The 71,333-nt window shown below is 48.4% G+C and overlaps 1 protein-coding gene across 1 annotated transcript; it reads left to right on the top strand.

Annotated features, from left to right (window-relative positions):
- The first annotated feature begins 25,939 nt into the window (after positions 1-25,939).
- NCF4 (neutrophil cytosolic factor 4) lies at positions 25,940-44,012 on the top strand. Its single transcript, XM_030856086.3, has 10 exons — positions 25,940-26,148; positions 31,544-31,628; positions 32,096-32,249; positions 34,397-34,467; positions 37,711-37,838; positions 38,921-38,978; positions 39,656-39,754; positions 42,003-42,133; positions 42,413-42,478; positions 43,646-44,012. Exons 1-10 carry the CDS (start codon positions 26,117-26,119, stop codon positions 43,839-43,841), a joined length of 1,020 nt encoding a protein of 339 aa, XP_030711946.1. The 5' UTR covers positions 25,940-26,116; the 3' UTR covers positions 43,842-44,012.
- Positions 44,013-71,333: the final 27,321 nt, after the last annotated feature.

Here is a 71,333-nt window from a genome sequence, read left to right as displayed (position 1 = left end):
GAGGCCATCCCCGGCCACCAAGTCTACGGTGGCATCCAACCTTCCCCTCCGCTTCCCTCTGTTCATTTTCTTTTGTTTCTTCAAGGCTCTTCGGCGCTTGCCTGGGGGTTGCCTATTCATTTCTCCATCATTTGTCTCCCCCACTAGAAAGAAAACCTCAGAGGTTTCCCCAGAACTGACGCCTGGCAAAATGAAGCACTCAATAAATACGTATTGAATGAATGGGTGGATCCTTGAAAGAGAGGAGGTAACTCAATATTAATGACGTCCTGGTGGCGGGACAATGGCATTTCTTTCTCTTTTTTATATTTAATGAAAAAAAACTTTTTTAACATCTTTATTGGAGTATAATTGCTTTACAGTGCTGTTAGTTTCTGCTGTATAACAAAATGAATTAGCTATACGTATACATATATCCCCATATCCCCTCCCTCTTGTGTCTCCCTCCCACTCTCCCTATCCCACCCCTCTAGGTGGTCACAAAGCACGGAGCTGATCTCCCTGTGTTACGCGGTTGCTTCCCACTAGCTATCTATTTTACACTTGATAGTGTATATATGTCCATGCCACTCTCTCACTTCGTCCCAGCTTACCCTTCCCCCTCCCTGTGTCCTCAAATCCATTCTCTATGTCTACTACTTTATTTCTGCCCTGCCCCTAGGTTCTTCAGAACCTTTTTTTTTTTCAGATTCCATATATATGTGTTAGCGTATGGTATTTGTTTTTCTCTTTCTGACTTACTTCACTCTGTATGACAGACTCTAGGTCCATCCACCTCACTACAAATAACTCAATTTCGTTTCTTTTTATGGCTGAATAATATTCCATTGTATATATGTGCCACATCTTCTTTATCCATTCATCTGTTGATGGACACTTAGGTTGCTTCCATGTCCTGGCTATTGTAAATAGAGCTGCAATGAACATTCTGGTACATGACTCTTTTTGAATTATGGTTTTCTCAGGGTATATGCCCAGTAGTGGGATTGCTGGTTCATATGGCAGTTCTATTTTTAGTTTTTTAAGGAACTCCATACTGTTCTCCATAGTGGCTGTATCAATTTACATTCCCACCAACAGTGCAAGAGGGTTCCCTTTTCTCCACACCCTCTCCAGCATTGTTTGTAAATTTTTTGATGATGGCCATTCTGACTGGTGTGAGGTGATACCTCATTGTAGTTTTGATTTGCATTTCTCTAATGATTAGTGATGTTGAGCATCCTTTCATGTGTTTGTTGGCAATCTGTATATCTTCTTTGGAGAAATGTCTATTTAGGTCTTCTGCCCACTTTTGGACTGGGTTGTTTGTTTTTTTAATATTGAGTTGCATGAGCTACTTGTATATTTTGAAGGTTAATCCTTTGTCATTTGCTTCATTTGCAAATATTTTCTCCCATTGTCTTTTCATCTTTTCTATGGTTTTCTTTACTGTGCAAAGGATTTTAAGTTTCATTAGGTCCCATTTGTTTACTTTTTTTTTTTTCCATTTCTCTAGGAGGTGGGTCAAAAAGGATCTTGCTGTGATTTATGTCATAGAGTGTTCTGCCTGTGTTTTCCTCTAAGAGTTTTATAGTGTCTGGTCTTACATTTAAGTCTCGAATCCATTTTGAGTTTATTTTTGTGTATGGTGTTAGAGAGTGTTCTAACTTCATTCTTTTATATGTAGCTGTCCAGTTTTCCCAGCACCACTTATTGAAGTGACTGTCTTTTCTCCATTGTATATCCTTGCCTCCTTTGTCATAGATTAGTTGACCATAGGTGCATGGTTTTACCTCTGGGCTTTCTATCTTTTTCCATTGATCTATGTTTCTGTTTTTGTGCCAGTACCATATTGTCTTGATTTCTGTAGCTTTGTAGTATAGTCTGAAGTCAGGGAGTCTGATTCCTCCAGCTCTGTTTTTTTTTTCCCTCAAGACTGCTTTGGCTATTTGGCCTTTTTTGTGTCTCCATACAAATTTTAAGATTTTTTGTTCTAGTTCCATAAAAAATGCCATTGATAATTTGATAGGGATTGCATTGAATCTGTAGATTGCTTTGGATAGTATAGTCATTTTCACAATGTTGAGTCTTCCAATCCAAGAACATGGTGTATCTCTCCATCTGTTGGTATCATCTTTAATTTCTTTCATCAGTGTCTTAGAGTTTTCTGCATACAGGTCTTTTGTCTCCCTAGGTAGGTTTATTCCTGGATATTTTATTGTTTTCATTGCAATGGTAAATGGGAGTGTTTCCTTAATTTCTCTTTCAGATTTTTCATCATTACTGTATAGGAATGCAAGAGATTTCTGTGCATTAATTTTGTATACTGCAACTTTACCAAATTCATTGATTAGCTCTAGTAGTTTTCTTATGGCATCTTTAGGATTCTCTATGTATAGTGTCATGTCATCTGCAAACAGTGACTCTTTTACTTCTTCTTTTCCAATTTGTATTCCTTTTATTTCTTTTTCTTCTCTGATTGCCGTGGCCAGGACTTCCAAAACTATGTTGAATAATAGCGGTAAGAGTCGACATCCTTGTCTTGTTCCTGATCTTAGAGGAAATGGTTTCAGTTTTTCACCATTGAGAATGTTGTTTGCCGTGGGTTTGTCGTATATGGCCTTTATTATGTTGAGGTAGGTTCTCTCTATGCCCACTTTCTGGAGAGTTTTTTATCATAAATGGGTGTTGAATTTTGTCAAAAGCTTTTTCTGCATCTATTGAGATGATCATATGGTTTTTATTCTTCAGTTTGTTAATATGGTGTATCACATTGATTGATTTGTGTATATTGAAGAATCCTTGCATCCCTGGGATAAATCCCACTTGATCATGGTGTATGATCCTTTTAACGTGTTGTTGGATTCTGTTTGCTAGTATTTTGTTGAGGATTTTTGCATCTATATTCATCAGTGATATTGGTCTATAATTTTCTTTTTGTGTAGTATCTTTGTCTGGTTTTGGTATCAGGGTGATGGTGGCCTCATAGAGTGAGTTTGGGAGTGTTCCTTCTTCTGCGATTTTTTGGAAGAGTTTGAGAAGGATGGGTGTTAGCTCTTCTCTAAATGTTTGATAGAATCACCTGTGAAGCCATCTGGTCCTGGGCTTTTGTTTGTTGGAAGACTTTTAATCACAGTTTCAATTTCAGTGCTTGTGATTGTTGTGTTTATATTTTCTATTTCTTCCTGGTTCAGTCTCGGAAGGTTGTGCTTTTCTAAGAATTTGTCCATTTCTTCCAGGTTGTCCATTTTATTGGCATATAGTTGCTTGTAGTAATCTCTCATGATCCTTTGTAATTCTGCAGTGTCAGTTGTTACTTCTCCTTTTTCATTTCTAATTCTGTTGATTTGAGTCTTCTCCCTTTTTTTCTTTATGAGTCTGGCTAATGGTTTATCAATTTTGTTTATCTTCTCAAAGAACCAGTTTTTAGTTTTATTGATCTTTGCTATCATTTCTTTCTCATTTATTTCTGATCTGATTTTTATGATTTCTTTCCTTCTGCTAACTTTGGGGGAGTTTTGTTCTTCTTTCTCTAATTGCTTTAGGTGTAACGTTAGGTTGTTTGAGATGTTTCCTGTTTCTTGAGGTAGGATTGTATTGCTATAAACTTCCCTCTTAGAAGTGCTTTTGCTGCATCCCATAGGTTTTGGGTCATCATGTTTTCATTGTCATTTGTTTCTAGGTATTTTTGATTTTCTCTCTGATTTCTTCAGTGATCTCTTGGTTATTAAGTAGTGTATGGTTCAGCCTCCATGTGTTTGTATTTTTTACAGTTTTTTTCCTGTAATTGATATCTAATCTTATAGTGTTGTGGTTGGAAGAGATACTTGGTATGATTTCAATTTTCTTAAATTTACCAAGGCTTGATTTGTGACCCAAGATATGATCTATCCTGGAGAATGTTCCATGGACACTTTTTGAGATGAAAGTGTATCCTCTTGTTTTTGGATGGAATGTCCTATAAATATCAACTGAGTCCACCTTGTTTAATGTATCATTTAAAGCTTGCATTTCCTTATTTATTTTCATTTTGGATGATCTGTCCATTAGTGAAGGTGGGGTGTTAAAGTCCCCTACTATGAATGTGTTACTGTCAGCTTCCCCTTTTATGGCTGTTAGCATTTGCCTTATGTATTGAGGTGCTCCTATGTTGGGTGCATAAATATTTACAATTGTTATATCTTCTTCTTGGATTGATCCCTTGATCATTATGTAGTGTCCTTCTTTGTCTTTTGTAATCGTCTTTATTTTGAAGTCTATTTTGTCTGACATGAGAATTGCTACTCCAGTTTTCTTTTGATTTCCATTTGCATGGAATATCTTTTTCCATCCCCTCACTTTCAGTGTGTATGTGTCCCTAGGTCTGAAGTGGGTCTCTTGTAGACAGCATATATATGGGTCTTGATTTTGTATCCCTTCAGCCAGTCTATGTCTTTTGGTTTGAGCATTTAATCCATTTACATTTAAGGTAATTATCGATATATATGTTCTTACTACCATTCTCTTAATTGTTTTGGGTTTGTTATTGTTGGTGTTTTCCTTCTCTTGTGTTTCCTGCCTAGAGAAGTTCCTTTAGCATTTGTTGTAAAGCTGGTTTGGTGGTGCTGAATTCTCTTAGCTTTTGCTTGTCTGTAAACGTTTTAATTTCTCTGTTGAATCTGAATGAGATACTTGCTGGGTAGAGTAATCTTGGTTGTAGGTTTTTCCCATTCATCACTTTAAATATATCCTGCCACTCCCTTCTGGCTTGCAGAGTTTCTGCTGAAGGATTAGCTGTTAACCTTATGGGGATTCCCTTGTAAGTTATTTGTTGCTTTTCCCTTGCTGCTTTTAATACTTTTTCTTTGTATTTAATTTTTGATAGTTTGATTAATATGTGTCTTGGCGTGTTTCTCCTTGGATTTATCCTGTATGGGACTCTCTGCGCTTCCTGGACTTGATTAACTATTTCCTTTCCCATATTAGGGAAGTTTTCAACTATAATCTCTTCAAATATTTTCTCAGTTCCTTTCTTTTTCTCTTCTTCTTCTGGGACCCTTATAATTCGAATGTTGGTGCATTTAATGTTGTCCCGGAGGTCTCAGAGGTTGTCCTCAAGTATTTTCATTCTTTTTTCTTTATTCTGCTCTGCAGTAGTTATTTCCACTATTTTATCTTCAGGTCACTTATCCGTTCTTCTGCCTCAGTTATTCTGCTATTGATTCCTTGTAGAGAATTTTTAATTTCATTTATTGTGTTGTTCATCACTGTTTGTTTGCTCTTTAGTTCTTCTAGGTCCTTGTTAAATGTTTCTTGTATTTCCTCCATTCTATTTCCAAGATTTTGGATCATCTTTACTATCATTACTCTGAACTCTTTTTCAGGTAGACTGCCTATCTCCTCTTCATTTGTTTGGTCTGGTGGGTTTTTACTTTGCTCCTTCATCTGCTGCGTATTTCTTTGTCTTCTCATTTTGCTTAACTTACTGTGTTTGGGGTCTCCTTTTTGCAGGCTGGTGGTTCGCAGTTCCCATTGTTTTTGGTGTCTGCCCCCAGTGGGTAAGGTTGGTTCCATGACTTATGTAGGCTTCCTGGTGGAGGGGACTGGTGCCTGTGTTCTGGTGGATTAGGTTGGATCTTGTCTTTCTGGTGGGCAGGACCATGTCCGGTGGTATGTTTTGGGGTGTCTGTGACCTTATTCTGATTTTAGGCAGCCTCTCTGCTAATGGGTGGGGTTGTGTTCCTGTCTTGCTAGTTGTTTGGCATGGGGGGTCCAGCACTGGAGCTTGTTAGTGGTTGAGTGGAGCTGGGTCTTAGCGTTGAGACGGAGATCTCTGGGAGAGCTCTTGCCGATTGATATTACATAGCACCAGGATGTCTCTGGTGGTCCAAAGTCCTGAACTTGGCTCTCCCACCTCAGAGGCTCAGGTCTGATACCTGGCTGGAGCACAAAGACCCTGTCAGCCACACAGCTTTTGGGAAGTCTGAGGTCTTCTGCCAGTGTTCAGTAGGTGTTCTACAGGAGTTGTTCCACATGTATATGTATTTTTGATATATTTGTGGGGAGGAAGGTGATTTCCACATCTTACTCCTTTGCCATCTTAAAGGTTCTCCTCAAGACATTTTACACATGCCCAACTTTTGGGGCCACCAACGTAGGTGAACGTAAAGATGGAGTCTAAGTATCTGAAATTGGTCAGGACGTGGTCATGGCTGGGCTTGGGATGCTCAAGGTCGTGGGGAGCCCGACCACAGTGGCATTTCTCAATGAAGGGAGATGCCAGGAGGCAGGGCTTGACCCTCAGCCCTCAGGACAGATGGGGCGTGGCTACTCTCATCACTCCTCACTGGGGTGCATCTGACACACTGTGTTCACGACTCCAAAGTTTAATTTAGCTGATGTCTTGGCTGTAAGCAAGAGCTGGTAAATTTAGTTGGCGGATTAAGGAACATATAAGATGCACAGCTCCTTAAAAGGAGTGGATGTCAGGGGAGAAGCAAAGCCGATGCATCCCGAAGTTCGCCGTGAAGGTGGAGTCAGGAGGCCTCCCAGATTAAAGCAGGCCAAGGGGCCACATTTGCTGAATCTTCTCGGGGGAGCATCCCTGCGTAGGGGTGGTGGAGGGTGAGCACAGGGATGGAGCCAGTCACTGAGTCACTGAGCAACCCAGAGCAACCTGCTAACAAGGAGAAGGACAGCTCTAAAACCACCAGGCGGCCCAGAAACCATAAATAAATGGATGGAAAAATGTGACTGGAGGAAAATGTAGAACTTCTGCGAGGCAAAAAAAAAAAAAAAAAAAAAAAATGTATATATATACATATATATACAATCAAAAAGCAAACAACAAAATGGACAGAAAAATATTTGCAACACGCACAATAGAAAAGGAGCTGATGGGTGCTGATTTACAAAGAGCTCATGACCAATGAGAAAATGATGAACAATCTGATAGGAAAAAAGGGTCCTGAGCACAAACAGGAGGGTAAAAGGGAAAGAAATACAGACGGCTAATAAATGTGTTAAATTCTGCGCAGTCTCATCAGCCATAAAGGAAACACAAATCAAAATGAAACGTTTTTTTTTTATCGGATTGGCAAGAACTTTAAAGTATGATCCTATCCAGCAATGGCAATGAGGAGAGGAAATGTAAATTTCCCTTTTAGGAGGGAAATTTGGTGATTTCTATCCAAATTAAAAACGCACTGGGCTTCCCTGGTGGCGCAGTGGTTGAGAGTCCGCCTGCCGATGCAGGGGACACGGGTTCGTGCCCCGGTCCGGGAGGGTTCCGCGTGCTGCGGAGCGGCTGGGCCCGTGAGCCATGGCCGATGAGCCTGCGCGTCCGGAGCCTGTGCTCCGCAACGGGAGAGGCCACAACAGTGAGAGGTCCGTGTACCGCAAAAAAAAAGAAAAAAAATTGCAAAAAAGGCAGCTTGATCCTCTTGCTCCCCCTCCTTCTTCTCCTTCCCCTTCTCTTCTTCTTCTTTTTTTCCCAAGACTGGGGTCTAAAGAATGGTTACCGCCCCAAATCAAATCTACCTAGTGCCTCACCCAGGGTCCAGCCAAAAAGGAGAAAGCAGTTATTTTAATAGAGAGAATTTACTAGAGGGAATTGTTTAGACAGGTCTTACAACCTAGAGGTTCATAGACAGGACCCTGGAGAACTGAGATCTGAACCACTGAGAAGGGACACTGGCCAGCTGGCTCTGGGATCTGAAGGAAATACAGTAGGGCTAGTTTTGGGTGCTGGGAAAAACCGGAGATGGTAACAAGTGCTGCCGCGGAGATGAAGGGCCATTGCTAGGGTGCAGATGTGAGGCCAGGTGATGTTCCGGAGAACAGCAAGCAGAAGGGAAAACATGAACCCGTGTCACCTGCATCGGCAGGCGCACTCTCAACCACTGCGCCACCAGGGAAGCCCTCTTTTTTGCGTTTTTGTCCATTTTGCACCAGAAAGAACTCTTCACAATGAAGAGATGAGACAGATCTTCTCATATGACTTACTGAGCTGTCTCCTTCCTCCTGGTTTTGGTTTTCTACTTTTACAACCCTGACAGGAAGTGTGCGAGCATAGCGAGATGAAGGTGGAGCACAGAAAGTGCAATTTCCTCACAGGCATTGGACAGGGTCTTCCCTGGAGTCTGGATCTGTCATCACCTTCACTCTGGCCTCAAGAGCTGGGAAGGGGATACTGTGATCCCTTAATGTTCCAGCACAACCAGGGACACAAACTCCTTCCTACATTTATCCTTGGAATTCAGGCAGAATCATCCTGAAACTGTCAAAAGACTTCACTGAACCCCAAGGGAGAGCAGCTGAGAAGTACACACAAAGAGGACATGAATTTAGGCACGTCTTTTGCTCAGCTCATCACCCGGTGTTTGGAACCTGCTTGCAGCCTGTCACTCAAGAGAATCCAGAGAAAGCCTGCTTTTCTTGGGTCCCTCACTAACTAGCTCTTGGCCTACTTTCCTGGGCTCAGTACAATTTGCCACCCTGCAACCCTGGGATGTTGATACCAAGCAAGGGCTCTTGTGCCCGAGATGCAAAAAGCCAAACACTGACAGTGGGTGTTTGCAGCAAAGTGTTTATTGCAGGGCGCCAAGCAAAGGAGTAGGAGGCAAGTCTCAGATCCCCTCCAACCTGGTCTTTGAGTTGGGAGTATTTTTAAAGGAGAAGAACAAAGAAGCTGGGATGAATCGTCATCTTCTGACATTTCTTAATCATAGTCTCAGGAGTCAGGACGTCTCCAGTTTACGATTCTCTGGCCAGGTGGTCCATGGCTCAGGGCCTGTTAACCCATCTTTCCCTGGACAAACAACCTGAGTTTGTATGTTAATGATGATGTCTACAACAGCAATTTTAGTACATGGACGATGTTATCAACAACAACAATTTTAGTCATTAATGATCTTAACAACAGCAATTTTAGTCATCTGACTCCGTTGATTAGCGTTCAGTTCGCACAAGATTGAGGTCAGAGGGAGCAAGAAAGGGTTTGTGTAGAGACAGCAATCATAAACTCGGGAAGGGAAGTTGGTTTTAGAGGGGCTCGGTTTCAGGGAATGAGGGTACTGATAATGGTGAGTTAATTCATGTATTGACTCATTTAACCACCCTAGGAGACAGACACTACTCTTAGCCCCATTTTATAGATGACGAAACTGAGTCACAATGAGGCTAAGTAACTTTCTAACGTCACTCAGCTGGAAGGTAGCATGCTAGGATTTGAACCCAGTTCACCTGGATCCAGAGCCCCCTCTTAGGTTGTCCCTCCGCTCCAGGCGGTTCACCCTACAGGGACCCCTCACTGCACTAGCAGACTGCCATTGACCCAAAGCTTACCGCTTCACAAGGCAGCCTGGCCTGTCAGAACATGCTTTATGTGGAGCTGGCATTTCCTTCTATCCTACCTGGAATTTCCTTTTAACGACACACAGAATGAATTTACGTCTCTTCAAAGCCAGCATGAGTCTCTTTCTGAGTTTTCTCCTCTTCTCACATGGCCTCCTAGCAGCATGACCTTGAACCAGTTACTGACTCTTTGCCTTGGTTTCCTCATCTGTAACATGGAAATCATAGGAATAGATACCTTATTGGTACTTTACATGTATAGCCCCTAGAGCAGTGCTGGAACACACAGTAAGCACTCCGTACAGGTGGGCTACTTTTATTGTTCTGCAACCTCAACGTTCTCAACGTTTCAAATGGGGATGATATTGAACCTGGCTCCATACACAGTGTGGCTGTATGGAATCAGCCAGGGATCTTGGGATCCTGCCTTCTGTCTGTCCTTCTCCTCAGACCCTCCCCTAGATACAGACTCAGGCTACTGCCCAGTCTTCCAGCTTCTCGTCTTGCCCTGCTCCCGCACATCTTTCCCTTGACTTCCTTGATGTTCTAGGTAAGACGCAAATCCCATCCGGTCCCTCCCCTGCTCAGATCCCTCCCCAGGTGTTCCTGGGCTGCTGGATAAAGTTCAGTCTCCTTCGTTTGCTTTTAAAACCCTCCTTGGTCTGTCCGCTGCTGACCTCTCCACCTCGCCTCGCCTCTCTCTCCGCTTCTGCTCTATTTGCAGCCAAATGAACCAACTCCCAGATCTCTGAGCCTCACTTGACTTTGAGCTACACCTGCATCCTGCCTGACTCCCCAGGGCCCAGCACAGGGCCTGGCACACGGCAGAGGCTCCTTGGTCCATGGAGGTGCCCGTGGGCTAATGCAGAGAGTGAATGCTCTAAGCCAGCGTGGCATCCGTGTCAGTTAATGTCATTATTTTTTCAGGGGTCCTCTTCAAAATCTGTCACCACAATTGTCTGGTCCGAAGCAGTGTCCTGGAGGCCACCTGATAGACCAGGCATTAACCCTTTAGTTGCCGCATTGTGAGGAGGCTGCAGAATTCCGGGGCGAGTGTTGGGGAGGGGGGCAGTGCACAGGCACCAAGGGGCAGTGCTTTTTAACTGACTGGCGTAGAAGCATATCAATATTTTGACAATAGCACAGCTGTGCCTGCTTCTCTGGAAAGCTCCCTCCCCATCCCTGGCCCTGTTTCCTCCCCTCTCCCCAGCTTCCTTGCCCAATTGCTCTGTGGCCACCTCCAGCCCATTACTATTTGGAGACTTTTATTTTGAAGACTGTACAGCATTAGGGTGACCCATTTTTTTCCCAGAGTTAGTCCACAGGGCTTGGAAATCCTCCCTCCCCACATGGCACTGCGGACACCCATCTGGCCTGGTTCTTTAGCCTAAAAGTCCCTCGGCCAGGGGCCACACACTCAGGATGGGGGCCAGGGAGCTCCCAGCCGGCTCCCCTCACCCGTCCCCAGCACATGCTACACAAACAGCAGGGGGGCATGCAAAACAATGATTCACCACCTGAGACCTCCACCCAAATAGGTCTGCAAATTGGATTAGCTTTTGAGACACAGTTTAGTCACCACATTTAAGAACGAAGGGTGTTTTCTCTCATATGGTGAGAATCGAGAGCTCTTGGATTGATGGGGGCCAGTGACCTTGTACCAGGTACTCAGCCTCTCCAGGCCTCTGGGTCTCCTCGGGCCAGGGCAGATGACAGTCTCCAAAGGGAAAACCCTCTCCTATGGTTCTGTTGCTTCACGGTCTCCATGGCACCCGATGCTTGTTGGATGCCTAAGCTAGGTCTGTCGGAAACCCATCTTTGAATTTGTGACAAAGTTAGAAATGTCTGTAAGAGAAGCATCAGAAAATTGTGGAAGTCAGCCCTTCGTGGAGGGGGAGCTGCCCTCTGAGAATGTGCAGTTTGTCACTCTGGCGAGTCTCAGTTTCCTTGTGTATAAACGGGGACCGTCGCGGCCGGCAGTGCTGAATGAGCCAGGTAAAACACCTGGTCTGTGCGTGGCCCCTGCATCTGCGTTCTCCATCGAGGAGCGCTCCGGGCCCCAGGCCATGCGGTCTAGGGGAAGCAGCAGGCACTCTAAAATGAGAAGGATGGAACTCAAGTCCCAGCTCAGCTCTGTGACCTGGACAATTCTTTCCCCTCTCCAAACTGCAGTTTCCTCATCTATGAAATGAGAGGAATAATGCAAATGAAAGAAAACAATATGCATTGCCAATTTTTAAATGCCTGTTATGCTTCGTTCCTGGAGGAGTTGGTAGCAGATGATGACTTCTTAGTTCAGGAAAATCCCTTGATTAATTTTTGTGTTGTTACTAGAGAGGCCCCCTGGGCGAAGTCTGGATGAAAGATGTTTATAAACACAAAAAGCAATAAACTACTTTGTAGAAAAAAGGTAGCAGTGTTGGATTCTCCTCCCTCCTGAGCACGAGCTGTCGTTATAGAGAAAAAAATATAAACAGTATAATCCCACAAGGGCAAAGGGAATAGAAAGGGTGCATTGAGAGAGTGCAACACACTTTTAGAAGAGGGATTTGTTTGGAATGATGGTAACATGTTTAGAAGGCAGCAGAAACCAGAGCACACAGAAGGGGACTCCAGTGAGAAGAAAACGAGCGAACCTCCAGGACCCCAACAAGGACCGGGACTTTAGGGGCGCAGGTGGAGGGGATGATGGGGCGAGTTGAGAGCCAGTAGGCAGGGGCTGACCCTTGAGCCTCCTGCAGGGGATTTATTCTCTGGAGATGGTGGAGGGGAGACTCTCAGGACACGAAAGCCACCAGCATGGCGGAAGACAGGGACAAGAGCCAGGGCTGAAAATGGTATTAATTGGAAATTTACATTCTGAGTGGTCAGAACATCCTCCCTATATCCTCTCACCCCCAGTCCACACTTGCCCACTCCTACATTGCAGTCATAGGTCAGCTGCAAGATAAGTACTGGAAAATTTACTAGAGAAACAGACTTATACATGCTATCTTTGTGAGGTTCCCAACAACATAGATGCCTCCCTGCCCCGACACCCAAATAGACACCTGTCAATGCACATGCCATCTCCCACCCTTGCAGAGCTTCTGATCAACTTTATTAGTGCATTTGTCTTAAATACTAATGAATAACCAAAAAACATTAGACACATGAGGAAAACCACCCATGTGAAACAGAGATACCAGATTAAAATGATAAAAGAAAAAGAAACTGGAAGAAACACTGTCCCACTAGATTGGACTCAAGAACGAATCACTGGGGAATTCGCTGGAAGTCCAGCGGTTGGGGCTTCACACTTTCACTGCTGAGGCCCAGGTTTGATCCCTGGTTGAGGAACTAAGATCCCACAAGCCATGTAGCGTGGTGAAAAAAAAAAAAAAAAAGAATGATTCGTTGGATCAGAATGACTCCAGTCAAGCCACAGATGTATGAGCAAAAATAAATTGCTTATTGTTACGTGTCACTGCGATTTTTGTGGTTGTTTGTTACACAGCAAAAGCTGATGGATACAATTCATAAAACAAGAATAGGAAATACTGAACAATCAGAGAACAAGAGAGAGATCTTGAAATTTAACATAAGGTAGCTAAAATAAGTATTTCAGTAGCAGCTTTGGAAGATAAGTCACAGAAATATCTTTTGGGTATAACAGGAAGACATGGAGATGGAAAATATGAGGGGGAAAAAAGACTTAGAAAAACGACTCAGGAGGTCTAACATTTGACTTAGAAGAATTAAAGACAGAGAGAGAGAGAGCAAAGAAAATTATCAAAGAAACAAAATTTCCACATGCTGAAGATTGAGAAGGTTTACTGGGAACTAGTAAAACGAACAAGAAATAATCCACACCACAAACATCATCGTGTAACCTCAGAAGACCGGAGATAAAGAGAAGGTCCCCAAAGCTTCCACATTTAAAAAAAAGTTTTAATCCATTGAAACAAAAATAAGAATGGAGTTGGTATTTCTGTTTTTCCCAAGACCTACACAGGATGCTAGAAAACAGTGGAAAACTGCCTTTGATATTCTGTTGAAAATGATTTTCAACAAACAAGTCTCTATCCAGCTAAGCCCAAACAAGCATGAGGATGGAATGAAGACCTTTTCAGGTGTGCAAGGACTCAGTGCATTAACCTCCAATGCATCCCTCAAAGTCTTCTTCCTTGTTGTGAAATAAGTGTCTGCATCCTTTGTTCAAACGGTGACACGTCCATGAAAAGAAGTAACAGGTGCAGTCAGAGCCACTGAGTGGGGAGGAGAGTTGGAAAGGAAGGATCTTCCATGGGAGAAGATTCCTGCAGTGGGCCATGCCTCTGGCCCAAGACAGAGAGCCAGCGAGGAGCCTCTCATCCCTCTGGTCGAGCCCACACCTTCCACCCTTCCATAGAAGCCTGTAAATGTGGTTTGGGGGGGAATGAGGGGCAGACCCATGCCCCACATGGGACACTGCAGGGCCCAAGGGGGCTGGGGTAGGGCTGGAAGGGTATGGCTGCAGGGTAGTAGAGTTAAGGCCCCTCTTCCTCCTCTTTCTAGAAAAACTGGACTCTTGGAAAGAATCAGGGCTGGGGGCTGGAGAAGGTCTAGATCCTGCCATTAAGTGAAATGGGGAAAGGATGACCCCTCCTCTCACCACTACACTGGTTGGAGTGGTCAGAGCATCAAATGTCATTATGAAGGTTAAGCCCACACTGGGATCTGATGAAAGCAGTAACCATGCTTGTTGCCAGCACCCCCAGGGCTCTAGGGTCCCCTACACATAACAATCCTAACCTCGTCATCTGAAGCACCTACTGTGTGCCAGGAGGTACCACATTTCTAATCCTTGCGACACCTTTCCTGTAGACGGTACATAGAGTCTTTCAGGAGGAGTGGGAATTGGTCAAGCAGAGAAGCTGTGTACATGCTCGGGGACCAACCTGCAACGTTGGCTGGAGCTGGGAGGGGCGGGGAATGAGGCCGGGGAGTGGATGGGACCCACAGCCAGAGAGGGTGTGAAGGGTGAGAAGGGGGCTGAGGAAGCAGGTGTTGAGGAGTCTGGGGTGGAGTCCCCAGACCAGGAGGAGATGCTGGAGAGGCTGTGCCAGGGAACCAAGGCCGCTTCGTGGGCATCGGAAGAGGCCAAGGCCGGAGAAGGGGCCTATGTAAGGCCTGAGGTGGGTGCACCGAGAGCAGTACCGGCCCCTCTGGCAGGAGGTCCCGGGGACTCAGGGGTGGGAGCAGATTGCCAAAGGGGGAGAGGATGGAAGGGCGGTTACAGAATTTCTAGGACCTCCTGTTGCAAAGCGGTCCGATTCCTGTGTGTACATTTCTGGGGCGGCGGGGCACTCTGGGAAGCTCTTGCACGTTGTGGGCTAGGAGAGAGGAAGCGCTTCTTTTCACACAGAAGGCAGAGCCATGAGGCAGAGGAAACGTATTACCTCGGTCACCAGGGTCCCAGCCTGGCCCAGGGAGAGGGGAGTTCCTGGGACCGGAAGCTCAGTCCCAGCCGGCTGCAAGCCCCTCACCTGCTGTGCCCCTTCTTCACCTCCTCTCTCCCACCAACTCCTGTTGGTCCTGCTCTGGACATTGGAGATTCATAGATGAATATGACACAGTCCTTGACCTGAATGTGCTCGTGGTACATAATCTTCAGCAGGAAGAGGCGGAAAGTCTAGAAGACGATCTGATAGAGACCCCCAACTCCCAGGAGCTAGAGAGAGAGGCCGACCAGCCTTCAGGAAAAGTCTTTGACCAGCTTAGGTGATGCAGAGAATTAAAAGGACCTTAAGAAAGTCAAGTTAGAGGGAAGGGGGAGGGGCAAGATACGGATAGAGTATGAAGAGGTACAAACTACTATGTCTAAAATGAATAAGCTACAAAAGTATATATTGTACAGCACAGGGAATATAGCCAATCATTTGTAATAACTATAAATGGAGGATAACCTTTAAAAATCACGGATCACTATGTTGTACGCCTGAAACTTATATAATATTGTACATCAACTCTACCTCCATTTAAAAAATGTGAAAAAATAAATGGAATCATTAAACAACATCCATTACCGACATCGCCAGGCTGTACAGACCACAGTCAGAGGAGCCCTTCTTTTCTGGGGCAGAGTTTTAATTAAAGACAGTGGCATCGTAGTGGCACCAAGAAACAGAAGCAGATCCCCAGGAAGGAGGCGACCTTGGGTGGGGGCAGGGCATCATCCCCACCTGAGCTCTCCTTAGCTCTCAGGAGAGCCTCTGTGAACCGTTATCAGGGAGACGCTTGGTTCTTAAGTCTGCTGCAGGGATCTGCAAAGTACGGACCAAGGGCCGCATCTGTGGCCTATTTTTGTAAATAAAGTTGTGTTGGAAGCCGGCCGCACCCATTCAATTATTTATTGTTTATGGCTGTTTTCACGCTGGAACAGCAGAATCCCGTAGTTAGGACTGACCGAGAACGGCGCCCCGCAAAGCTTAAAATATTTACTACCTGGCCCTTTCACAAAACACGTTTGCCAGCACTGCTCTAATGCGTGAAGTCGGACACAGGCTCAGCTGCTGTAAACGAAGGTCAAAATGTCAGCGGCTTGAACACAATAGAGATTTCTTTCTTTCTCATGAACGGGCTGAATGCGAGTTGTGCAGCATGGGTCCAAGACCCAACCTCCCTCGCCTTTGCTGTTCAACCATTCGCTACCCTGGGCCTCTCTAGCCAGCAGGAAGGGGAGGAGGGAAGTGGAGGATATGCCTTCTTCCTTTGAGGGTACAGCCCAGAAGTCGTGCCCATAGCTTCCCCTCCCATCCCACTGAGCAGCCCTTGGTCATGTGGTCACATGTAGCTACAAGGTAGATTGGGAAATGGTACCTTTACCAGGGGGACACGAGTCCAGCCCAACTTCCTTTGGACTTTATTACCAGAGGAAGAAGGGGAACATGGATTCTAGAACATTCTGTAGTCAAGAACAAAAGCACAGAGTGAGGAGGGAGAGGAATTTGCATTCCCTGTAAGATATTGGAATAAAATTTGTAACATGCCCAAACTGAGCAGGCGTCTGTAACTAATACAAAATACCTCCTTCCCCCACTTCCTTCCTCAAATATTTATTGAACCCTCAATTAGATCAGGCTCTAGCTTGGTGCTTTTTACAGATAAAGGAACTGATGGTCAGAGTGGTTAGGTGAGTTGTCCAAGGGCCTGTCCTCCTGCTTCCCTGGGGACATTCTAGCTGGGAGGGAGACTTGTGGCCTGCGAGGCTGGCTGGGTGTTGGGGAAACAGCAGACAAATTATTTTAGCAGTGAGAATTTAATATAGGGAATTGGTTGAACAGATCTCAGAAGACTGACAAGGCAAAAAGGGACACTGAGGTAACTAGATAGTAACTGCTTCCTACGACCATGGGAACAGGAGAAAGAGAGTAGGGTTGTCACAACCTAGAAGCTTGGAGGAGGGAGATGGTGGAGGGGGTGTTTTTGCCCAGCTGCTGCTGGTGCCTTAGAAACTTGGAGAAGAGACCTTAGGTAGCTGGAACTCAGAACTTCAGATCGCTGAGGAGGGGATGAGGTGAGCCTCATACTGAGAATGTGGAAAAAATTAGAAACTAGAACCGATTGTTACTGGGACCACCTACAGCTTCCAGGGCAGCACTGCTGGGTACAGTGAACAAATATAAAGGAACAAATGCCTGTCTACTCTCCATCCTTCCGGCCTCCCTCTAGTGCCCCCTAGTGGCAGAGATTACTGGGAATCAGTTGGCAAAGCAGAAATGTGGTTTGGAGACCCAACCCCAGCTCAAGAAAGCTGAGCACAGAAGGGTAGGTTTGGAGCTAAGAGGAGATACTAACTAGCCCACAGGCTACGGACGCATTTAGACCCCTGGTCTTTACAAACCCGGTGCCCCCGTCTCTGAGCCACCGTGGATCTGGAACGTTGAACATATATGCCTCCTGTTGGCTGGCTGCAGGGAATGCAAAATGCTGCAACCACTTTCTAAAATGGTTTTCTTAGAAGGTTAAATAGGCACCTACCATACGACCCAGCACCTCGCTCTTAGATATTTACCCAAGAGAGATGAAAACTCATGTCCACACAAGCCTTTGTACGTGAATGATTGCAGCAGCTTTGTTTTAATAACCCCAAACTTGGAAACAGCTCTGATGTCCATCAACTTGTGAATAGATACCAAATTGTGGTATATTCATACAATAGACTGCTACTTGGCGATAAAAAGAATAAATTACTGATGTACACACCAACTCTGATGAATTATACCATGTGAAAAAAGCCAGAGACAAAAGACTACATACTCTATAATTAATTCCATTTGTATGAAATTTGAGAAAAGGCAAAATAGAATGATAGAAAACAGGTCAGTGGTTGCCGGGGCCTGGGGTGGGGAAGGCAGGAGATTGATGGCAAAGGGGCACGATCTTTTAGGGGACCTTTTAGGAATAATGGAAATCTCCTATATTGTGATGTGATGGTTACATAATTGTCAAAACCCATTGAATTACACTTTAAGTTGGTGAGTTTTATCGTATGCAAATTATACCTCGATAAAGCCAATTCTTAAAAACAATGCTGTTAGAAGGGGGCACATGGTCTCTTCACTTCCAAGTCCACCTCCCGTGAGCCACCGTCCAAGTAGCAGACAAAGGGATCTTTTAAACATTAATCAAGGCTTCCCTGGTGGAGCAGTGGTTGGGAGTTGCCTGCCAATGCAGGGGACACGGGTTCGAGCCCTGATCCTGGGAAGATCCCACATGCCATGGAACAACTAAGCCCGTGAGCCACAACTACTGAGCCTGCGCTCCAGAGCCTGCGAGCCACAACCCCTGAGCCCATTGCCACAACTACCGAAGCCTGCGCGCCTAGAGCCCGTGAGGCCACTGCAATGAGAGGCCCGTGCACCTCAAGGAAGAGTGGCCCCCGCTCACCACAGCCGGAGAGAGCCCTCGCGCGCAACGAAGACCGAATGCAGCCATAAATAAATAAATTTTTTTAAAAAAGTTAATCAGATTACATCACTCTTTTTTTTAAAACACTCTCATGGATTCTCTCTCCCCTTTGAAAGAAATCCAGAGGATGACTGTGGCCTACAAGTCCCTCTGCCCTACTTACGGACCCCAACACTACGGGGACTGGAGCGGTAGGACAAATGGAGGCCCGTGTACCATGTGTCTAAATACATAAGGCTGCAGAACGAGCCCACAAACCGCAAATAAAACAATTCTGCCCTTCTACCTTGACGAGCAGACCTTCATGGCAAGCTGGAAGGCCAGGTTCAAATTTAGAAGTCTTGGAGTCTTTTGGAGTTCTGTGCCAGAGGTGATGGCATGGAAGGCAGACCCTAGGCCGCAGCTTGCCCACGCCCTCGCCTTTCCACCCTGGCTCCATCTGAAACTGAGGATACCTGCCAGGTCCCTGGAGACATTTGTGTTTGCAACCCCCTGGGGGCTGAAGACAGCATTGGGCATAGAATCAGGGAAACTGGATTCTTAACGTGTATCTCCTGGTTTCTCCCCGTATTGTGCTTTGTTCTGTATGCATGTGTAATGTGTGGGCATGCATGCGTGTGTGTGTGTATGTCTCCAAGTGTGCGTGTGCACACACGTCTGTGTATGTGCATGTGTGTGCAGGTGCGTGCATGCCCGTGCATATGCATGCGTGTGCATGCACGTGCACGTGTGTATGCATGCATGCATATTTACATGTGTACGTCAACAGGAGTGTGAGCTCCCTGAAGGCAGCACCTGTGCCAGATTCATCTCTCTATCCTTTCTACCTGTGAAGAGTGGTTGCTAAATGCTTGTGGAATGAATGAATGGGCCAGTATAGCACAGTTATTAACAGTGTGGGTTTGGACTCAGCCAGATTTAAGGTCAAAATCTTCCTATGCAGCTCACCCTCTAGGTCACTTTGGTTCAGTTTCCTAATCCCATAGAGCCTCGGTTTCCTCATTTTCAGAGCGGGGATAAAAATATGACCTATTTTATGGGGGTTGGTGTGAGGATTAAGTAACAACAATCAGAGCCAACATGCACTGAGCTGCTTTCCGAGCCAGACACTGTTGTAAGGGCTTTGCAAGTGCTAACTCATATACTCCTGCAAATTTTTTTTTGGGGGGGGGCGGCTGTGTTGGGTCTTCGTTGCTGCACGTGGGCTTTCTCTAGTGGCGGCGAGCGGGCGCCACTCTTCACTGGGTGCACGGGCTTCTCACCGCCGTGGCTTCTCTTGCTGCAGAGCGCGTGCTCTAGATGCACGGGTGCACAGGTAGTTGTGGCTCGCGGGCTCTAGAGCGCAGGCTCAGTAGCTGTGGTGCACGGGCCTAGCCGCTTCGCGGCACTCGGGATCCTCCCAGACCGGGGCTCGAACCGGTGTGCCCTGAATTGGCAGGCGGATTCTTAACCACTGCACCACCAGGGAAGCCTCACTCCTGCAATTTTATGGTGGAGGGTTAGTTAAACAGTAAACTCAGAGCATCTCGGCCGTTATCATACTTATCAACGGAGAGGATATTCAGGATCCTTAAGCCTCAGGGAGCATCTTCTCATGAATCTTGCTCAGATTCTGACTGATGAGGCCGTCTGGAGAGGGCTGTGAGATCCAGCAGGCAGCGCTCTGCCAGGCTCTCTCACACAATTTGACCCTCTGGTCGGACCGGTAGTTTTCTTGCGGTTTACGACATTCTTCCTCTAGGTAGCGAGGCAGAGTGGGAACTGGGCCTCTGGGTCGCAGCGCCCCCTGGTGGTCTATTTCCGTAAATATTTTGATTACGTGCAGAGTCGTTTCCACAACTCAAGTGCAGTGATAGTGGATGACATATATGGGGAAAACAATAGAATTCGATGTGATGTTTTAAGTCAGAGGGGAGCAAGGTGTGCAGGGAGAGATAGACCAAGAAGGGACCAAGACCTACTAAGGAAATGATCATCAATAATAACATTAACATCAATGATTTACTGCCCACCTTCCATGGGCCAGGCATTGTACCGAGTGCTTGGCGTCCAACCACCTTATTTAACACACTTCCAGAAGGTATGTATCACAAGAACAATGACTTTCATCTGGAACTTAGCACGCAGTAGGTGTCTGGGATGTAGAAGGTGCTCACTGCATTTTGAACAAATGAATAAGGCAATAATCCTATGAAGCAAATAATATCTCTATTTAGAAAAATGAACAAGGAAACTGATGGTCAGAGAGGTCACAGAGCTCGTGTGTGCCAGAGCCAGGGCACCTGAGTTCCAGACCCAGCTCTGCTGCTGGCGCGTCACAGAGGAGGGCAGGGGCACGTGGCCTCACCCACACACTCTCTGTCTTCAAATACTGCTCTTGAGGGCCTGCCAGGTGGCTCCTTATGGCTCAGAGAGGAGGTCCAGTGAAGCTCCCCTCATAAACTATAAAGAGACACATGTGGGTCAGGGTTGGGGAATTCAGGGCATGAGGGATTCCCCAGGAATCTTGTTCAGTCTAATCTAAGATTTTCCTTCTCTTCCCTAAGAGAGTCACTGATTCAGGCAGCAGGCATTTACTGCGTTCCCATGATGGGCTTCTGGGAGCATCTCCTGGTCCTGCAGAAGCTGCACACCTCCTCCCCAGCCCCTGACCATCACCGCGCTCCCTTTCCTGCAGCTGGAGCTCTTAGCCCCAACAAGTGGCTACTCAGAGGTAGGTTTCCTCATTCTACCTCGCACACCCACAGCCCCCGAATGAGTAAGGTTTGAAAAAGCCTGTGCATTTGGTGACATTTAGATCCAGTCCTCATTCAGGCTCTCGCAATCCCTCAGGCATGTTCTGAGTGTATTGAAACTTTCCTTGGAGGCGTGGTTATGAATGGATATTAGTAAACCTTCGTAATGCAGCGATGCCCCTTCTCTGGGTGGCCCCCAGCATTTGGTCCTTGAGCCTATTTATTTTTCATATTCCATCCTCTTTGCCACTGTCTGAATGTCACTTTACTGTCATTGGCTTCCGACTGCCCCTAGCAGTTTTCTTCCTCCTGATTCTGTGCTTCAAACCTCTGAGCTGTTAGGTTTGGGTGTAACCTTCAAAGCAACCTGGCGGGAAGGGAGGGCCAGCGTGCATGCTTCTGTGAATAAAATATGTGAGCTTTACTGCCCGGACCGGGAGCTACCAATTCGGACAGCTGGATGACTTGTGTGTGAGTTTTACTCACGGGCTGTGGCGGGGGGAGGGGGAGGGGGGAGGTTATCACAGGTCAGTTCTCGAGATGCAGGAGGTCACTTCAGGCATTTCTTTGTATCTACCCAGAAAGGCTGGATACAGATGTGCTCTGCTGGAATGTGTGAAGGGTTTGGCTCCCCTCCCTGGCTATTCCTCTGCCTCGTTCTCCTCCTACGGCAGTAGCAGCAGTGGTAGAGGCGGAGGGACACGGGGAACCGCAGCCGGCCCGCTGCTGACAGTGTCTGGCCTCAAATTACACAGTATCAGAGCTCGGGCATAAAATTAGCAGCAGTGTTCTGTATACGAGGAGCCACAGGGAAAATACCCATATTCAGCAGATCCACGGGCAGGGACAGAAGAAAGGGAGAGAAGGAGCTGGGGAGGGAAAGAGCCGGCCCACCGCAGGCCCCTGGCCCTTCCCTGGGCATCCTTGTCCCTGCCCCCTACCGCCGAGCCAGGGCCACGGGAGGCTTCTGGGGGTGGAGGGGGCCGGGGACGGGGAGGGAAGGCCTTGAGAAACCTGGGAAGGTGAATTTGAGGGCTTGTTCTACCCTACACACACACACACACACACACACACACACACACATTGAAAACTTTGAATAAGATTTAGAAATTCCCACATCTAGGCACTTTTCACATTTTTTTCTTGTTAATTCTTACTACAACCCGATTCGGTAAACCTATTTTACACATGAGTAAAGAAAGGATGAAAAAGGACATATTAGCTCACCCAGGTTCACATGCTGTAAACGTATTCATGTTTATGGTCATTTTGTGCCCACTTAGATTCCAGCATTTAAATATATCCTCTCTGCAGCCACTATGGAGGACAGTATGGAGGTTCCCTAAACGACTGAAAATAGAGTTACCCTATGATCCAGCAATCCCACTCCTGGGCATATCTCTGGAAAAGATGGAAACTCTAACTTGGAAAGATACATGCACCCCAGGGTTCACAGCAGCACTATTTACAATAGCCAAGACATGGCAGCAACCTAAATGCCCATCGACAGATGAACGGATCATGAAGATGTGGGATGTATACACAATGGACTATTACTCAGCCATAAAAAGCGTGAAATAATGCCATTTGCAGCAATACGGATGGACCTAGAGATCATCATACTAAGTGAAGTAAGTCAGACAGAGAAAGACAAACACCATATGATATCACTTATATGTGGGATCTAAAAAAATGGTACAAATGAACTTATTTCCAAATCAGAAATAGACTCACAGACACAGAAAACAAACTTATGATTATCAAAGGGGAAGGGGAGGGTAAATTAGGAGCTTGGGATTAACATATATGCACTACTATATATAAAATAGATAAACAACAAGGACCTACTGTATAGCACAGGGAACTATATTCAATACCTTGTAATAGCCTATAATGGAAAAGAATTTGAAAAAGAATATATGTATATATATATAATGGAATCACTTTGCTGTATATCAGAAACTAACACAACATTATAAATCAACCGCAATAAAAATTTTTTAAATAAATAAATATATATATATATATCCTCTCAGACTCACAATGTCACTACTGTACACATCACATGCTTGGATAGACACAGCATAAACACACTCACGCTTGTCTACACAGACTTGTACGTGTTTATAAACACGTTTGTATACAATACGTGTTTTTAACTATACACGTATGATGATGCACACAATCGCATGTCAGTGCTGGATCCTACTTTCTGGCTAAAAGTGTTGTCACTTCCTGTCTTTCCTGACCAACTCTAGGCCAGCGTCCTCCTGGACCCCAGCCGCGGCTCAGCGTTTGCCCCTCTTGGAACTCACAGACAATGGCCACATCGGCCACAAGTAACCCTGTCCTGTTACTGATCATTTAGTTGTTTCATCTTCCAGTTGAGCGGAACCCGGAGACACCAGGGACTGGGTCGGAGTCATTGTTTGTATTATTTCTGGCTCTTTGGGTGTGAATTCTTCTGTACGTTCGGTCTATGAGCTAGCTTTCATAGTGGAGAGGCTCTTTCCACCATTTGTAATCTTGGTCTGTGAGCCCACGGGACAGTTTCGCTATTGCTCTGCAGGCTCATGGACTCCAAAGTATTTTGAGGTAATGCTTCAGCTTGGGAATTCTATACCACGTGGGCAGCTTAGATCTCAGATCAGTGCACGTTTCAGGCTTGAGGCTCTGATCTGGTGTATGTCTCTCTCATTCCACCCGTGGCCTGGGAGAGTATCTCAGTTCCTGCAGTGACCCCAGGCTGATAGCTGAGACGTTCTATTCCTTTCATCAGTTCTGACACTCAGTTTCACACTGGGAGCGCAGGTTTGACTTCCTGCCGACAGAGCAGGACCTATAGCCTGGACCTAGTCCCAGATTAGGCATTAAAATCTCAGCCCTATGAACCCATTTCCACCCTTGGTTTTCCCATTGGGTGTGGCGTGCCTCTCACTGGTATAGATTTCCCCTCTCTTAAAATCGGAAAATTACACGTTCTTGCTTTTGAGCTGGACTCTTTATGTTTAAAATACTTAAAAATTTATTATCTAGCAGTTTTTATATGCCTGGAGTAGGATGGGAAATTTCAACTTGTGTTCACCCTGCCATGTTAGTTTATATCTATATTCTAAATGCCTTTCTTGGTAAATAGTTGTTGATTGGGTATCTCTCTCCATTTTTCTCCTTTCTTGTCTTCTCTTCTGTCCTTCTCCAAAGCGGTCTCTGCCTCCCAAGGAGTCCATAAAGGATCTTGGTTTCAGAAGAGCCTTTGGCCCTGAAGAGAGGGAGGGAGATCCTCACTGGGTCAGGGCTGCAGTGCTGGGCCCAGAGCATACTTCCTCCTGGGGACTCTGCCTCCACCCTGAACTCTACTGGGGGCAGAAGGTCCCTTGGGGTGGCTGGGTAGAGCGGGACGAGGTTCAGAGGAAGGACTTGAGGCTCCCAGCTGCCCTTCATTCTTGGAGCCAGACAGCCCTTGGGATCCTGAGAATGGCTCGTATTCCCAGTCCCTGTGTCTGGGAAATAACAAAGGAACTGCAGTGGGAAGTCCTGGTTCCAGGCTCCACCCAGCCGGGTTTGTCCCTGCAGAACCCTGTCCCAGTCCTGGGGGGTCTTAATTCAGCATGGGTTTGGGGCAGAGGGAGTCAGAAGGGCCCATTCTGTGATGGTACAAGGCACGGTTTCCCCACCATCTATATCCTCTTCCTGCTGCCTTTCTACTTTGTATCTGTGATGCATGAGTTTATATGAATGTGAATATGAGTGTGTGTGTGTGTGTGTGTGTGTGTGTGTGTGTGTGACCAGTTGGGGGTTCCTGGGTGTGGCTGTGAACTTCTAGGGAGAGCTCCCTCGGAATCCAATAGCCAGACATGTTAGAGGGGCCACAGGATCACCAACTAGAAGCATTGTGTTCATTTCCTGAATATTGGGTAAGCACTTGCAATGTGCTAGGCACTGCGCTAGCTGGGAAGACAGTGGTCAAACATATAAATGCACAAACAAACATGAAGTTACAATAGTTCCGAATGTTCTAAAGCAAAAGTACAGGGATCTGGGAGAGAATATCAGAGAGAGAGTGACATATGTAGGGTGAGTGTTCAGGGAAGATCTCCCTAAAGAGGTGACTTCCAAGTCGAGCCCTAAAGGAGACAGGGAAGAACATTCCAGCAGGCGAACAGCATGCACAAAGACCCAGAGGAGAAAACATCTTGGAACATTCTAGAAATGGACTAGAGGCCAGTGTGGGAAGGAAACAGCCCGGGAGAGGGGGCTGGGGAAGCCAGTAGGGTGTTCAGAACTTTGGAGGCAGACAGGGCTAGAAGTTTGGACTTTCTCCTAAGTGCAGGGTGAAGCAGTTAAAGTTTAAGCAGGGAATGGTGTGATCAGGTTTGTAACGTGACAGCCCTGTAGGGAGGATTGGCTATGGCAGGCCCGTGTAGGCCCAGGGATCTAGGGATGAGGAAAGTACAGCCCAGAGCTCCAGGAAAAGGGGAAGACGGAAGCATAAACCAACCTTCACACTCTAATATGACACAAGCACCTGTAAGCACTAACTTCGTTGGGGGAACCAGGGAGGCTTCCTGGAGGAGGTGGCTTCTGACCTGGGCCTTTGGGAAGGTAGGCAAGGTGGAGGCCAGCACTCCAGGCCTAGGGAATAGGTTGGGTAAGTCTCAACAGTGAAGGGGTGCAGGCTGGATTTGATGAGTCAGTGGATGTGAAGTGACTCCTCAAGGTTATAAGTCCCCATGGTGGCTGAGCCAGCACAGGGACCCGATCTCTGATGGAGAGGAGGTCTCTGATGCCCAGCTGAAGCCTGGCCCCAAGAACTGACATCGAGGAAGTCCCCAACACCCCCCACATCAGTGCACTCCTGCATACCCAGTGTCAGCGGGTGCGCACTTCCCCACTTGTGGTAGAGCTGGGAGGTGAGGAAGAGGAAGTGTGGGCCACAGGCCAGCCCCAGAGGGCCTGGGGGAGGAGCCTCTTCTAGAGTTGAGAGAAGCAAGGCTGGGGTTTCCCTAAAGGCAGCTCCTGACGACTCCTGGGACCACAGCCGAGACGCAGGGTGGCTGGAGGGAAGTGAGGGGCAAACTCAGCCTGGGCCTGGCTGGGAAAGAACCTCCGCCACCCCCTCCCCTGGACCACTGACAGCCATGGCCACGGCCCAACAGCTGCGTGCTGAGAGGTGAGTGCAGGGGCGCTGCCCTCCCGGGGCCTCCTCACTCTTCCTGGCAGGCCTTGGGGGATGGAGGCCTGCCCTCCTGCAGCCCCTTATCAACGTCGAAAGTTGAGAGACTGGAGTTGAGTCAGAACCCAAATACTCAGAAATGCAGGCTCTGAGAACTGTTTTAAGGAAACTCCAAGTCATGGCTCACCTCCCTCAGGCACGGATGAAGACACTGAGGCTCAGAGAGGGGAGTGACTTTCCCAGGGTCACGCAGGAGTGGGTGGTAGAGTCTGGACGGGAACTCAGGTGTCCTGGGGCCCAGGCTGGGCCTTGCTGCTCCACACTGTTCAGTAATGGCTTTTCATTTTCTGTTCAGACAGAGGCGTAGAATCTGGCTCTTTTCCAGGGCTTGTCTCAAATATCACCTCCTCCGAGAAGCTTTCCTTGATAGCCCCCTCTGAACACTTGCCCTGTTTCCTTTTCCTGTGTAGTCCTTACATTGCAGGCATAATAGTCTATACTCAACTCATTGGTTTTCTTTACCACTGGCTCCCCAATTAGAAGCAAGTCCCATAGGGTATTTATGTCTTTTGATAACTGCTATATCCCCAGGGTTTGAACAATGCCAGTACAGACTAAGTGCTCAGTAAATGCTGGTGAGTGAATGAATGAAGGAATAAAGGCATGAATGGACCACTGAGCTGGAAAATGTTCTTAGATCCTTCTGGTCCAATCCTGTCACTGTATGGGTGAGGAAACTGAGCCCCCAAGGAGAATAAATTACTTACTGAGGGTCACATGGAATGAATGGCAAGGCTGGGGCTCAGAGCACAGCCTTGTCAGGGCCTCGCCTCGTTTCTCAGGAGACACTTTCTGGATGTTTCCTCAGTAGCCAGGCCTGTGCTCCGAGCTCTAGGGGGACCTGAGGACACAGGGATTGGCTCCTGCCCTCCTGGATTGGAACAGCAGGTGACACCAGCAGGTGACATCAGAGTGTGGTAACAGTGTGGAGGTGGCTCTGCGGGTCACTGGAGATGGGCTAGGCTGCTCTGGGCCCAAGTGGGCAGCAGAGGGCCTGTGGGGGAGTCTGTGGCTGGAAGTGGAACCCGGGGTGGAATTCCTGAAGGCTTGTGTGTATGGCGGGAGGGGCAGCAGAAGCAAATGCTTGGAGGGTAGTTCAAGAGTGGCCTTTGAGAGCCACAGAGGGTGGTGCTCGGGGCTGGGGTGAGGTTTTCCCACCAGATCCCAGCCCCTCCAGCCCACGAGTCCTCCCTGGAGACTGGGCCTGGCACGCCAACCCAAACCTTCGGAAAACAGCTGCTGTTTGAGGCTGGTGGTACTTCCTATTTCTCAGAGCACGTGGGTCAGAGAGAGGATGACCAGAGCCGGCCAGCCGGACAGTGTGTCCCCTCCCTCCCGCTCCCCGTCCCTTTGCAGATGTCCTTGGCCCTCCACGGAGGAAAGGCGCCCTGCTCCCCTCCTTCATGGAGCTGTAGAGCCAGGCCCTGGGGTCTCTCAGCCTCCCTGCACCTGGATGCCTGTCTGAAAGTGAGCCCCGATGCTTGAGGCCGAAGCGGAGGATGTGATGGGAGGGCAGTAGATTTCTGGCAGTAGGACTTTCTAAGACCCGAGACGTCTAAAGATGGAAAGGACTGCCATGGGGGGAGGGAGTTCGCTTCCCACAGACATGTTTAGAGCACCTACTGTGTGCAGGCAGCACAAAACCTGAACTAGCTGCTGCCTCAGGGTCTTTCCACGCCTTACTCAGCCCTTCCCGTGCAGGCCCCCAAAATGCACTTCTCATGAACGATATGAATCTATGGACTCTGAGTTGACTTCAGCTCAGAGGGGTCCCGGCTGAGGTGTCTAGCGGGCAGCTATTCTAGTGGGACTTGCAGCCGGGTTTGTTGCACCCCTGGCGTCGCCCTGATACAGCAACTTCCAGGCTCAGCTCCCCGCACCCAACCCCCTGGCAGCCAGGCTATTTCCATGTGGCGCAAAGCAGACTTGTTGAAAGACAGACACAGGGAGTGGCCTTGCGTCTCCCTGAGTACCTACTATGTGCCGGGGCTGTTCTGGGCCCTGGGGATGCAGCAGTGAGTAGGGTCCCTGCTCTCGTGGGGATTCTCCAGCTGTGCTTGTTACAGATGTGACCTCTGAACCCTCCAGGGATGTAAATACTTCCATGGTCCCCATTTTGGAGTCGGGGAGAGGCCAGAGTGCAGAGAGGAGTCTCCCCAAGGCTGCTGACCTTGGTGACGGCAGAGCGCGAATTCAGGTCTTCATCTTTCACCTGTGCTCTCCCGCCCCATGACACACAGGTCTCCCGACGTAACCCCTTCCTCACCCCACCACCAAAGGGTGAGGCTCAGGGGCCCTTCGTGAGCAGGCCCTGCCTGTCTCGCTGGCTTCGTCCCTCATAACGTGCCTCCTCTTGCATGGCTGGGGGTCTTTGCACTCACTCTTTCACTTGCCTGTCATCCTGGGGCCAGGTCCTCTTTACTTCTCCCCCTGACCTGGTGCCACTTCTTCTGGGAAGCCCTCCCTTACCATCCTCGATCTGAGCGCACCTTGTCCTATATACACAGGACCCCTGATTCTCTCTCTGATAAACGTCACCCTCGTCTTAGAATTTTCTGCTTGCCAAGCTTTTTTGCCCACGACTACCAATTCGTTGAGGGAATACAATAATGGCCAGACTCCTGCTGCAGCTCGAAACATCGTGGGCTTTTCCTTCACAGCTTCTAGGACCACTGAAATTAGGTAATTATTTGTCCAACTCCTCCACTCAACTATGAGACCCAGGAAGGCAGAGGCCATGTCCTCATGTTCTTAACAGGGTCTGAGCTACAGTAGGTGCTAACAACGTTATTATTATTATTCTGGATGCGGTGACTGAGGCTGGGAGGGAGGGGCTGCGGTTCATCTGAGTTCACGCAGCAAGCTGTTGGGAGCTTTCAGACCAGGGCCAGTGCAGCAGTGTTTGGGAACAAAATTCTGGAGCCAAATCCCAGCTTCTTTACTTACTTGGGCAAGTTCGTTAACCTCTGCGTGCCCCAGTTTCCTTGTCTGGAAGAAGGTGACGCTGTCTTAGAAGGCACCTGGTGCTCGGTGTGTGCTCAGGAAATCGTTAGCTGTAGTTACTATTACCCAACCCTCCTGATTCCCCGGAAGGGGCCATTTCTACCTCTCTGGTTTCTTCCTGCCCCACCCCCATCCTACTGCAGGTGAAATACCCAGGAAGTGCACAGTCTCAGGGGAGAAAGTGGAGGAGGAAGCTTCTCCCATGGGTGCTACCACAGGACATGTGTGGAAAGTGAGTGGGGAGGTTGCCAGCCGCCACCAAATTGCTCTGGAAGTGCTGGGGATTTCCTCTTCCCGCCCTCTGGCACCCTGAGTCACCTCCCCGCCAGCCTCCAGAGTCCTGAGGTAGCCTGAGACCCCAAGCAGCCCAGGTCACGTGGGGACCAGCAAGGGCTGGGACTGGGTGTGTAGACTTTGAAACCAATATCGACTGAGGTCCCAGCCAGCTCTGAGGCTCGGCCGGGGCAGCCCTGCCCCCCACTCCCACTCTGTTTCCCAATCGCTGCAGCAGTAACAGGATTGCTAATTGCTTCTCATTTCCTCATCTGTTCACAATCGGCTGGACTCAGAGACCCCTAACTGTTCCTTCTCCATCTCCTTGGCGGTCCCTTTCCTCTTCCTCCATCTGCCCCTCTCAGCCCCCTCCTCTGCTCAGTGATTGCTCTTCCCTGGGGGTCTTAACCAGCAGTCACAGGGCAGATGGTTTCTACCACTCCCACTCCAGTGGGGTTCAGCCCCACCCACGCTGAACTCCAGAGCCACACGCCACCTTTTGCCAGACCTCGACCTGTGTGCCCAAGGGATCTCTCAGATTAGCATGCCCCAAACTGAGCCCATCAACCAGGCTCCCCCCCCCACCCATCCTGGTCAGAATACGGGTGACATGTGGGTGTCACTCCTGACACTGCCCTTTCTTTCATCTCCACGTCCAAACCGTCTCCAAACCCTGCTGGTCGTAACTCTGGAATGACTCACAAAGTAGTGGTGTGTCTGTCGGATATGCATAAGGCTGCAGAGAACAGAGGAACTGATAGTGGCTGAAACAAACAGGGGTTTATGTTTTCACATAACGAGAAGTCCAGACATAGAGGTCACAGCTGGTTCTGCAGCTCAGTGACTTCAGGACCAGCGTTCCAGAGATTCCTGTGATCAGTCTCATGGTTTTGCCTCATGGATGCAATGTGGCTGCTGCAGCTCCAGATGTCTCACCTGCTTTCCAGGCAGGCAGAAGGGGAAAGGGCAGGAGACCATGCTAGCCTTGTCCAATCCTCTGGATCTTGAAGTGAACACTCTCCTAGAGGCTGCTACAGCCTCTAGGTTTCATTGGCCAGAACTGCTCGTAGGGCTGCTCCTAGCTGCAAGGGGGTCTGGGAAACAGCAATGGGATTAGTATGTTTGGCTCAGACCAATGGTCATCTATCACCTTGGGGCTAGGCATTGCCACCCTGAAAAAAAATGGAGCTTGATTAGCAGGAAGAAGTAGGGGACACAAAAATGGAAGAGTGCCTGCCAAGGGTGGTGTCCCTTGTGTCTGTCCTCTCCTCCCGTCGCCACTGTCTGGCTCAGGGACACATCTTCTCTCAGCTGGACCCCTTCAGGGCATCCTAGGGGCGCTCTGTCCCTTCAGTCTCTGCCCTCCTTTTCCTCTCCATGCAGCCACCCCAGATGGCCTCCTAAAGCCGGGGTCCTATTGTGTTTTCACTCTCTTCTGAAGCTTTACATGGCTCCCCGTTGCCTATAAAACTCCTCAGCTCAGCACTGGAGACCCTCCTCAACCTGGCCTCATCTGCCTATTCAGTCTCCGATCACACCAGACTCCAGCCACACTAGACCTGGAACCACTCCTGGGGCCTCAGACCCTTAGCACATGCTGTTCCTTCTGCCGGAAGGCCTTTCCCCCTCCCCGGTCCTACCTGGTGGACTCTTATTCAGCCTTCTAGACCTGGCTCCAATGTCACCTGCTCTGTGAGGATTTCCCCCCGGGTATAATGAGCCATTCTCCCTGGGAGGTGTGTGTTGACTTTGTTTACCCCTGTGATCCAGGGCCTAGAACAGGGTCTGATAGGCAGGGGTGCTTGATTCCCTGTTCCCGGATGAATAACGCAGCCCCAAAGCGATTTGCTAGACTCTCCTATGGCTGTTGATATATGGCTCCGATTCCAAATGCCTTCACTGTCAAGGTCTGGTCTGTGTCGCTGCCTGGCACGAGAGGGGTGTTGAACAGGGTAATGCAGGTACACGGGTTCACTTTGCACGGGGCCTCACACCCAGGGGCCACCCAACACAGCAGGGTGATGACCAGGGTTTCTTCTCCTCCCGCCTCCCTCAGCGACTTCAACCAGCTTCCCGACGACATTGCCACCTCAGCCAACATCGCCGACATCGAGGAGAAGAAAGGCTTCACCAGCCACTTTGTAAGAGACCCCTGGACCTTCACCCTCTGACCTCTGAGCCTCCAGCGCTCTCCTCTCTTCACTTCTATCCCAGGGGTTCTCAACAGGGCGATTGTGCCGTCCAAGGGACGCTTGGCAGTGAATGTCTTGAGACAGGTTTGACTATCACACTTGGGGCAGAGCGTCTACTGCCTGGAGTCCGGGGATGCTGCTTCACGCAGTGCGGTGCACCGGACAGTCCCCACGACAAAGAATTACCTGGCCTCACATGTGATACCAAGGTCGAGAAATTCTGCTCTGACCCTAGGACCTGTGGACCTCTCCCCTGCTCTGGCCCTGGCCTGCGATGCCCCACTCCCTGGTCTGCAAAGCCCCACCCCCTGGTCTGCAAAGGCCCACCCCCTGTCCTACGAGGCCCCACCCCCTGGCCTATGAGGCCCCACCCCCTGGCTTGCGAGGCCCCACCCCCTGGCCTCTGTCCTCCTTAGGTTTTTGTCATCGAGGTGAAGACGAAAGGGGGGTCTAAGTACCTCATCTACCGCCGCTACCGCCAGTTCTACGCCTTGCAGAGCAAGCTGGAGGAGCGCTTCGGGCCGGAGAACAAGGCCAGCCCCTACACCTGCATCCTTCCCACGCTCCCAGGTAGGCCACCAACGGGCTGCCCCAGGATGGAGCGGCGCCCGCCAGCCTCTCCTCCCAGTTCTGCGGGCGCTGATCGGTGCTTCTATTTTAGCACAAACCCTTCTATTTTAGTGAAAACCGTTCATTTAGTCCACGGCCCCCCTCCTGCCAGCCATGGGCTGCCACCTCTGGCTCTCCGGACTTACAGCCCTTGACCCCCTGCTCTCCAATGAGCGTTACGGCCGCCCTGCTTCAGCGATCCACCGCCAGCTTCGGAGCGCATCAGCCCGGGCCTCTCCTCTTCGAGACAGGAATCCCCGTGTCTCCCACGTTAAACACAGACTCATCTTCCAGCCCTCCCTCTGTCCCCTGTGGGGGAGCTGCCCTCTCACTCCCCAGGTCCCCGCGGCTCCCCCTGCTTCCCTGCTCTGCTGGGACGCTGTGGGCGCGCACCTCTGCTTTTGGACAGTCCCCTCACCGCTTGTCTCCTGACCTGCCTCCCCTGCTCCGTCCTCACCTTGGACAGGCCCAAACCTCTGGCTTCTCAAGGCCAGCCTGCATGAGCCCAGCAGGAGAAAACTCCACCAGAGTGGGGGTTCGGGTCCACGGAGTGGTCTTGGCTGTGCCCTGCACACGCTGCAGGCTGCATCCAATCACCGTTCCCCTAAACAGCAAAGACACTTCCTGACCTTCCCTTCCTCAAACTCCAAACCCTGCCTCCAGCTTGCTTTCCTCTCTGCCTCAGCCAGTGCCCGAGGTTCCCTGCCTCCAGTGTCCAGCATCCAGCCCCAGGGAGGAGACTGTCTCCCAGGGGTTCGCCCATTCCCTGGCCCCGCCCCGCCCCCTCCCCCTCTCTGAGCAGCAGGGAGGAGGGGTCCCTCTTGATCTCAGCTGACCTCTCCTCCCTGTAGACTCACCTTCTCCTTTATCTTCTGATTCTCTGCCAGTCCTCGCCACGGGAGGGCTCGGTTCTCTTCCGTCTTTAAACAAGCACGTGTCCTAAGTGGGCACTCTGGCCACAAGCCTCCTTGAGCCCCGAGGCCCCTCAAAGATCTCTGCCTCCTCTGGTGCTCCTTGGAAGGCGGGCATCCTCTGTACCGTCATCCTCAGTTCTGTCTTCTCACTCCCCCATAGGCAATCTGACCCGTGCCTGTGATTTTAACTGCCCTTTTCTGGCTACTAATTCCCCAATGTCTCTCTCTACCCCAGACCTCAGACGCTACCCTCCTTACACCGCCAGACACCAGCCGGTGTGTCTCACAGGCAGCGGGCAGCAGGAAGCCGACCCGTCTCACATTTGCTTTCTGGGGGGCTCTCTGGGTGGGCAGTTCTCCCAGGACCCCCACCTGAGGCTCCTGGAGAGGACATTTGTCTTTGGTCAGCCGTCATCGCTTTCCCTTTCCCCGCAAACACTCTGCCTTGCTTGTGAAGAATGATTCACCCATCCACTGCACAAATATTTATCGATTTGGGCATTATTCTACACCATGGTTCCTAACCTTGGTGACATATTGGAAGTACCTTGAGATTTAAAGAATCCTGATGGGCTTCCCTGGTGGCGCAGTGGTTGAGAGTCCGCCTGCCGATGCAGGGGACGCGGGTTCGTGCCCCTGTCCGGGAGGATCCCACGTGCCGCGGAGCGGCTGGGGCCGTGAGCCATGGCCGCTGAGCCTGCGCGTCCGGAGCCTGTGCTCCGCAACGGGAGAGGCCACAACAGTGAGAGACCCGCGTACTGCAAAAAAAAAAAAAAAAAAAAGAAGAATCCTGATGCCCGAGTCCCACTCCCAGAGATTCTGATTTAATTGTTCTGGGGTGAGTCCTATGCAATGAGATTTTAAACGCTTCTCAGGTGACACGAATGTGCAGCCGGGGTGATGAGAACACAGCTGTGAGCATTGCAAAGATCCTGTTCTCTCAGAGCGAAGAATTGTGTGTGTGTGTGTGTAGGAACAGGCAATACATAAACAATTAAAACAAGAAAAATATCAACTGGTGATAGTACAACTCAGAAAATGCACGTTGGATGGTGGCCACCGCAGCGCTGTGGGAAGAGGAAAGGGAAAAGCGCTGAGCCAGTGTGGAGGGTTCCTGGCCCGGGTGGGCAGCTCCGGGCCCAGAGGCCACACTCTTGGGTCAGATTCCCAGGAGAGCTCTTTGTGTCTCCTCAGCCAAAGTCTACGTGGGTGTGAAACAGGAGATCGCCGAGATGCGGATACCCGCCCTCAACGCCTATATGAAGGTAACAGAGGGGCCAGGCCAGGGGGCCCCCTGGGAGGGCCCAGGATGCTGAGAATGGGCGGGGCCCAGGCACCATCCCTGGGCATGGCTTTGGGAACTAGGGCTGGCTCTTCTGCTCTGATGGTTCCCATCTTCAATCCTTAAAGGCCAAGCCTAGGGAGAGAAACAGGATGTGTCCTCAGGGTTCCTGGGGATGGGACAGGAGCAATGGAGAAAGTTCAGAGAGCCACACTTTGAACTGACAAATCTAATGGCTGTGCCGGGTGTCCTGGTACAGAGGAGAATAGGATCCAATGCCTGCCCCAAGGTCCCCGCTGTCCAGGGGGAATACAGACAGGTGGGTCATGAAACCATAAAGGGATACGGTCTGTATAACAAGGGCACGGCAGACCAAGGCCCTGGCTTTGTCACATAGCACCTTTGTATGAACAGGCCACAGGCTGGATTTTAGTTGCATGCATGGGCCTTGGATGGATGCCCTTGTGTATTCCCCAACCTGTAAACTGTCTACCTCCTCAGAGGACGGGAACGCAGAGGAAGGAACATCTTAAAGGCAGAGAGCCAGGCTGGTCAGGAAAGACCTTCCACCCATTAGAGCTGGGCAAGAGAGGGATAGTTTTCCTCGTGAGGTAGTGAGCACCCTATCACTAGAGGCATGCAAACCTTGGCTTGATGACAACCTTAGGAAACTGGGGCGAGAAGCCCTCTTCATAGCCCAGAGGCATCGTCACAGTGAGGCCTCCCTGTTCTACTCTTACGGGAAAAGAGCACCGAGCTAAGTGCTCTGGTCTTTGCTCTGACACTGAGTGGGTGATTTAGGGCTATTTGCTCATTCTGTCTAGGACTTGGTTTTCTCACCTATGAAATGGAGCCGCGCCCCCAGCTCTCCTGTCTCACAGGAGGGGAGTGATGTTGGGATCTATTGAGAAAAGGACAGGAAGGTGCTTTGTAAACTGTGAACCTGCTTCCAGAATGTGAGAGAGCATGACTCCTAGTGGAATGAGGGGACCCCAGGAGTATAAAGGGGGTGGGGGAGGGAGGAGGTGGCCGCCTGCCCTCCCCAGTGGCTGCAGGAATCCTGGGCTCTGGGCAGAGGAGAGGTAGGGTGGGAAAGCCCACGGGCTCCAGTACTGGAGGCATCTCCCCTCCAGGGGGCGCTGTGACAGCTGCTCCTTCTGCGCAGCCGGCGGCTCCACTCTCCTCCAGCGGGGCTGGAAGGGGGGAGCAGGGGCTGTGGAGCTGGAGCTCTTCCATCCACGCCTGGTCTTGGCAACCAGCAGCCTGAAGGATCTCATCTCTGCCTGTCTGTGTCTGAGTGGGTTCCTCGAAGCTCAGAGGCCAATCAGTACTATGGTAACCTCACCCTGGGCTTGAAGCATTCAGAGACGGGGAGCTCACTACCACTCTCCCCTGACCCAGGCTGCTCGTCCATTGTCGGACAGCTATTAGAAAAGCCCGACTCCCTGTGACTTCTACCCACCGGTCGCACCTCTGTGCTCATGAAGAATAGGGCTCGCGTGACAATGACAATTGCCTAGAACTATGTGGAGTGCTCTGACTGGCAACAAGGAGGCTCTTGATATATATTTATTGGATAAATAAATAGGCTTATTTAATTCCCTCAATAACCTATGAGTTCAATACTCTTATCCCTATTTTAAAGTGAGGAAATGGAGGCACAGAGAGGTAGAGTCACTCACTCAGTGTCACAGAGCAGTTAGGTAGGTAGGATGGGATTTTTTTTTTTACATCTTTATTGGAGTATAATTGCTTTACAATGGTGTGTTAGTTTCTGCTTTATAACAAAGTGAATCACTTATATATATACATATGTTCCCATATCTCTTCTTTCTTGCGTCTCCCTTCCTCCCACCCTCCCTATCCCACCCCTCCAGGCGGTCACAAAGCACCGAGCTGATCTCCCTGTGCTATGCAGCTGCTTCCCACTAGGTATCGACCTTACATCTGGTAGTGTACATATGTGGTAGGATGGGATTTGAACCCACATCTCTGTGACTCCAGGGTTGTGCTCTTATCCACTGTGCTGTATTGTAATAAAAGTAACAGCAACAATGATAATATCCAGCTTGGATAGGGCCCTTGCTAGATGCCCAATGCTGTTCTAAGTGTTCTGCACGTATTCAATTATTTAATCTTTACACAATTCCACGGGGGAAATAATATCACCTCCATTGTATTAATGAACATACAGAGGCACCCCTGCTCCACGCCACCCAGATGGGCGGCAGAGCTGGGATGCTAACCCAGGCATCACCCGGCTCTCTCTGTGCCCTTGAGCCCATCTCTGGGCTGGCCCCCTGCCCTCCCTATAGGACAACCGTGTCTTTTCCAGGCTCTGCGTTCCCAGTTCCTCTGGAGAGGAGTTCCTGCCCCTCCCCATGCTGCTGCCCCCGTGGAATTCTCTGAGGGGGTCTGGGTGCCTCTGGAGCGGTAGCGCTCAAAGCCAATCACAGTGCTCCTGGGGACCCGTGCAGCGGGCAGCTTGGGGGAACCCTGGCAGGTCCTGGGCACTCTGCATCCTCACAGCCTGAGGGTCGTTGCATTGTGGTGGGTGTAACCAGCATCTGATTGAGAGTCCCGACCCCACCACTTCCTAGCTCTGCCCACCGGCCCGGGCAATTTCTCACCCTGAGCCTCAGTTTCCCCAACTGTGATATGAGATGAAGTATCAGGAAGCATGTTTTTAGGCTGTAATTCCACTAACTGTTGTTAATTTGGGTTATTTGGGGGAATACGTCCCCCACCATTGTCTCGCTTTGATGTAAGGGATGAGCCTTGGTGGCAGACGGCTCTGGGTGTCACTCGCTAGGCTGTGTGGCCCTGGGCAGGTCCCTTCACCTTTCTGGCCCTCACTCCCAGGTTATTGTTAGATGGAGCGAGGTCACACCGTGGGGCACTCAGTGCAGTGCCTGGACAGTCACCACCACATCACGTTACCTGTCGTCACCGTTATTGTCATGTCTGAAGGCCTTTGGGTCTTTTCCAAATGAACTGTTCTCAAGCTAGTTGGCCCCCTCCTGACCTTGAACCCAGGGGCAAACCTTGTGACGTGTTACCCTCAGCCTACCGAGATTTTAAAATATGTCTTACTTGTTATCAGGCAGAGGACAATTAGTGGAGAGAGGTGGGCCCAGCATGGGGGACGGGGATGGAGCAGCTGGGCTGCGATGTTGAGAGCTTTCTGCTGACCACCCCACCTGTCCTGCATCCTCCCCAAACGCAGCACCTCCTCAGCCTGCCCATCTGGGTGCTGATGGATGAGGACGTCCGCATCTTCTTCTACCAGTCGTCCTATGACGCGGAGCAGGTGCCCCAGGCTCTCCGACGGCTCCGCCCACGCACCCGGAAAGTGTAAGTGACCGGCCCCTGTGCCCTCATCAGCTAGAGCCCTGGGTCACTTGCTCCTAATCAGGCGCTCTGTCCCAGAGGCCTCTGCGGCAAAGGCTCTTATTTTCCCTGAAAGAAGCAGGGAGTAGAGACCGGGTCTATACCTAAGCACTCCAGGGTGGTTTGGCTTGTTAGGTGAGCTTGGGAAATCAAGCGTAGGGCCTAGAGGACAGAAAGCGTGTTTGACAGTAAGGGCTGAAGGACAGGGGCTGGGCCCTGTCTCCCTGGGGAGAGCTTGGTGCCTCACAACCACTGGGGATGGTCCGAGGGCTTCTGGTGCCTGGGGGGAGTGGGGAGGAGGGAAGGGAGGAGGGATCGTTCTGTCTGCAAACACTCCTCCCAGCCTCCCCCGGGATGCCTTGTCCCTGGTTAGTTTTTTTCCATGGGGCCGGCGGTGGCTCCTTCGTGTATCACACTGGTCCCCAGGAGGCGCTGCTACTCACTCCCTTATTCCAAAGGGCCCGCAGCTCCCTCCAGAGCCTCCTAAGCTGGAAAAAGTCTTCAAAAATCCAAGCCACAGAAATAGGGCTGGGCTTCCAAACAAGAGGTTGCTGGTGCTAGGAATTCCAGGGCAGGGCTCCTGAGCCCCGCCCTCCCACACAACTCCTCCCTCCTCCCTCTGGCCAGTATCTCTGAGCGTCCTGTCTGTGTGGTGCCTGGCCATCTCCCCTGTGCACCCAGGCAGGTGTGCTCTGAATGCCAGCTGTGCCCCACAGCAGCCCTGTGTCCTGGGGTGGAGCTCAGCACTTCTTGAAGCCCATTTCCTCAGCTGAAAAATTAGGGGTTGAGTGTGGGAGTAATGTGAAAGGGCTGGCAAGCTGTGGCACTAAGCAAATGTATATCTGAGCCTATGCCTCCTGGTCCACAGAAGGGGAGGCAATCCTCCTCCAGGGCAGTGGAAGCTGTGGGGAGTGTGCTGGTCCAGAGGAGCAATTGTAGCTGCATCTTTAACACCCTCTCCCTCCCCTGCCTTTCCTGCCTCTGCTGAGGGTCTCCTCCGGGCACAGAAGCAGGAGAGGTGACAAGCCCCTCTTCTCTCTCCACAGAAAGAGCACGTCCCCACAAGGCGCCGGCTTTGACCGCATGGCAGCTCCACGAGCGGAGGTACCTCACCACTGGGCAGCAGCCTAGCTCCACCCTTCAGCCACTGAGCCCGTCCTGCTGGCGCCTGCTGTGTGCCCAGGATGCGGCTGGGTATTGGGGGGGGTGTGTGGAAGGACCCACAACCGTGGCCTTGGACGCCTGAGGACTCCCAGCCAGCTGAGGGGAGGGCATGTGAGGAGCACACAGAGGCAAAGGGGAATCCACCCATCCATCATTCATTCAGAAGCTCTGCTGGGTCAGCCCTGCCTTGGGGACTGAAGCTTCAGAGGTGACTCAGACCAGGCCCTGCCCTCAAGGGGCTCACACAGCTCCCCAGGGATGCACCCTTAGAAATGGGCATTTCAAAACCAGTGTAGTCAATGCCCTAGGGGTTTGGGGGCATTGGAGTCCCCAGTGAGGCCTGGGGGATGGGGAGTTGCCCAGTCCATGGAGTCTTGCCCCTTCCCTCTCATGCTTATCCTGGCAGGCCTGGAAGGAGCACCATTCTGGAGTCAGGGAGACATGGGTTCTAAACCCGGCTCCTCCGCTAACAAATAGAGTGGCCTCAGACTAGTCACTTATCCTCTCTGAGCCTCAGCTTCCTCATCTGTTAAATGGGATGCTGAAGCATGTAAAGCACTTTAGCAGGAGCTCAGTGAATGTTCCCTCCCTCCCTCCTCACTCCACCTTCTCCCCAGGCCCTGTTTGACTTCACTGGGAACAGCAAACTGGAGCTGAATTTCAAAGTTGGAGATGTGATCTTTCTTCTCAGTCGGATCAACAAAGACTGGCTGGAGGTAAGGTTGGAAGTGAGGATGGAGGTGAGGATGGAGGTGAGGTTGGAGATGAGGATGGAGGTGAGGATGGAGATGAGGATGGAAGTGAGGTTGGAGGTGAGGATGGAGATGAGGATGGAGGTGAGGATTGAGGTGAGGTTGGAGGTGAGGTTGGAGGTGAGGATGGAGGTGAGGATGGAGATGAGGATGGAGGTGAGGATGGAAGTGAGGTTGGAGGTGAGGATGGAGATGAGGATGGAGGTGAGGATTGAGGTGAGGTTGGAGGTGAGGATGGAGGTGAGGATGGAGATGAGGATGGAGGTGGGGATGGAAGTGAGGTTGGAGGTGAGGTTGGAGGTGAGGATGGAGGTGAGGTGGAAGTTAAGTTGGAGGTGAAGTCACTTCAAGTCTGTGAGGGGATCAGAGAACATGGAGGTATCTGAGAAGGCCCCAGGGAAGAGATGCTGTCCAAAGATAGTCCTGGAGACCTGGGCAGGTGGATCGGGGAAGCCTGAGGAAGTACAGCTGTGTGTGGCTGGAGCAGCAGGTTCTGAGCCTAGCCTTGCCTTTGGTACTGACCCCAACCAACGGTCGCTTTAGGCAAGTCAGTTAACCTTCTGAGTTGAATTTCTTTGTCTATAACAGGGTATCTCAGCCTGTTCACTATTGGCATTTGGGGCCAGGCAGTTCTCTGTTGGGGGGCTGACCTGTGCACTGCGGGGTGTTTAGCGGCGTCCTTGGCCCCCATCCACTAGATGCCAGTAGCACCCCTCCAGTTGCAACAATCAAATGTGTCCCCAGACCTCTGGCCCTGGGGGGCAGAATCACACCCAGCTGAGACGCACTGTCCGTAATCTGGGGTAACGTTACTCACCACGCAGGGAGCGAGTGAAGGTGATGAGGGAGACTTGAGCTCCAGAGTCTGGCGTGACATCCTAGCTCTGTTTTTAACTAGCTTTGCAACTTTGGGAAACTTACTCAACCCCGTGGTTTCCTTTCCCATAAATGGAGACAACTAACAGTGGCCGTTTCTTCACAGGTTTCCGGGAAGGGTTGAAGGAGGTGCCGCTGTTCAGGGCTCGGCCCATAGGGGGCCTGTGTGTGGCATCTTGGCCATGCTTTGTCCCTGCACGCGGCAAGCGTGACCCATACAAGGGTTCATAGCATGACTGGAGGTGGGGGATGGGGGGTCACCGGGTGGGAGGCCCTGGCCTGGTGCCAGCCTTTTGGATTAAGTCCTATAGTTATGAAAGGCTCTCTTTTCTCGGGGCTCCTGGGGGGTGGGGTGTGAAGGAGGTCATGGCACAGGAGGCAGGGCCAGCCGCCGGGGGTCCTGGAATCATTGAGGGAAGGGGAGGGTCCCTGGCATCCAGGGGCTGGCGAGGAGTGTGGACCAACCGTTGGTCTCGCAACTTGGCGGTTTTGATTTTACGCCAGTCCCGGAGTTCTGTCTCAGGCAGTCTACAAGCTGTTACAGCTGAGGGGTATTGCTGGGTCATTCTCCAGAAACAGGAAATGTTTGTTGACTTCTTGTTTTCTAGAAAGTTCTATGAGTCAGTATGGTGGCCGACTTCTGGCCTCAGATGGAAGGGAGGGTTGGGGAGGAGTGAGGGTAGTACCTCAGCCTCAGTTTATACGTCTGTAAAAGGGGGCGGAAACAATATGTCTTCCATAGTATTGCGAAGATTAAGAGAACAGGTGACAAAGCACAGGCAGTGGCTGGGTCTTGGATGGAGTTTAGGAGAGAGGCCTGGCTGGAGGGAGATTTCTGGCTGTCTGGTCTAGAGCAGATGGAATCCGTGGACACATGAGTGACTTGGCCCCACCCCTCCCCCCACAGTTTTCTCCCTGAGCGCCTACCACCACCTGAGTCCCCGTGAGGTCCACCTGTTTACCTGTGCCTTGTCTGTCGCCCTCCTCACACTGGAAGCTCCAGGAGGGAGGGCAGGGATTTTCATCCCTCCTGAGTGCCCAGGGCCTGCTCCGTAGCCGGCACTCAAGAAGCCTTTGAATGAATGACTGAGTGAATAAATGACTGAGGTGAAAGCAGCTTTCCAGATCAATTCAGGTCTTAACTTGTTCTAAAATGGACGCCTTGGGGTGAACAGCTTGGTGACCTTGCCCACTTTTTCTCCTCCCTCTGCCTGAGGGGACCCAGAGCTCATCCGCCTGTCCTGTCATTATAAAGGGGCGGGTCCCCGGGGCATGGCCCCGCTGCCTCTGCTGATAGCAGGCAGGGCAGTGCCTTCTCCCCCTCCCGCCCCCGCAGGGCACTGTCCGGGGAACCACAGGCATCTTCCCGGTGTCCTTTGTGAAGATCCTCAAGGACTTCCCGGAGGAGGAGGACCCCACCAACTGGCTACGCTGCTACTACTATGAGGACACCATCAGCACCATCAAGTTAGTGGCCTGCTGGGAGGGAGGGGCCTGTCCAGCCTCCCTGCCCCTCCCCACCCCTCCCCCACCTCCATATCACATTCTGGGCTCTAAGACCCAAACCAGATCGCATGTCCCCCCACCAAACACACACACTTAAAAGCCCGCAGGGGCTCCCAGCGCCCTCCGGATAAGCCAAAAGGCTGTCACGGGGTGTCAGGGTCCAGCACGACCTGGCCAGCCTCATCCGCCTCTCCCCCTTCCAGCCTGCGGCCTCCTCACCCCTGCCCCTTGTCCCCTTAGGGACATTGCAGTGGAGGAAGACCTCAAAAGCACCCCACTCTTCAAGGACTTGCTGGAGCTCATGAGGTGAGGGGCTGGGGTGGGAGGCACTGGGGGCGTCAGACACCCTGGAGGAGAGAACAGAAGGGGAAACAGTGCGTTCAGGGGCTGGGGGTTCTGCATCTACTTCACCTTCTTGTTTTATCCACAGCCCAGCCCTGAGGGGTGGGTGTCGCCTCTCCACATTAGAGATGAGTGGGGGGCTGCAGAGAGGTAAAGGGGCTTACAGTTTGTGGGCCTGGATTTGCTAAAGTCTCTCTAGGTTCAAAACCTTGGACTTGGACCCTCCGCCCTCAGGGAACCACCACCTCCCAAGATCCAGTTGAGTTATGAACCGTTATTTTACAGAATGGAAATAGCATCGTTATATTCCTGACTGCAAAAGCGATATCTATTCATTATTTTTTTAAAAGAATGTCAGAAATCACAGAAAACGTAAAGAGGTGAAATCCCCTCGCATTTTGCTCCCCTCATTATCTGACACGCATTCAGAGCTCTTCAGCACACACCCCACCTGCACCCCGCTCCCCCTTAAATATTATTTAATTGGCTGCACAGCATCGATCTGCGGATGCACGGTAACTAATGTAGCCACATCCCCTTCTGTTGCCATTGAAGTTATCTTCCACTTTTTTACTACCGTGAGCAGTGCTGGGATTCACATATTTGCTGACTTGCCTGATTATTTCCTTAGGACGACTTTCTAGAAGTGAGATTTGGGGATCAAGGTGTTTGCAAGTCTGATGGGGCTTCTGACCCATTTTGTCAGATTACCTATGGAAAATTGGATGGCTTTTCGCCCATCTACCTGCACCCCAGGTGGGACGGTTCCAATCCTTAAAAGGTTCTTCTCCATAGCCACACACAGGGGCTTTTTTCTGCTCTACTCTGCGCCCGGCAAAACCCACTCTTCTTCCCTATGACGGTTCTTACGTCTTCAGCACATTGATGCACAAGACATTTCAAGCTGCACCACTAATTTGTTGTGAAAGTCCCGTTGTCCCCTGGAGGTCTCAGTTTCCCCATCTGTATAGTAGGACGTTGGACCACTCGGATGACAGGGCTGGTGTCCAGCTCTGACCTCTTCTGATTTTTAGATCCCGGCCCTAAAACTCCCTCTGTCCCCTCTCCCTACCCCCACGCTTAGGCCTAAGGCCGCTGGACCTTTCCTGAACCCTGATCTCTCCCACCCAGGCGGGAGTTCCAGAGGGAGGACATCGCCCTCAATTATCAGGATGCCGAGGGGGATCTGGTTCGGCTGCTATCAGACGAGGATGTGAGGCTCATGGTGAAGTGGACCCAAGGTCTCCCCTCCCAGAAGCACCTCTTCCCCTGGAAGCTGCATATCACCCAGGAGGACAACTACAAGGTCTACAACACGGTCCCCTGAGCCAGCGGCCTCCCTGGGGCAGTGAGGGGACACCTAGCAAAGAGCCCTCGGAGAGGATTAGGACCAAGAAAGGCTGGGAGCACGGGACACACTTCCTGGTTCTGCACCAGATGGACCTACTGGCCTCGGCTTGTACCATCTCTGCATTTGGTCTCTGAATTAAATAAACCATTTCATCTCAAAGTGCTGGACTGAGGAAGATAGTGTCTTTTGAAGAGAGAGAGGAGAGAGAGGAAAATACCCATTAATGAGCATCACTGAGGGGTCATTTATATACGGAATGGGGCCCTGGCTTTGGGCCGCTAATCCAGCTGCCCTGTTCCCTCGCCCTGTCCCCATGTGTGGTGAAACCCAGCGACACTCGTGTCCCTTCTGGTCACTCCCTTTTACGCCCTTTCCCAGGAGTGGCCGCCTGACTCACGGAAGTCATACTCCCCCGGGAGCCCTCTGGGTCAGGCCAACACCAAGCCCTCTGCATGACCAGGGTCAAGGGCTTCCTCTGCCTTATTGCTGCTGCTCTGCAGAGGGGCAGAGACCTGGGTCGTGGTGTTGGTGGTCTCCATTGTAAGTAGGGGGTGAGCGGAGGGAAGACTCTGGCCCCACTGGGGAGGAAGAGGAAGCAGAATGACGGGATCTTCCTCTGTGAGCTGAAGCTTTTTCTCTCCTAAGCAGCTAAAATGGCAATAGCTATCACCTCCAGAAGGGCGGCAGGAGGAGCTTGGCGGACGCCCCTCCCCAGTGACACAACCACTTAACTGATGAAAGATACTAAAAGCCAACCATTGAAGGTTTCTGGAAATTGTTCTGAGGGCATACAGGAAGTGGAGAAGCGTTTATTCTAGAAAAGCCTACTAAATCTCTAAGAACAATGAGTCTGTGGCATTTGAACCTCCATGTGCTCCCCTCCCTTCCCCATCCCCTGCTCCATGTGATGGAAACTGCTCCAGATGCGCTATCCTGAGTGAATGCAGCCAAGAAGATGGGGGACCCCTCTCCCCTCAGCTCCCCGCCGTTTGCCATTTCAGCCCCAGAAAGGGCAGGCGGCCAGTGCCTCTCATCCCCACAGCCCTGTGTTGTGGAAGCGCTATTCCAGGCCATCACGGCCCCCTACATCTGTGTGCTGGGGCCGCCATAACAAAATACCACAGGGATGTCCCTGGCAGTCCAGTGGTTAAGACTCCACGCTTCCACTGCAGGGGACACAGGTTCGATCCCGGGTCAGGGAACTAAGATACCACATGCCGCCCAGCGAGGCCAAAAATAAAAATAAATAAATAAATAACCACAAACTGGTGGCTTTCACAACAGAAATTTATTGTCTCACAGTTCTAGAGGCTAGAAGACTGAAATCAAGGTGTCTGCAGGGCCACGCTTCCAATGAAGCCTGCTGGGAAATCCTTCTTTGCCTCTTCTTAGCTGCTGGTACTTTTCTGGCGTCCTTTGCCATCCCTTAGCGTGTAGACACCTCACTCTAATCCTCCATCTTCATGTGTGTCTTCGCATTTTTCTTCCCTCTGTGAGTGTCTGTCTCAGTGTCCAAATTTCCCCTTTTTATAAGGACACCAGTCATATTGGATTACAGCCTACCCTGATCATTTTATTTTGACTTAATGACCCTATCTTCATGTAAGGTCACATTCTGAGTCACTGGGGGTTCATATCTTTTGGGGGAGTACAATTCAACCGTAAGAATGCACTAGAAACATCTGTTTAAGAATCATTAAACAGGGCTTCCCTGGTGGCGCAGTGGTTGAGAGTCCGCCTGCCAGTGCAGGGGACACGGGTTCGTGCCCCAGTCCGGGAAGATCCCATATGCCGCGGAGCGGCTGGGCCCGTGAGCCATGGCCGCTGAGCCAGCGCGTCCAGAGCCTGTGCTCCGCAACGGGAGAGGCCACGACAGTGAGAGGCCCGCGTACCGGGAAAGAAAAAAAAAAAAAAGTCCTTAAACAGACCATGCAAACTATGTACCGGCAAATTCAATTGTTTGGCTTCTAACATGTTGCCTGAGCAGACTCGCTGAGGGACCCTGCTGCTGCAGAGCATCGAGACCCTAGAGAGCACACACTCTTCAAAGAATCATGAGCCCGATAAGAAGTGGCGGGGCTCTCCAATGACCCTCCCACCCCACCACCCACCCCCACTGAAGAAAAATCCCATGAGAGCTGGGGCCAGAACCCACAGCATCTGGGAGGTTGTTCCGGAATATGCAAAGGCAGTGCTGCTGTTAGAACGCTGAGCCCCAGGGGAGGCCGTGACATGGGGAGCCTGGACCAGGGGCTTTGGGGTTGGTCAAGGTCTGGGGATAAGGGCTGAAGTGACCCTGAGAGAGTGGTGTCCCCGTCTCCAAGCAGAAGCAGAAGAAAGTCCCCTCTGGAGTAAAGTGTCCCCAGTTGAGGCTAACAGGAGTCACTCAGATTAACATGAAGCAAAAAGGGGACTTCCCTGGTGGTCCAATGGGTAAGACTCCATGCTCCCAATGCAGGGGGCCCGGGTTCGATCCCTGGTCAGGGAACTAGATCCTGCATGTGTGCCGCAACTAAGAGTCTGCATACTGCAACTAAGAATTCCCCGCACCACAACTACAGAGGATTCCGCGCACCACAACTAAAGATCCTGCGTGCTGCAATTAAGACCTGGCGCAGCCAAAATAAATAAATATATAAGTAAATAATAATTTTAAAAAAAAGATGGGAACTTCCCTGGTGGCGCAGTGATTAAGAATCCGCCTGCCAATGCAGGGGACATGGGTTCAAACTCTGGTCAGGGAAGATCCCACATGCCACAGAGCAACTAAGCCCGTGCGCCACAACTACTGAGCCTGTGCTCTAGACCCCACGAGCCACAACTACTGAGTCCATGTGCCACAACTACTGAAGCCCGAGTGCCTAGAGCCTGTGTTCCGCAACAGTAGAATCCACTGCAATGAGAAGCCCGTGCACCGCAAGAGTAGCCTCTGCTCGCCGCAACTAGGGAAAACCTGTGTGCAGAAACGAAGGCCCAATACAGCCAAAAAAATAAATAAATAAATTTATTTTAAGAAAAAAAGATGAAGCAAAAAGCTCCTAGTCAAAGATCACTGACTCTGTGAGTGACAATAGGCAGTGACAATAAATAATAGCTTTAGACCCTCAGGGTCTACAGATTATTGAACTGCGTGACTAAAATGTTTAAAGAAATGAAGGATTAACTCATAAAAATGAATGAGCTAAAGTGAATGACCAGGCAGATTTGCAAAAGAAAGATGGCATATATATTGAACTTGTACATATACCTATGTACAGGAGTATGTGTGTGTACATCTGTTGAAACAGAAAACCCAATGGATGAGTTGGATAGTATTATATATTACACACAGGTGATGAGAAAATTAGTGAATTGAAAGATAAAATCAGAAATTCCCCAGAATATAACACAGAGAGACAAGTAGTTGGAGAGTATGAAAATGGAGTTGAGATAGGAACAATAGAATGAGAGTTTTTTAAAAAATCAGAGTCTCAGAAAGAGAAAATACAGAGAATGGCAAAGAGGCAACATTTAAATAGACGGCAGATGCACTGTTTCAAAACTGATGAAAAACTTAAACCTATGGATACATGAAGCATGTCTGGATAAGCTGGATCAATTAAAAGTGGTCACAACTGGCTGCAATATTTCAAAACTACAGAACATGGAAGTGCAAGGGAAGATCTTAAAAGCAGTCAGAGAAAAGTGACGATCGCTACAAAATAACAACAATTAGAATGAGAAGTGGACTTTTCAACAGCATCAATGGAAGCCAAAGCCAATATAATTGTATCTTCAGATTTTTGAGACAAAATAACTTTCAAACTAGAATTGTATGCTCAGTAAAACTCTCTTTCAGTAATGAAGGTGAAATGAAGTCAAGTGTGGATACAAACTGAGGATCTGCCATCGAGATACCTGAACTACTCTGTACGTCAGAAGTTAACACAACACTGCAAATCAACTATACTTCAATAAAAAAAAGAAAAGATACCTGAACTAAAAGTATCGTTAAAGTACATGCTTCGAGAAGAGGGAGAATGGCCCTAGAGGGATAGTCTGAGATGCAAGAACAAATGATAAACAAAAAGGTGAACATAAGTTTTGGACTTGTGTTGACTTAGCTAAGCTGGAACTATATTTCCAAGAACTTCCTTCCCTGCATATCCCCCAGGTTAACGTGGGCCAGAAGAGACATTTTGCAAGAGACTTTTAGAAAGCAAATGTGAAGCAGCAGCCCTTTTCAGTTCAAATAAGAAATGCTGTCCAGACACACCAGACAGCATGGGTAACCAGAGAAATATCTCCTGACTGATTAGTAACTGCTTGTACCAGAGGCGCATATTCAGTGCAGGGACGGGCGGAAAACAAACAAACAAAAACACTGGTGAGATGTTACCATCCTTCCTGGAAAAATGCTACGCATACCCCCTTCCTGACCTTCTAATGAAAAGCAGTGTTTCACATGAAAGAATGCTCAACATTATTAATCATTAGAGAAATGCAAATCAAAACTACAATGAGGGCTTCCCTGGTGGCGCAGTGGTTGAGAGTCCGCCTGCCAATGCAGGGGACACGGGTTCGGGCCCCGGTCCGGGAAGATCCCACATGCCACGGAGCGGCTGGGCCCGTGAGCCATGGCCACTGGGCCTGCGCGTCCGGAGCCTGTGCTCCGCAGCGGGAGAGGCCATGGCAGTGAGAGGCCCGCGTACCGCAAAAAAAAAGACATTGTAAAGCAATGGAAAAGAAAATGGTGTGATATTGGGACAGGGATTGACAACATAGCAACGGAGCAAAACAGACAGCCCAGGAATACCATGCGTACATGATTTTTGATAGTGATAGAAGTAGCTTTGCAGATCTGTAGGGGAAAGGAGGAAGAAAATCAAAGAATGGTACTTGGGCAAATTGCTCAACTGTACGGAATCCCAAACAAATGAGACTGAATCCGTAAGTCAAACAATTCCCAAAGGCAGTTTTAGATCTATTAGATTGTAGGAAAGAAAAGCAATGCTTTGAGAAGATATATAGAATACTACCTATCTAATCTTGGAGTAGGGAAGACATTCTTCAATAAAACAAAAATAAATATTAATACATTTGACTACGTTCTGTCAAACAAACAAAGTTCTGTTCATCAAAAGATGCATGGGAAAAGATAAGGCAAAAACTAAAAGATATTTGCAAGATGTATAAATGACAAAAGATTAGTATCTAAAATATTAAAGAATTCCCACATCTAGAAAAGAAAAATACAAACAATTCTATAATATTTAAAGTGAGCAACAAACATGAATATGTATTCCACCAGGGAGGAGAAAATAAAGGGCGAATTAATATATGAAAAGATGCTCAGTAATAATAAGAGGAATGTAAATTAATTCAGTTTCTTTGGAAAACCATCTTCCATTATTTTGGAGAGTTGAACATTTGTGTATTTTATGATCCAAGAGTGAACTCTTGCATGGGACCAGGAGACGGCAGCTCTCTTTGCAATAACTGCCAACAGAGGTTATCCATCCAAAACTCTCGTCCAGAGAATAGTAGTTTCATTCGTTGATTAGAGCACAATGGTGAAACACACAGCAACACAAATGATGTTTAGAAACGTAACTGAATGAAAAACATCAAGTCTCAGAAGATAGGATTCTCTTTTTATAAAGCTCAAAAACTATGAAGAAAAAATAGCAAACACAAAATTCAGGATAGAAGTTGCTTCCGGGAGGGAGGCAGGAAATCCATAGGGGAGGAAGACAGTTGGATACAGATGGTGGGTAATGTGTCGCAGTACTCAGGGTGTGAGTGGTAGGTTCACAGCTGTTTGTTATACTTTGTAGCTTACACACATGTTACACATGTTCTTTTCTATGTACCACTAAGACATTAAGGGTATATTAGAGGTTAGAAATGTAAGAGGGGGAGGGATAAATTAGGAGGTTGGGAGTAACATATACACATTACTATATATAAGATAGGGAACCAACAAGGACCTACTGTACAGGACAGGGAACAATACTCAATATTTTGTAATAACCTCTAAGGGAAACAAATCTGAAAAAGAATATATATATTCACCTGAAACTTTGCTGTACACCTGAAACTCACACAACACTGTAAACCAACTATACTTCAATTTTAAAAAGTTTAAAAGTCAGTTTCCATGGGAGATTCATATTCTTCAGTCTTCAGAACTTTGCGTTCATTTTGTATTAATTAATTATTTGATCTATTATGCTAAGAGAGCATTGGCTCCCTCCCTTGGGTCAATTTGTACATTTTTGGACATGAAGAGAGACAGATCAATTCTTACTCTCCCGGCTCCAGAATGGCCATGGCAGGACTGAGGGCTGACATTTCCTGTCTCTATAATAATTGGAGGAGGATGATTTTCTGAGAGGGAGTGACTTCTATGCTTTGCAGTGCCCAAGGCTGCAGTCCGTGAATGTGACCTTAATATGTTTTCTCAACTCTTCTGGCTGACGGACGTGATAGAAATGGGGTTTTCCGGGATGAGGTTGTGGATTGGTGAGCCTGGCCTTGGAGAAGAAAGACCAAGGCAGGGATCCAAGTAAGCGCTGTTGTGGCGAGAGACTTGGAACCCTCTTCCCAACCTGTAAACTTTGGGACTTTCCTCCTTTGAAATTCTGCCTAATGTTCCATTTCCCCAGAAGCTGGTGCAGTAAACCCGCACAATAGCCCTGGTTTGGAAGTCTGTCTTTAGGAGCAACAAGGAATGGACAAAAGGAAGGAAGGGGGGCCAACCAGGAAGGGAAGAGGGGGAGGGGGAGGAAAGTGAAGCAGCTGACAGCGGTGGGGGGAGGCTGTGAAGAGAGTGAAAGCAGGGAAGGCGCCTGGCTCAGTGAGTGAAAACATGGCTCCTGTCTCCATCACTTCCTAGCTGGGTAACTTGGGTAAAAGACTCAGTTTCCTCCTGTATAAAATGGGCTCATGATAATAGTACCTCCCTTTGTCATAGGGTTTGTGAAAATAAGGAAATATATCTTGTATTCCCTGGCATACCCCCAAAAATGCAGACTTAATAAAAAGAAGACCACCTAAAAAGAAGTCACTAAGCCTTAACACAAACTCTGAGCATTTGAGCTGGGGCCCATGGTCCAGCGGGGAATGGGGTGCAGTGCAGGCTGGCTGGAGTCTGGAGGGAATCGCAGACACTGTGATCATATTTTCCCACCCCAATCCACCCACCCCATCCTATGACAATTCCCTCAAGGAAGAAATGCCCTTATAAACATGAAACCGCCCAAGCACTGTGCTGGAGACGCGGTTATTACTGTTAAGTGGACTTTTATGAGCCATGCCCTTTTCCTCTCATGCCTGTCCAGAATACATCAGGAGGTTTCCGGTAAGGCTGGTTTGACTTTTTCACCCATTTGACATTAAACAGTGTACACTTGGACCCAAATAACACCCGTTGGGATGTTTGGTGGCGTTGGTCCGGGGCTTATGTCCTTCCTGTTTGGAAATTGGGGCCTTTGAGAAGGAACATTAGCTCCTGTGGATGCTGAAGTCTTATAACCTCAGAAACCTGGGCGACTGGAATCCTGGAATCCCCATGACTGAGTCACAGAGCGTCTGAAGATCAGGGTGGTGTTTGGAAGAGGCGGGTGGGTCAGAGGCTTCCCAAACAACAAACCAACGTGGGACGGATGAGATGAAAGTCGTACAAAAAGGACAAAACATTTCTGCAACCTGAAGCCAAAAGATACCTGGTGATGGCCCAACAGTGGTGCTACCTGCCCCCTTGTCCCAGGGAAAGCAGAGGTCATCTGGTAGGGGCCACTGCTGCCAGCCTTCTGGGAATGGGTGGCCAGAGGATGAAGCCAGATGAAGCCAGACTTTCCTCTGAATATCTCGTCAAGGCTGTTGGCACCTGTCCTGCAGAGTTAAGGAAAGATGTAAAGGAAGTCAGTGAAAGTCTGCAAGTCAGAAAATATCAACAGCTGGAAAGTGTTAAGATCTCTCGCCAAAGGGGAAAAGTAAAGTTCTTTTGGAAAAATATAATTTTTTTTGGTAATAAGTAAATAAAAATAAGTAAAATATTTTTTCTATGCACTGAAAGCATCCACTTCTATCAGGTGAATGGTTCAAAGATTAAAATATACTTGAGGAATAGCAAATGATTTGCTTGACTTAATCTGACCGAATGGAAGAGGTAAATTTGCTCCCAGTCAAAAACATCCAGGATGTGGACCTAGAGATGATCACACTAAAGTGAAGTAAATCAGACAGAGAAAGACAAATACCATTTGATATCATGTATATGTGGAATCTAAAATATGAACTTACTTACAAAACAGACTCACAGACATAGAAAACAAATTTATGGTTACCAAAGGGGAAAGGGAGTGGGGGAGAGATAAATTAGGAGTTTTGGACTAGCAGATACAGACTACTGTATATAAAATAGATAAACAACAAGGTCCTACTGTATAGCACAGGGAACTATATTCAGTATCCTGTAATAAACCACAATGGAAAAGAATATGAGAAAGAATATATATATGTGTGTGTATATATATATATATATGTAACTGAATCACTTGACTGTACACCAGAAACTAAAACAACGTTGTAGATCAACTATCAATTTTTAAAAGGCTGTACTAAGATATACACTCAAAAACAAATCAAAATTAAATTAGAGAAAATTCTAGAATGTGACCTACAGAAAAGGAAGGAAGAAAAAAGACAGAAAAACAAAAAATAAAATAAAACCAAAACAAAAACATCCAGGATCATATACTGAGCACGTCCTTCTGCCCAGGGCCAGCTCTAAGCACTTCCATGGATCACCGCACTGAATTTTCCAAGTGGTCCCGTGTAAGAAGGAGAGTAGCATCCCCAGTTTGGAAATGAGGAAACGGAGGTATGGAGAGACTGAGTAAGTTGTCTGGAGTCCCGCTGACAGTAGCATTTGGACCCAGGCAGTCTGTCTCATTCTTTTAAACACTCCCGATCGTACCATGAGAGCATCTGTCTTTATTTTTGGAATCCAATTCTTTGAATGCTTCAGTTCCTTCCAATATTTTCCCTTAATTTTTGAAACATCATATTTTCTCCTGTCAAACTCAAGGACTGCACCATTCCTGGGTTTCTTGACATGGTGATGGGGTTAGAGAGAGGTCCACTGTAATTCCTCTAACGTTGAGTTGTGGATGCTTGCCATGTTTGGAACAAGTTCGAGATCTTATTTTTACCTCTGGTCTAGTGTCAGAATCTCCTTGGTTAGGCAGAGGAGGCTACTGGCTTCAAATCCACACCAAATGTGCTCTCGTGGGGAATGGCATCGCAAAAGGGCTTCCTCCAACTGTTCCTTGGAGTTGTTGCATTTGAAGATCATGAAATTTAAAGAATATCTCGACCCTTGGGCTTTCAGTAGCGTGTCAGAGAATAAACTTACCTCCAAATACTTATCCTGATCTCTGCATGCAGACACCCAGAAGCCGGGTGGCCCTTCTGGTGGCACACGGGTCTGTTGTCGGAACAGAAATAAACTGGAGAAATAATGATCACGATGAGCATTTCTTCAACTTTTATCATGTGCCTGACATTGATCTAAGCGCTTACCATCCATCAGCACCTTCTCTCTTTGTGACACCCCATGAAGTTCAAGAATTGGAGATATAGGGGGCTCTTAGGAGTTTTGCCCCCAGTCTCAAGCTGGGGAACAAATGGCTCCAGGGGAAGAACATTTCTCCTTTGTGATCCAGTGTTTCTTTCTGTCTCAGAGTTCTGAGAATTTGTTCTTTTGCATAGAGGATGAGGTTACATTACCTTGGGGAATAAACTTGTCTTTGATGACAACTCCAGGCAGTGGCTGGAACTCGCTGCTTCCTCGGGGCCCAAGGTCTTCCATTAACTAGCCCAAGTGGTGACCTCACGGGTCAGGGCAGAGAGCAGTGGCCCTGAGAACCAGAAGCTCCAGGCCAGACCACGCCCCCTTCCCCCTCCTCGTCACCTCGGCTTATCAATTTACAGCAAGAAATATAATTGCAGGGACACGGAACACTTGCGGTCTCTATCCAGTATTCTCTCCGAGCCATCCTGGGGAGATGAATTCTAATCCTCAAGGCCTGGGATGGGGAGATAAGTGGGTGATTAGCATGTTTAATTATTTAGCGGATTGTGTTCATCTCACAGGAGAGATCTGTGCCTTAGTTTCCCCAGGGTCCCATCCTCTGAATAGGACTTGAATGGCTTTGGACTCCGTAGCTGCCCTTGTCTGTCTGCCCTGCCAAGGGCTCTACGCCTCCTTCCTGATGGGCCCAGCTGTCTTTAGATACATTAGCAGTTTCAGTGACCAGTAAGCTTTTGGTTCTCTTTTCTTGCCCTGTTCATAAATAATACATGTTGAGGGCTTCCCTGGTGGCGCAGTGGTTAAGAATCTGCCTGCCAATGCAGGGGACATGGGTTCGAGCCCTGGTCAGGGAAGATCCCGCATGCTGCAGGGCAACTAAGCCGGTGTGCCACAAAGGCAGAGCCTGCGCTCTAGAGCCCTCGAGCCACAACCACTGAAGCCCGCCTGCCTAGAGCCCGTGCTCTGCAACAAGAGAAGCCACCGCAATGAGAATCCCGTGCACTGCAAGGAAGGGTGGCCCCCGCTCGCCGCAACTAGAGAAAGCCCGTGTGCAGCAGCAAAGACCCAACGCAGCCAAAAATAAATAATTAAAAAAAAAATACATATTGAAAACTTAGAAACTACAGGGGCTTCCCTGGTGGCGCAGTGGTTGAGAGTCCGCCTGCTGATGCAGGGGACACAGGGTCGTGCCCCGGTCCGGGAAGATCCCACATGCCGCAGAGTGGCTGGGCCCGTGAGCCATGGCCTCTGAGCCTGTGCGTCCGGAGCCTGTGCTCCGCAATGGGAGAGGCCACAACAGTGAGGCCCGCGTACCGCAAAAAAAAAAAAAAAAAAAAAAAAAAGAAACTACAGCTAAGGAAAAGAAGTAAACAAAAATCACCCATAGTCCTAGCCAGAGAAAAAAACTTTTGACATTTTTCGATGTATGCCCTTCCAGTCTTTTCCTTTTATATTTTTATATTTATATTTCCTCTTATATTTGCAAAAATACATGATTTATAATTTGAGGACAAAAAGTATTATTTTTCAACCAGCATTTTCACTTAAAATAAATAAAATTTAAAAAAATTTTTTTAAAAATAAAAAAACAAGGGATTCCCTGATCAACTTAGCCATAAGAATTCAGAGATGGGTTTTTTTTGGGGGGGGGCGGGCAGGTAGGGAAGATTTTTAAAAATTGCATCTCCTTCAAATATACAATAAATATATAAAATATATAGGATATAACTTGCCATTATAAGTGCACAATTTATTGACATTAATATGAAATTCATGTTTTGATTGGACAACCCATCCCCTTCCCAAGCCACCCTGCCACACACATTTCCTTATTTTCCTCCCATATCGATAACCTGCCTGTGCTGGTTATTAAGCTATTGTCTCTCAGCTCCAAATCGGTCCTTCTGTCCTCTGCTTTGTTGCCATTTTGAGCCTGGGACTCCCCAACCACATTTCTGCTTTTTCAGCTGGTACCCTCTTAGCGTCTGTTAACGGGGACCCAAGAGAGATGCTTTGAGGCTGGAGGAGGAAGAAAGGACTTGCCCCTTCCTGCCTCCTAGCTGTTCTCATGGGCCTCACTCTGGGAACTCTACCTCACCCCAGCCGTGACAATACTTTCCTCTCCATTTTGTGGTTTTTCCAGCACTGGCAGGACCAGCTTCATTGGGCAACTCTGCCCCCGACCTCCCAAGACACTGGCACCAGCTGAACAATGTCCCTTCTGCAGGCATCTGAGCTTCACCTGAAGCTTCACCTGAAGCTTCACCTGGTCCCTTCTCCCAATTTCTACGTTTTTATAATTCCAAGCTCTTCCCTTTTTTCCCCCAGCACTTGGGCTGGTAGCTACATTCTGCAGTTGCTGCCTCCATGATACCTTAAAGTGCCCGCTCTCTCTTTTTACCCTTTTAGTTACCAAGTTAACAACTTTATACTTAACAATTATTTATGTCAGATTCTCCCTGGTCAAATAAATCGTGTGATTTCTTTTTTTAAAATTTATTTTAAACATTGTAAAGCAACTATACTCCAATAAAAATTAATTAAAAAGTAAGACAAATGAATCAAAATAAAGTTTATTTTATCGATGTGTAGTTGATTTACAATGTTGTGTTCGTTTCTACTACACAGCAAAGTTAAATATGTAATCTCTGGATCGGACCTTGACTTATACAATAAATATAAATTAATTTTATTTATTGCATTGTCATTTTCTGGGACTTAGAAAGTCTGTATTCCAGACCTGATTCTACCATTAGTATATAAAGTAGCTAGTATATAAAGTATATAGCATATAAAGTAATTAAGTAAACAATTCCTCAGCTTATCCTCTCACTCTGCTGTCATCCTCTTGGGATACGAAGTTCTACCTACTAGACTGCTCTTATTTCCAGGCTATATTAATACTAATACTAATACTACTCATTTATTATGAGTTTTTTATGTGCACATAGTTTCTTAGTTGAATGTTCTAATTTAGTCCTCAAAACAGCTTCATAAAGAAGACACTAGTCTTATCTTTACTTTATAAACAAAGACATTGATACACAGTGAGGTAAGAAGATGGCAGTGCCCAAGGACTCACAGCTCTAGGTGGCAGGGACGGAAATCAACCCAGGTAGATGGACTCCAGAATCCAGGTACTTCACCTGTTGGTTGTGGGATTGTAGAAAGAAACAGTCTCTGAACCACAGCTCTGCCACTCATGTGATGAGTGACCAAGAGGCTGAGGTACTGGATGGATTGGATCTTGGAAATGATGCCCTAAGGAGTGGAGGGAGGGAGACAGCAAACCAGGTCCTCAAGCCATCAGTGATTGACAGGGGTCGACTGTAGCATCAGCAGATGCCAGCAACATGGAAGGAAGCTGGGTAGAGTCTGATGCCGTGAACTTCAAATGAGCTGGGGATTTTAGAAGACAGGAATGGGAGAAAAAATCCTCTGCTGGAGAGAGCTGTAGAGGAAGCAAAAGTCCTCAGGGGAGGGCAGGCTTGATTCAGAGCTGGATGGGTATCATAGTTTTCGGGACTGCCTTAACACAGTAGCATAGACTGAGTGGCTCAACCAACAAAATCTGTCTTAGCTCTGGAGGCCAGAAGCCTGAAGTCAAGTTATTGGCAGGGCTGGTTCCTTCTAAGGACTGTGAAGGAAGGATCTGTCCCGGGCCTCTCTCCTTGGCTTGCAGATGGCAGTGTTTATATTCACAGACTGTTCTTTCTGTATGCATGCCTGTTTCCAAATTTCCTCTTTTTATGAGGATACCAGTTCTATTGCCTTAGGGGTCCATTTTGACCTCATTTGACCCCTAATGACCTCATTTGAACTTGATTACCTCTGTAAAGACTCTATCTCCCAATAAGGGCACATTCTGAGGTCCTGGTGGTTAGGACTTCAGCATATGAATGGGGTGGGGGTGGGGTTGCAATTCAACCCTTAACAGGAATTAAGGGAACAGTCAGAGAAGAGAGCCTGAGCTGTTGCTAGACCAGGAGTTCCCAGGAGTGCAGGGTAGGGTTTGGAAAGGCTGAGGGATCAGACGAGGGGTCCAATTAGGAAGCACACAGAGAACTTGGGAATGAATTTCTGGGTCACAGGGGAAAGCCTTGGGAGCCTGGAATTCTGGCAGTGACTGGGATGAATCAGAAAGTCAATGTGCTGGGTCTGGCCCTGATGGTCTCTTGGGGAAGATGGTAACCAGTTCCAGCTGGCCTGGGGCCACCAGACAGCTGACCTCTCTTCCATTCTTGATAGTTCAGGGCCAAGTTGGGAATGAAGGCCTCCTCAGGGTCCTCTCTCAGGCAGCGTTGAGGCTGGGTGTAGTTTTTCCTCCTAAAAACAAAAGGACAAGGGACCTTCCGCAAGGCCATCAAAGTCAAGATAACATCACTGAGCACCACTGACAATTCTGTGCAGAGGAATGTCCGTGGAATTTCCAGAACCTTTGTGACTTCTCTCAATGAGCCAGATTCATTACCCCTGTCAAGTTTTATCTTGTAATCAGCAGGGAAACAAAATCCTAACAATGTGGAACGCCCTTATGGCAGTTTTGAGGCCTCCTGCCTTAGTGGGTGTTGAGGGAGAAGGAGGCTGCAGAGGGAGTGGCCCCTTGAAGAGAGACAGTGAGGCAGAGAATCTCTGAAGCCTACAGGAGAACTAACTGCATGGAAAGCCACCCCGTCGGCCAGGCTGGGAGGAAGGATCAGAGCTGGGGGTCAGGTCTTGGGGCAGCACCCAGATGGGAGAGGCCCTGATGGCCTTGTACCCCAGGGCTGATGAGCCCATGCAGTCTGAATCTACTCAGCTCTCCTCATCTGCCTTCCCACCAAACTCCAAAGCTCTCCCCTTACCTGAGACAGCCTGGTGTGAGAGGACCCATGTGTCCCGTCAGCTCCCCCATTCCCATGCTAATCACCCCAAAACACATGCTTGCCATTTCCTCTGTCATACTCAAGAAACCATCAATTCAACAGAATCAAATTATGCAACAGAGAGAGCAGTCTAGAGATAAGACTAAAACCACAGTCTAGAGAGAAGCAGAATCTCATGCAGAACCCCGGGGAAGATGTGTCTGAATCTAGGAACAGAGTCTAAGCACTCCCTGAGTCTTGGGCAGGTCCCTGCCAATGGTGGGGTTGGATGGCGGTCCCCAGGATGGGAAAAGGAGGCCATGTGAGCCTTGAACTCCCTCCCATCTCTCTGTTGGCTCCCTCAACCAGTGCCAGTGCCCCATGTTCCCCAAGGCTGTGCGGGATCCCAGCCTAGGCTGCCATCTCTGAGCCCAGCAGTCCACACCCACCTCTCCTGACTGTTCTATCAGACTTCTGCCTTCAGAATGCCCTTGATCAGAGGCAGCTTCATGCCTCGTGTCACACTCACAGGATCTGTTTGTCTAGGCCTCTCCCCAAGATGCCTCCCAGGGGTCCCTGCATTCTCACCTGGAGCATGGCCTTTAACCTCACAGGTCTCAGAGATAGTCCCAGTTCCTCCTTTCCCCAAGGCTGAACCTCCTCACTCCCCAGCTGGAGGTTCAGATCCATCCTCAGCCCTAGAACCATTCCTAACCCACAAGAGGAGGAATGAACAGGGTCACAGCTCTTCCCCACCCCACCTTGAGGCTCTGTTCTCACCTCTGGGTCCAGCCTTGTTTCTGAAAGCCGGAGCTCTCTTATGCCTGACATCTGAATTCCTACGTTCCTCCCCATAACAGAGTCTCTAACCTAAAAACTCAAGATGATCCTCAACTTGATAAAGAATATCTACCAAAAGCCTACCACTAGCATCACACTAATGGTGACAAATTCAAAGCTTTCCCACTAAGATCAGGTACAAGGAAAGGATATATCCTCTCACTACTTCTTTCCAACATTGCACTGGAAGTTCTAGGTTATACAATAAGACAAGAAAAGGAAATAGAAAGGTATACAGCTTGGGAAGGAAGAAATAAAACTGTCTTTGTTCGCAAATGGCATTATCGTCTATGTAGAAAATCAAAAGAACTGACCAAAAAAAATCTCCTGAAAATAATAAGCAATTACAACAAGGTTGCAAGATACAAGGTTAATATACAAAAGTCAAAAATCAATCACTCTCCTGTATATCAGCAATGAAAATGTGGACTTTGAAATTAAAAACACAATATCGTTTACATTAGCACCCCCAAAATGAAATACTTAGATACAAATCTAACAAAATATGTACAAGATCTATATGAGGAAAACTCTGATTAATAAAATCAAAGAACAAAGTAAACAGAGAGATGCTCATGGATAGAAAGACTCAATATTGTCAAGATGTCAATTCTTCCCACCTTGATCTATAGAGTCAATGCAATCCCAATCAAAATCCCAGGAGGTTATTTTGTGGATATCAACAAACTGATTCTAAAGCTAATATGGAGAAGCAAAAGACCCAGAATAATCAGCACAATATTGAAGGAGAAGAACAAATTGGAGGATTGACACTACCCACTTCAAATCACTGTAAAAACTACAGTAATCAAGACAGCACAGCACTGCTGAAAGAACAGACAAATAGATTAATGCAACAGAATAGAGAGCATAGAAATAGATCCACGGAAATATAGTCAATTGACCTCTGACAAAGGAGTAAATGCAATACAATGGAGCAAAGATAGTCTTTTCACAAATGGTGCTGCACAAATTGAATCTAGACACAGACCTTACATCCTTCACAAAAATTGACTCAAAGTGGATCATAAACCTAAATATAAAATGCAAAACTATAAAATTCCTGGAAGGTAACACAGGAGAAATTCTAGATGACCTTGGGTTTGGTGATGCCACCAAAGGCACAATCCATAAACGAAAAAATTGATAAGCTGAAAAATTTTTAAAAATCTGCTCTGGGAAAGACAGTGTCAAGAGGATGAAAAGACAAGCCACAGAGTGGGAGAAAGTATTTGCAAAAGACACACCTGATAAAGGACTATTATACAAAATACACAAAGAACTCTTCAAACTCAACAATAAGGAAATGAACAACCTGATTAAAAAATGGGTCAAAGACCTTAACAGACGCCTCATCAAAGAAGATATACAGACATCGAATAATACGTCGTCAGGGAAATGCAAATTTAAAAAACAATGAGAGGGCTTCCCTGGTGGCGCAGTAGTTGAGAGTCCGCCTGCTGATGCAGGGGACACGGGTTCGTGCCCCGGTCCGGGAAGATCCCACATGCCGCGGAGCGGCTGGGCCCGTGAGCCATGGCCGCTGAGCCTGCGCGTCTGGAGCCTGTGCTCCGCAACGGGAGAGGCCACAACAGTGAGAGGCCCGCGTACCGCAAAAAAAAACCAAAACAACAATGAGACATTATTACACACCTCTTAGAATGGCCAGAATCCAGAACACTGACAACACCAAATGCTGGTGAAGATGCGGAACAGTAAGAATGCTTATTCATTGCTAACGGGAGTGCAAAATGGTACAGTCACTTAGGGAGCCAGTTTGGCGGCTTCTTCCAAAGGAGTTGAAACCTTACGTTTACACAGAAACCTGCATATAGATGTTTATAGCAGCTTCATTTCGAGCTGCCAAAACTTGAAAGCAATCAAGATGCTCTCCAGTAAGTGAATGAATAAGTAAACTGGGATTCATCCAGACAATGGAGTATCATTCAGTACTAAAAGAAAAAAGGAGCTATCAGGATGTGAAAAGACATGGAAGAAACTTAAATGCATATTACTAAATGAAAGAAGCCAATCTGAAAGGCTACATACTGTGTGATTCCAACTATACGACATATTGGAAAAGGAAAAACTATGGAGCCGGTCAAAAGATCAGTGATGGCCAGGGGTTAGGAGAGGGATGAATGGGTGGAGCTCAGACGATCTTTCGGGTGGTGCAGCCGCTCTGTGTGATACTGTAGTGATGGATACACATCTTTAGACATTTGTTCAAACCCAGAATGTACAACACCATGGACTTTGGGTGATAATGATGTGTCAGTGTAGGTTCATCACTAGTGACTAAAGTCCCACTCTGATGCAGGAGGGTACCAGCAGAAAGGGCGTGGCAGTTGCACTGCAGTCCCATTGAGGAGTGGTCTTGAAAAACCAATGAAAAATCCTCCCAATGGGCATTTTTGAGCAGAGCATTTGGCTATCTACTTAGTATGGAAAGAGAAGTGGCCCAGAGTTAGAGTAAATATAGACTCATGTGTAGGCTGTGGTTGTGTCAGCAGCAGAGCTCAACTTCTGCTGTTAGTCTTGCTTCCTGTCCTTCCCTCTTACAGGTTTTGATCCCAAGGACACATCTTAATAAACACTCCACAACACGCTAAACACCAGCTCAGAGTCTGCCTAACAGGATCCCAGCCTAGGACACAGAGAGAGAAAGCAGGTGAGCGAGCCCCTGCGATGGAAGAGCCCGTGGGAGCCATGAGTAATACAGGGAGTCGGGCTGAGGGTGCAAACAGGCAGGGACAGGAGGGAGGGGGCAGAAATAGAGGGGAGTGGTCACAGTGGTGGCAGGTGCTACTGCTGAACAGCTGACAGTGTAACCAGTCCCTAGAGCTGTCTCAAATTCTCAGCCACACGCAAGTCCCCATCTACTCTCCCAGTTCTGCAAAGCTTGGCTCTATGGGCTCCCGAGGATTCCCATCATCCTGCAGAGGGCACAGACTGCTCATTGCTCCCCATTTATTTTCCTAATAAAATAATTTGTGCTGGATACAGAGTGTAGTGGGTTCCCCAAAAGATATGTCTGCATCCCAACCCCCAAAACACGTGAATGTGAACTTATTTGGAAAAGGAGTCTTTGCAAATGTAATTAAGTTAAAGATCTTGAGACGAGACCATCCTGGAATATCCAAGTTGCCACTAAATCCAATGACAAGTGTCTTTATAAGAAGAAGGCAGAGGATAGACACAGAGAGAAGGGAAGACCATACGAAGACAGAGGCAGAGATTGGAGTTTTGCAGCCACAAGCCATGGAACGCCTGGAGCTGGAAGAGGCAAGGATGGCTCCTCCCTAGAGCCTCCAGATGGAGCACAGCCCTATGACATAACAATTTTGGACCTTTGGCCTCTGAAATTGAAAGAGAAAAGATTTCTGTTATTGTAAGCCACAGAGTTTGTGCTCATTTGTAACCACACCCTAGGAAACTAACATACATAGTTGCCATGAATAAAGACCGAGTTTCCCAGTTTCCCTTGCAGCTGAGTGTGGCCATGAGACAAAGCCCCATCTGTGGGAGTAAGCAGAAGCATACTTCTGTGTGCCTCTCCCAAGCTCTGTTTCTACCAGATGAGGCAGCTTTGAGAAACTTAGAATCCAGGAATAGAACAAAACTTACCTGCAGAGATACCCTCACAGGAAGAGCAACAAACAAACTGTTCCCAAATTTGTGGCCCAGATCAAGCTTTCACCTGTCTGAAGTGTAATGGGGAAAATTAAAACAATTGTATTTAAAATTTATGACTATTTATTCTGAGATTATATCCTTTCCTTAAAAAAAATTAAAAAAAAAAAAAAGAAAAACATTCTTTCTCTAGTGAAATCAACAGTGGTAGGTGGTGTGGTGACTGGTTTTGACTTTTTTTTTTTTACGGTACATGGGCTTCTCACTGCTGTGGTCTCTCCCGTTGCGGAGCACAGGCTCCGGACGCGCAGGCCCAGTGGCCATGGCTTACGGGCCTAGCCACTCCACGGCATGTGGGATCTTCCCGGACCGGGGCACGAACCCACGTCCCCTGCATCGGCAGGTGGACTCTCAACCATTGTGCCACCAGGGAAGCCCTGGTTTTGACTTTTTTAATTCCATAGTTCCTTTAATTTACCTAACATTCCAGGAAGGGAACTAGAAAAAAGATGAACATCCCCAATGTAAGAATCAGGAATTGATGGCAAGCTACACAAGCAGCCTCGAACAAAAAGGGAACTGACTGACCCGTGGTTGCTTTTGAAAATGTCCGTACCTAGCACCGCCCTTCCACCCAAATACTGGCAACCCTACGGTGGTCACTATAGTAATTCGGGGAAAACTGGGATGGGAAGCTTTACCGGTGTGTAACTTTGCAAAGTCTGAGACATCTGAGGTAGAGCACAAGGTAGGGCAGATGTCAAGGGTCTGACAACATCTTATTCAAGGAATCCATGTCCTTAGAGAACAGACTTGTGATTGCCAAGAGGGAGGGATGGATTGGGAGTTTGGGGTTAGCAGATGCAAACCATTATACATAGAATGGATAAGCAACAAGGTCCTACTGTATAGCACAGGGAACTATATTCAATATCCTGTAATACACCATAATGGAAAATAATTTTTAAAAGAATGTATATATATGTATAACTGAATCACTTTGCTGTACAGCAGAAATTAACACAACATTGTGAATCAACTATACTTCAATAAAAAAACCCAAACAAACAAAGAATCCATGTTTCTGTGAGGGTTAAAGATGGGGAAACCTGTCTGGGTGGGGAATTAAGGAAAGTTTCATGGAGAAATGGAATGAGTTTGAAATGGGTTTGAAATGAGCTTTAAGGATGAATAGAATTTATATTTTTTGCAAATATTTTGAATAGGTAATACAATCAAAAATTAAAATTATATTCAGTGAAGGTTCTCACTTGATCTCATAACAATCTCCTTCCCACCCGAGGTGATATTTAAAAATTGAGTTTTATTGTAATTTTTAAATGATTATAACAGTAGTATATCCCCACAGAAAAATTTGGAAAAGTCCATCTAGTGTATATCTTTCTACCTGTCTACGTACCTCCCCATTCCATTTCTCCTAGGAGGGGAGAGAGAGTTTGTTTCTTCTCTGGAGACGTGGGAACCCAGGACCACTGTCCATGCCTCCACACGACACTGCCACGGTCACGAGGCCATGCTGGGTCCTAAGGTTCGGAAAGCCAATTTGCAATGTAGCGCTTTGTCCTTCAGGGGAAGAATGCATGGAAAAGAGTGGATATCTGGGATCATAGCAAAGTGAATGGCAGGCTTATGACGCTGCCCATCTTGTGCAGTCCTGTCAAAGTTTCTCGGCTGGACATACTAAGTGATCAAGGAAGATACCCCCAATTCCTTGCAGACACACAGTTACTTCCTCATAACTTCTTGGCTGCCTGTACAGAAGCAAAATTTCCTGTTATTTTCTTTTCTTTTGTTCTGTTTTCTTTTGTTTTTTATATTTTCTGGCCACACCTTGAGGCATGCAGGATCTTAGTTCCCCGACCAGGAATTGAACCCATGCCCCCTGCAGTGGAAGCCCGGAGTCCTGACCACTGGACCGCCTGGGAGGTCCCTCCGGTTGTTTTCAGCTTGTAAGGAAATTATGCTCATAACTGCTACTTCACGGCAATGTTTATTACCGATCAGCTCAGGCATCATGCAAAAGAGCTGAATGCATGAGAAACTTCAGATACCAGAATCTCTTCAGGAATATCAAATGAATACACAGAATTTCAGGGGAACATTTTCAAAACAAGGGAGTTTTAAAAAATGGTGTCCCTTGGGTAGACACTGGCCTGTAGTCATGCCCCACGGCACCTTTGCACAAGGCTGTGTGGGAGGCTGAGTTGCTGGAGGTCTGAGGCTCACAGATGGGGTTGCATCTGAGCACCAGACACGAAATACCAAAATGTTAGGGGGATGCATGGGGTATTGATCAAATGGAGCTGTCTATGATAGAAAGCAAGGAAAAGCATCAAGTTAAATAGGTAAATTCAGTGTAAGTTAAGCAGCTTTCAGTTAAGGAGTTTAAGTCATGCCTTTGCTCTGCAGTCAGATCTTGTGTGGAAAAAAAAACCCAAAATGAGGCCAGAAAGCAAGCAATCACTGAGGATCAGCTTACGTACTTCGACCCTCAGGAGTGAGGGGCCCTGGAGCAGAGCTCCAGCCTAGCCTGGTAGAGTCGAGGAACTCAGGGCCACCCTGCACATGCTCCACTCTGACTGCCCTGCCATCGGTAACAACGGCATTACAACGAGAAGAGTTTAATATACACGAAAGAGACAAGTAGTCGAGGTGAGGCACCATCTGGAGTCTTTCTTCACTCCTCAAGCTTTGACGCGCTTACACATCACCCGGAGAATTTTGTTAAAATATGGATTCTGGTTCACTGGATCTGCAGTGAGGCTTCAGATTCTGCTTTTCTGATAAGATGCCAGGTGATGCTGCTGCTGGTGATCGAGGGGCCACACTTGGAGTCACAAGGACTCGGCTGGCATCACTTTGGGGGAAGATCTGGGAGGGTTTGTGGAGCAAAGAAGGATGCCATGAATGGGGGAAGAATCTATAGTATATAAAAGGGTGCAGCAAAGAGGGCCCCTTCAGCTGCAAGCGACCAGAAAACCACTGAAAGTAGCTGAACAGTAAGACATGGTGCCTGGAGGGGGAACAGTACCGTGTGAGTCAGTGCAGGGTCTCGACCTCATCAGGAGCCCACGTGCTTTCCCTCCTTCTGCTCTAACAGCTCAGAATGTGGGGGATGATGGCTGGCATGGCTCCAGACGTCACAGGCAGAGGACAATGTCAGGAGGTAGGAATGATGTCTTCCCTTGGAAAGCAAGGTTACCCTTCATGACTCTTTGGCCAGATTGAGTGCACATGCCTCTTCCTTAAGCCAATCCCCGGCAAGAGGAGAATGACCATACATAGCTCAGACTGATCAAGTTCTGCCTCCTTGGGACTTGGGACAAGAATATATCATATCCAAGATCTGATTATTCCAATATCTTTGGTTCTTGAGGGTCAGTATCTATTGTTTGATGTTTCTGGCTCATTTCCTTGTGAATATGGTGATCGTTCATCACAGGCTTATGTGGCTGGGTGGAAAGTCAACGTGGTTTGGCCAAAAAAATGGTGTCTTCTACTAGAAGACAACTAGATCTTAGTGCCCGAGAGGCATTGGGGTTCAGCTGGCCCATTGCTCCTTCTGGTCAAGCTGGTATTGTAATAAGTCACACAGTTCCGTAGCCACACTGACACACCTGCTCCCTCTTTCATTATGGCCGCCTGGAGGGAAACCACAGAAAGCAAAGACCCGGCGCAGACAGAGAAGGACGTTCTCTCTTCTAACACCCTGTGCTGGGGTTCACAGCAATCTAGGCAACCTGCCTTTACCATGACTGCAGGGTTGGAACAGAACACACCACCGGAAATGGCCATTCAGACCCCAAGGAGCTCTCACTGGTGGTCTCTCTACTTGGGCTTCACTTGTGACCGTATTTACAGGGTCTCTGCAGCCCACCACAAGCCTTCTCCTATTACTCCTCTTACCTTAGACCATGGGCTCTAACCTAAATCCTCCACTTCCTTCTTCCTGCTCTGCCAGGGACCCTTCAGATTCCTGCAACTTAGTTATGCGGAGCAAGTTTCTGGCTAGAGAGCAAGGGCTTCACCTTTCCTAAGCAGAAAGGATCCTGTAGAGTTCTCCAGGGTTCGGGGATAAAACAGATCTGGGTTTCTCAGCATGTTATATGCATGAAACTTTCTTGGGAAAGCAACTTGAGCTGAGCCGAGGGCACGGATGGGCCTTGGAAACGCTATCACTTAAGGGGTGGGCAGAGAAAGAAGAGATGATGAAGGAGAAATTGAAGAAAATAGGAAAGCGTAGTGTTCCAAGGCCAAGGCACAAACATGCATCAGGTACCGAGTGTTCAACAGCGTCTGAGCTCTATTTCCACAGTGAGGTGACCATGGATTTGGCAACGTGGAGGGCCTTGCTGGCCTTGTCAGAGGCAGTGTAGACGGAGCAGACTTCCCTGGGCTGAGGAGTAAGTGGGAGGTGAGAAGTGATGGTGGTGACTGTAGACAAGATTTTTAGAAGTGGCAAGTGTCTCTTCTGCCCAAGGAGGTGGACCCGACCATCCCATTTAATGCTGCAAACTGCTCTTCCCTCACCCACCCAATCCCCTTACCCTACTCCACCTGTTTTTCCCATGGTAGCATTTATCCCCTTCAAAAATATTACGTGCATTTATCCTTCACTAACTATGATCTTTGGTGAGTGTGTCTCTCCCTCGTGAGACCAAAATGGTCCCGAAGACAGAGACCCTTGTCAGCTGTGTTCACTGATATATCCTAAGCGCCTAGAACAAAGGGTTGGCACCCAGTGGGTGTTCAAAAATATTGGTTAAGTGAATGAGGAGGAGGAGGATGGTGACTGAGAGGAATGCTGGGGCAAAGGAGGGGGTTGTTTTTAAAGCTGACAGCAGCCTGTTTATGTTTATGGCTGAGAGGACAGTTTGAAAACACAAAAGAGAGAAGTGGAAAATAATGACTCAAGGTCTTAGAAATGATGAGTTTCAGAGAACACTTAGAGAGGACGGTCTGGTTGGGGGGAAGTTGCAAGCGGTGACATGTAAGTCTGGAAGGGTAGATCTATGGAGTGTTTTAAATTACTCCGATGGACTCAGAGTTAATGCCCTGGGTAATGAAAATCCCGGGGTTGATGCTTTTTTTTAGCAAGGAGGTTGACAGATCACTCTGGTGACCACTCGGGGTCACAGTGTTGCAATGTCTCGGGACATACCATTCCAAATCCCATACAGCACAAGTGAATGGTGTCTTCTGGAGTTGTGCAACACGGCAGCCCTCTGAGGAAGGGCTGGCACTGAGAGTGGCGCAAGGCAGGACTGTCTGATGGGAAACTCTTGGAGACATAATAAGGCCTGACTAGGGTGTGGCAGAGAGGCAGGTAGAAAGTTCTAGAAGGCTGAGTTTTTGCCAGAGCAGAATCAACACAAATTCAGCTCTATTAGCAGGTGGGAAGGCAAGAGGGTCAGAGGTACTGAATGTAAATGGTTTATGGAAAGACCTTCAGGACAGGGGCTGGCTGGGCCGAGGAGATAATGAGCTGAGGTTCTGGTGGTTGCAGTTGCTGAAGAAAGAAGAAGGAAGTCACTTAGATACCATAAAATGTTTTGTTAAAAGTATGATGGTAGATAAATTCCCAGTCAAAACCCACAAAGAGAATTTAGAACTTACCCAAAAAAGGACGATTGGAAGAGCCTGTGACCTTTGAGACTGATGTAGGGAGGCCACCTATGAGCTACTGAGCTCGTCTTTTATGCTTTTCCCATGCTTATTTGATTCCATCCCATCCTGTCCCCTCTGTTTGATTTAACTACATTCTAGTCCATTCAATAGACGTTAATTGGGTATCGACCTATCCTTGGCATCAGAATAAGAAATAAATGATAAGAAATAAACAGTATGGTCCCTGCTCCTGACGGGTTGTCAGGCTTCCAAGGAAGACAGAGATGCAAGCAACTGCGGTAGACCGTGGACAATATGCTAAAATGAAAACTCTGCAGGGATTGGGGAGGGCAGAGGCAGGAGAAGGTCGGGACCATTACGGTTCCTCCTCTCACTGAGTTTCCTAGTGAAGAGATGGGGCGATGTTGAGTTTTCCTTGGTCATCTTTCTTCCCGAGGCCCCAGGAGCTGGAGTGTGCAGTGGGAGGAAAGGGTAGAGAAGGTTCAGGATTTCACATTTGCTCCTGGGATCCCTGACTCTCCTCAAAGTCATCGGAGGTAGTGTTGGCCTCCACTCAACCTCTAACTAGCTCTGACCTTGGGGTGCTACTCATTGCCGGGGAGCCTGGAAGTGCGGGTGTGGACACAGTCCTGTGTGGGAGCCCTTCTGACCGCTTGGTGCCCTCGTCAGTGAGCCAGGTCAGGGAGTAGACCCCAGAGACGATCAGTAAAAGCCTTCACCTCCAAGAAGCCTGTCTGGCAAGAGCCTCCATGAACCCCAAGGTCTAGCTCTGCGGACTTCTCCTCTGTGGAGCCTTTTCTGATCTCCTAGGAGATGCATCTCCGGTTTCCACGTGCTTCCACTGTGAGTGGGAGGTCCTCACAGGGCATCGGAGGTTCAATACCTAGCACATGGCAGGTGCTCAGTGCTATTTGAAGCCTTCCCTTGCCTCGCTGGGCAGTAGTCACCCCTCCATTCCTCCTACTCTCATCAGATGCTCTTTGATTATCTACTACGGAACAGGGGCTGGCAACGTTTTTTATTTTTAGAAAGGACCAGATAGTAAATATGGCTTTACAGGACACACAATCTTTGTTTCAACTACTTAGGTTTCCTACTGGAACACAAAAAGAGTGGAATAATTAAGAACGTGGCCTCTGGAGACAGATGGGCCTGTATTCAAATTCGGATTCCAGACTCCCTCCCTCCCTTCCTTCCTTCTCAGTCAGAGTTACTAGGTGGCCTGATGAGGGCGGGAAGGCAGCCAGGACTCGTGCAAGGAGGGTGAATTCCTTTCTTAGGGCTGTAGTAACGGAGTACCAAAACTGGGTAGCTCAAAACAACAGACATTCATTGTCTCACGGTTCTGGAGACTTGAAGTCCAAAATCAAGGTGTCAGCGGGGCGGAGCTTACTCAGACGGCTCTAGGGGAGAACGCTTCCTTGCCTCGTCCAAATTTCCAGTGTTGGCTGACAATCCTTGACGTTCCTTTGCTTGAAGGTGCATCACTACAGGCTCACGGCCTTCTGCTCCCCGTGTGTCTATACATCTTCCCTCTGTGCGTATCTCTGTCTCCACATTTCCCTTTTATAAGCAAGCCAGTCATATTGGATGAGAGTCCACCCTAATGATTTCGTTTTCACTTGACTACTTCTGTAAAGACCCTATTTCCAACGAAGGTCACATTCTGAAGTACTAGGGGTTAAGACAGCAACATATTTTTTTTGAAGGGCCCAATTCTACCCTGTATCAGTGGACGTCAGAGCAGGGTAACAGCCCAGCACAGAGGTGGGCTACATGTGAGCCGGTGAGCAAATAAGGATAATGAAAAAAGAAAGAAAAGAGAGAGGGAGGGGAGTTAGGAGAGAGAGTGTGGGACTACACACTGTCTTTCTTACACATATATTTTATGTCCAATAGCTGATTATTCCAAAGCCTTTGTTTCTCACGGGGTCTATATCTACTGCTGTTGTTTCTGCAGCTTCTTTTGATGAGTTTGGTGATTGCTGATTGCGAGCTTATAGATGGGAAACCAAGAATGCTTTCCTCCAGAGAGATTTGCATTTGTTCCCGCCAGGAGGCAGAGGCTATCCTACCCTAGAATCGATTGTGGTCTCCTCCTGGGCTCTGAGTTCAAGGTGAGAATCTTGAGTTCAGCCTCCCCTGTTGTTGGGAGCCCAAGGCATCCATTCCAAATGGTCAGAGCAGTTAATCAGCATTTGCACTGATCGCAAATTCGACACCACATTTCCAGTTTGCTTAATACTCGGGTTTCAGCTCACTATTTTTGTTGCTGTTTTGGTTTTTGTTTGAAAAGAAGGGGTGCCTTAGAGAATTCCTTCTCCCCTCAGGAGTCCAGCAGTGCGCTTAAAGATTAAGTGGACCCAGGATCTAGGGGTTTCGTCATGAAAGGGACCCTCGTCATATCTAGAGCATCACACCAACTGAAGTCATAGATCTTGTGCTGTCTTTGCTGCTTGATTCACTGTGGAATGCCATAGGGGAGCAGCAGAGGCTGGCCTGACTGTTTCTGATCCCGTGCAGGTGGTATGCAGGAGCCTTGGGGGCCGTTCCCCAGATTTTTGCAGGGTGTCTACTTTGTCCCTTGACCAGCTCCTCTCCGCTTTGAAGGGCTTTTCTGTTCAGATTTGCTGATTCACCCTCTTTCTCAGTATTGTTTCTGACTGAAGGGCCAGAGGAGCTTCCTGTGCTGGGTTGCTGGCCTCTTCGAGATTTCCTTGCTTCTGCGTCACAAAATCGAGAGCAGAAGGTCACTTCCACATCCTCGACTGGTTGCTACTGGTACATTTCTGTCTGATTTTCGTGTTCATTTTGATTAGTATCTAGGAGATATAATCTGTGATTTTGCTTCACTCTCATTTCATCTGGAGGTCTGATATCTACATTTTTCACAGCACCTCAGAAGTTGCAGGTGGTCTTTAGACC

Source organism: Globicephala melas, chromosome 10 (genome assembly GCF_963455315.2).
Source record: "Globicephala melas chromosome 10, mGloMel1.2, whole genome shotgun sequence".
Lineage (NCBI taxonomy): Eukaryota > Metazoa > Chordata > Mammalia > Artiodactyla > Delphinidae > Globicephala > Globicephala melas.
Note: the sequence above shows the minus strand (reverse complement) of the source record. Positions and strands in the feature narration are given on the sequence as shown.

Bases quoted from the DNA above. Each gene is read 5' to 3' on its own strand.
- NCF4 (XM_030856086.3), top strand. From the start codon at position 26,117: ATGGCCACGGCCCAACAGCTGCGTGCTGAGAG. The intron at 26,149-31,543 runs GTGAGTGCAGGG...CGCCTCCCTCAG, and splicing joins CAACAGCTGCGTGCTGAGAG to CGACTTCAACCAGCTTCCCG. The intron at 42,134-42,412 runs GTTAGTGGCCTG...TTGTCCCCTTAG, and splicing joins GACACCATCAGCACCATCAA to GGACATTGCAGTGGAGGAAG.